At 40.7% G+C, this 72,089-nt stretch overlaps 1 protein-coding gene across 1 annotated transcript; it reads right to left on the bottom strand.

Annotated features, from left to right (window-relative positions):
- Positions 1-36,613: 36,613 nt before the first annotated feature.
- LOC118630535 (protein FAM47E-like) lies at positions 36,614-62,076 on the bottom strand. Its single transcript, XM_036262432.1, has 7 exons — positions 61,720-62,076; positions 59,114-59,253; positions 56,801-56,948; positions 53,085-53,270; positions 46,415-46,570; positions 39,147-39,224; positions 36,614-36,679 (listed from the first exon to the last, which is right to left on the bottom strand). The coding sequence occupies exons 1-7, from the start codon at positions 62,074-62,076 to the stop codon at positions 36,614-36,616; spliced, it is 1,131 nt and encodes a 376-aa protein (XP_036118325.1).
- Positions 62,077-72,089: the final 10,013 nt, after the last annotated feature.

Genomic DNA, 72,089 nt, shown 5'->3' with positions numbered 1-72,089 from the left:
TGGTGGGGGAGAGATAAACCGCAGAACTTATATGCATGTATGCATGAATAGTGGACATGGACAACAAACTGGGGAAGGGGCAGGGAGGGAGAGGAAGGAAGGAATCAGTGGGGGGAAAAGGAGAAACATCTGTAACAAAAATTAATTAATAAAAAAAAAAGAAGAAAAAAAAGAAAACCATCTCCTAAGAAAGTAAAAATAATAAACCACAGGCTGAGAGAAACTATTTGCAAATAATATATCTGATAATAAAAAATAAAAAAATTTTATTCAGAATACATAAAGAACTCATTCAACACAATAATAAAAAGATAAATAACCCAATTAAAATAAGAGCAAAAGAATTAATTTGATATTTCACTGAAGAAAATATAGAAATGGACAATAGGCTCATTTTTAAAATGCTAATATTATTAGCCATATGGAAACGTAAAGGAAAATCACAATGAGATACTACTTTACACATGCAGAATGGTTAGAATTTAAAAGGCAGACAGGTACCATCATTGATGAATTAATAGGTATATGAAATTAAAACTCTCATATATATAACTTAAAAGTTAAATAAAAACTTACCGTATGCCTGAACAATTCTACTCCTAGGGACCTACCAAAGGGAAAGAAAGACATACAACCACATAAAGACTTGTGCACAAATATTCATGGTAGTGTTATTCAAAGGTACATCTATAAAATAGAATACTATTCAATAACAGAGAAGAACTAAGTACTGATATATGCCACAAGATGAATGAACATCCAAAATGTTATGCTAAATGAAAATGCTAGACACAGAAAACTGCATGTTATATGATTCTGTTTATATGGAAATATTCAGAAAAGATAAACCTTAAAAACGGAAAATCAATTAGTCATTCCCTAGAGATAGGGTGAAAGTGGGAAGTGACTGCAAATGGGCGTACTGATCATTTGGAAGTGAACTGTGATCATCAAATGGTACATTTAAATATGATTTGTGCCCTGGCCAGTTTGGCTCAGTGGTTGAGCGTCACCTTGCGGACCAGAGAGTCCCAGGTTTGGTTCCTGTTAGGGGCACGTACTAAAAAAAATTTTTAAAAATAAAAAAAATGATTTGCACCCTGGCCAGTTTGGCTCAGCAGTTACAGCATTGGCCCATGGACCAGAGAGTCCTGGGTTTGGTTTCAGCTAGGGGCACGTACCTCGGTTGCGGTTTGTCCCCGGCCTCAGTTGGGGTTGTGTGAGTGGCAACCAGTCAATGTGCCTCTCACACATCTATGTTTCTCTCTCTCCCTCCTGCTCTATCAGAAGAAAAATGCAAAAATGTCCTAGGGTGAGGATAAAATAAATACAAAAATAAACTTAAAAAAGTAAAATAAAAATGATTACATTTTATGGTAAGTAAATTTTATCTCAGTAAAATTTTTAAAAATAGCTAACAACTATTGTTCTACTGAGAAATGTTATTTTGATCATTAAAACATTTAAATTTACCTTTATATATATTTTTTGCATACCTTCCACAAAGTTCCCAGTCCTACCCTAAACTATCACACTGACAAGGCATATGGATACCTCATCAGGACAGGAGCAAGAAGCCCATGCTAGAAAAACAAATATGAAACACAGTACAGCTTCAGAAAGTCATTACTACTGTACACATAAATAAGAAAGTAACTTTTAAAATGCATTTTACTGTATCAACATGACTGCCTGTAGGAAGAAAATTACACTAGATAGGATTAAGCTCATTGAACCAATTTAAGGTATAAAGAGATGCTGATTTGTTTTTTCAAGTTTCCATAGTAAATTTAAAGACCAAAAGAGTATTGAAAAATAGGTTTATTAAAAATAAAAATTTTCATTCTAGTCTGGAGCTCACAATATTTCATAGCTGAGTTTTATTGGTAGAAGTGATTTAGGTGGTAAAGCGAGAATGTTGTTCTAGATATCTAGGCCAGCTGACAAAATGATATAAAGCAAGATCTTATCTTGGGGTCCACAGATCCTATTACGAATGTAGGCAACAATCAATCCACAATATTAATAATGCCAGTGACTTAGTCACCCATTGAAATGACTCAAATTTTCATATCATAATTTAGTTATTCTAGATATCACATTTTTTATTTTCATCACTACTTAAAATTGACAACAATTATACCCATCTTTATAACAGTAATTTATCAAAAACATGTTTTACTATATGATAAAAAGCATTCTTTACGATTTTAACAAGTGTATTTTAATATAATTTGTTTCTTTTTAATCCAAAATATTTTATTCTATATATTTAAAAATTGTTTTCTAAGACTTCATTTTCTGGTTTCACATATAAAGCAGCTTGGATGTTACCCCTCTGTCCTAACAATAAGTCAAAAGGCAACAGACTGAAAAAACAAAACAAAAACAACTCTTCTTGAATCCATAAGAGAGAAGAGGGTACAGCATAAATTGAAGAGACAACAAATTAATGAAAGGAGTTACTGCTTGCTTACCACAGCAGAGATTCACAAGCAGAAATGCCACAATAACCTGTGCCAGGCAGGGAAACTTGAACTATAATTGACAAATTGCTGAAGGTTCAGTGAGGAAATTCTGGCAATTAAAACCTTCAGGGTCCCAATCATGGCAGGGGCTCCCACATTATTGTGAAGTTTACCTCCAGGAACTTGATCAGGTTCTTACGGTAAATACTGAAGAAAAATCCCCTCGTTTCTTGTAAGTGGGACGGAGCACAAAAACCTGCACATAGATGTTGACAGTAGATTTATTCACAGTTGACAAAACCTGGAAGCAGCCAAGATGTTGTTCAGTTGGTGAATAGATAAACGATGGTACGTCCAGACAATGGAATATTATTCAGTGCTAAACAGAAATAAGCTATCAAGTCATGAAAAGACATGGAGAAAACTTAAGTGCCTATTGCCAATGGAAAGAAGCTACATATGAAAAAAAGGCTACATACTATGATTGCAACTATATGATATTCTGAAAAAGGCAAGACAATGCAGACATGAAAAAGACATGGTTGCTGTGAGTCAGGGGGAGAAAGAATGACTAGGCAGTGCACAGAGGATTTTTAGGGTGGATAAAATACTCTGTAGGATGCCATAATGATGGATATATGTCATTATACATGTGTTCAAACCCACAGACTGTACAACACTAGAGAAAATCCTAAGGTAAACTATGGACTTTTGGGATGAGTACGATGTGTCACTGCAGGTTCATCAATTGTAAGAAATGTACCAGTCTGGTACAAGTGTAGAGGTAGGGGCTGTATGGGAAATCTCATACCTTTTCCTTAATTTTGCTGTGAATTTAAAACTGCTCTAAAAAAATAATCAATATAAAAAAATTATTCTCAGATAGGATATAAGCTTCCCTGACTGCCAAAAGGGTCCACAGCACAAGGAAAGGTTAAAAATGCCTGACACAGAATATGTGTTACAAAAAGATAATTTTCTTGATAAGAAATAAAAATAATTTATTTTCATAAGCAATAACGTGAAGAGTAATAAAAAGTATTACCAAGGAGGTACAAATCTAAAGAAAGAGTAGACAAATTTGATTTTCAGGACCCCAGGGAGCGAGTGCAGTGTTTTCTGAGAGTAACCAGGTGGTGGGTTGCATGGGATTGGAAGGTGAAGTGATCTTAGGGACGTTTGGGGAAAATAGTATTGGACCCACATTACAGGAAAAGAAAAATGTCTATTTTTGGTTTATTTTTTAGTTTGGAAATCAACTGTTTCTTCATAAAGCTTACTTTGTGCAATAATATTTTTTATTTTTGGAAAGTCATCATAAAAGAAAAATAAAATTAAAATGTTATAATGCTTGGAATACCAATAACTTGTTCAAAATATCTTAAAAAAGAAAAAAATTCTTAACCACATACTCCCTAGGCATTTAGTGTTTTAGTTTTCTAATTCTTGCTTTTATTTGTCCAAATTCTTGCCATGGAAATAACAATTTCACTAGTCAAATTATTGATATTATTGATAGAGCACATGGAACCAGGTCGCTAATTGTTTTACTAAGTTTGCTTGACTAGTACCTATGTCTTAATATTCACTAAAAGAGAATTCTCATGGTGTCTCTAATTTAATTTCTAAATTATGTTCATTAGTATTTGTTATATTTCTAGAGTAAAAGTAATCTCAAAGTAAGTTATTATTTCACAAATATAAGTTTGATGATAAAGAGCGTCTAATAAACAACAAGGGGGGTAATGGAATTCATTTTTTTTTTAAACTATGATATCTTTGAGGACAGAATATGAATGATTCAATGAACTTCTATGGGCAAATGTCCTTCCAAAGGAATCGAGTCCTAAATGTCAAACTAAAATAGTTTGCCATAGCCTCACTGAAAATGTTCTGTTCTAAAGGATGTTCTAACTAATAGTAAATTTAATAAAGTTTAGAAATGTCAAGTTGAGTTTTAATTTCAAGTTTGTATCTACTGGAGTGCAATGTGTTACAAATTCAATATATCCAGACCACCCTTTTCCAGCTTTTTTAGACTTTAGCAAGAACTTCAGAAAGCAAAATAATCATGACTCTGTTCTGCTTATGTTCTTCAGAAATTCAAATAATTGACCTGAATTACAACCCTGCCAGAAGTTATTTTAAAATAAAAACAATGACCGTAGTTAGGTTTATTGTCTACAAATCAGGCTGCTTGTTACGATATCTGATAATTGGGCTTAATTTTTAGCTTCTAAGCTAGACTAAAAATATGATAAAAATAAAATTTAAAATATGGTAAAACTGCAATATATCAGTTAAATATCTACCGATTCTGTAAAATACATATTTTTCAGTAAACATTTAATGATCTTACTTGAGAACAAAAATTATGTATGTGGTTAATACAAGTGAGTAAATAAATTGATATTTGACAATTATACCCACAAATATGAGACATAGCTTTATACAGACAAAACAATTGGTCTGGCTAATTTACAAAATTTAAGTAATTGTTTTGGCATCTATGTTAATAAAATTTAGCCTTATGAAAAATATCTCACACTTCAACTTGTGTATATGCTATAAAATATAAAGCTAAAATCAAAAATTACCTTTTGAAAGTCTATTTATTATGCATTATTTACTTAATGTATTATTTAAAGACACTGTTCCACTCGTTTTGTTAAAGCTCCTGTTATTTATTCTGTAATCCTAAGGTCCTTAGCAATATAAAAAAATGTCCTGACATTCCCTGCTTCCTCCCTGCTATTTCAAAGATAGGAAGGTTCTTTATGAAATCTAGCCCTTTTTCTTGAGTAACTAAATGTTCTGTGCAGTTTTACAGGGCACTGATTAATATTTAGAGCTCTAAAAAACTTAATTTTAACAATTTTTGCCACTGCTATCGTTGCTGTTATTAAATAGCAGATTTTCAGAAATCTCTACTCTGATATTCTGAATGTGCTTCTCTATACTTGATGTTATTTTAATGATATTATCTCAATTTCAGATTTTTAGTTTCTCCTATATAGACATGCAGTTATTTTATATATTGTTATTATATACTGTATTCTTACAAGACTTGTTTAGTTCCAGCAGCATTTAAAAAATATTTTCCACTAAATGTATGTATAGGTCATCCTGTATTTTGTTTTCCAATTTTGATGCCTTTTATTTCTTCCCCTTGCATTAGTATCCAGGCAAAACCTTCAGTACAACACTGAATGGCAGTCATAAGAGAGGACATACATGCCTTAATTCTGCTTTTAAGAGAAGCTATGTATATAAATTTTTTGGTTAATCTCTTCCTGCCTCTCCACCTCCCTTTCCTCTGAGATTCATCAATCTGTTCCATGTTTCCATGCCTCTGTTTCTAATTCATTTATCAGTTTATTTTGTTCATTAGATTCCACATATAAGTGAGATTATGTGATATTTGTCTTTCTCTGACTGTCTTATTTTCCTTAGCATAATAATCTCCAGGTCCCTCCATGCTATCCCAAAGGGTAAGATTTCCTTCATTTTTCATGGCTGAGTAGTATTCCATTAGGTAAATGTACCACAGCTTTTAATCCACTCATCTACTGATGAGCACTAAGGCTGTTTCCAGATCTCTGCTATTGTGAATAATGCTGCTATGGCATAGGGGTCATGGACACAGACAATAGACTGGTGAAGGTGGGGTGAGAACCGGGTGGAGGAAGGCAATGGGAGAAATAAAGCAGAGGCATCTGTAATACTCTCAACAACAAAAATTATTTTTAAAATAAAGTAATTAATTAATTTTTTTTAAAAAGAGCAGTCAGGTTTTTACCATTAAGTATAATATAATTTTGTATGATTTATGTAGATACCCTTACTCACTTCCACAAGTGACTAAGATGTTTTCCTAAGAAATGGATGTAAGATGTTATCTAATGCCTTATATGTATCTGTTAAGATGATCTTCCCTGGCCAGTGTGGCTCAGTGGCTGAGCGTTGACCCATGCACCAAGAGGTTACCGGTTCAATTCTCAGTCAGGGCACATGCCCAGGTTGTGGGCCCAGACCCCCGTTGGGGGCATGTCAGAAGGCAGCCAATTGATGTTTCTATCTCTCTCTCTCTCTCTCCCTCTCCCTTCCTCTCTCTCTAAAATCAATAAAGAAAAAAAATAAAAGAAAAAAAGATGATCAGGTGCTTTTTTACTTTAGTTGGTTAATTAGATCAATTACATGTATTGGTTTTTGAATGTTGAAACAAACTTGAACTGTGATCATTTCCACTTGGCCATTGATAATTTAACCATTTGATATATTGTTAGATTATATTGCTCAAATTTTCCCACAAAATATTTTGTCTATTTTCTCAGTCTACATTTTATTTCCTTGTAATGTTTTTGTGTGGTTTTGGTATCAGGGTAATGCAGACCTCATAGAATATTGGAGTGTATGCACTTCCCTTCAATATTCTGAAATAGTGTGCTTAAAACTGGCAGTGCTTGTTCCTTAAATGTTCAATGTAATTCAAAAGCGAAGCTATTTGAAACCCGAGTTCTTTTGTTGGATATTCAATTTGCTTAATATAGTGTGATTCTGATTATCTGTTTCCTTAGAGTAAGCTTTATTTTATTTTATTTATATATTTATTTATTTTATTGGAGGGTATTTTTTTTTATTAATTTGAGAGAGAGAGGAAAGGAGAGAGAGAGAGGGAGAGAGAGAGAGGAGGAGAGAGAGAGAGGAAGAGAGAGAGAGAGGAAGAGAGAGAGAGAGAGAGAGAGAGAGAGAGAGAGAGAGATTGGTTGGTTGCCTACTATACACACCCAGATCAGGGAACAAACCCTCAACCTGGGTATGTGCCCTGACCAGGAAATGAACCCAAGACCTTTCAGTATATGGCACAATGCTTCAACCAACTGAGCCACACCGGCCAGGGCTTCAGTGAGCTTTAGTAATTTGTGCTTTTCAAGGATTTATCCTCCTCAACTAGACTGTAGTTTTTTGGCATGTTTGTTTATAATATTTGTTTATTTTCTTTTTTAATGTCTGTAAAACTTGTAGTGCTGATATCTCTCCAATTCCTGACATTGATCACTTTTTTCTTCTCACTTGTTTCCTAATCAGTCTGGGTGGAGGTTTATCAATTCCACTGATATGATGAAAGAACTCGCTTTGGTTAGTTTAATTTCCTCTGTTGTTTTTTTTATTTCTCTGGTTTTCAGTCTAATATTTCTTACATTTCGTACATTTTGCATTTGCTATTCTTTTAAAATATCTTTTAGTGGAAACTGAATTTATGTATTTGGAAATTTACTTTCTAGTAATGACATTTAATAGAGAAATTTCACTCTAAGAATTCTTAGCTACACCCCAAATTATTTCATATATGTGTAAACACTTTTATTTAGTTAAAACTATTTTTTTTATTTTTATTCCTTAATAAAACCATGAATTATTTAGAAGTCTTTTGTTTAATTTCTAAATATTTTTAAGATTTTTCAGATATCATTTATTTATTGATTTCTATTTTAATGGTATTTTGATTAGAGAACAATTCTAAATGACTTGAATTTTTTTATTTTATTGGAATTTGTTTTATGGCTTTAAATATAGTCTATCTTTAAAAGGCTCTGTACACATTTCAAAAAAAAAGATACATTCTGATGTTATTGCTAGAGTGTTCTATCAATATCAATTAAGTCAATTTTGTTGACGGTGTTGCATAAGTCTTCTATATCCTTACTGATTTTCTATCTATTTAATATATTAATTATTAAAAGAAAGGTGTTGAAATATTTAACTAGAATTTTATATCAGTTTATTTTTCCCTGGAGGTCTATCAGTTTCTACTTCATGTAATTTTAAGCACTATTGTTACGTCATAAATTTTTAAGACAATTGTCTTCTCATTATTATGTTGAAATGACCTAGTTTTATACATGGTCATATTCTTAATTCTAAAATCCACTCTGTCTGATTTTAATATAATTTTGCCAGCTTCTTCTTGATTATTTTAGTATAGTATAACTTTTCCCCATCATATTACATTTAACTTGTGCCTCCTATTTAAAATAAAATTTGTGGGTAGCATATAGTTGGGACTTGATTTTTCATCCTGACAGTTTATACCTTTGAATTTTGGTGTTTATTTATATTTAACACAATTATTGACATTGTTGCACTTGAATTTGCAATGTTGTTGGTTATTTGTTTTATTTTTATTCCATGTTGACTTTACCCTTTTCCTGCCACTTTTGATAGTATTTTTATTTATGTTTTATCTCTTCTGTTGGCTAATTAGTTATAACTATTTTGTTATTTTGATGGTTGAAATACAGATTATAGTATACATCTTTAAATATTCACAAATCGTACTCTACGTGTTATTTAAAAACCTGAAAATCATGTATTTCTCTTTGCCTCTCCCAGTCTTTACGTAATTTTTAACATTCATTTTACTTCTTTATGTTTCTTTGTGGAGGATAAATGTAGACAATTGTGAAAAACATTTATTCTATAGAAAAATTCTGCAAAAATGAGAAATGGCCTCACAATACAATTATACTTATCTTTAACAGAAATTACACAATTGCTAAATATAGTTTTGAGCTTAGCCATCCTTTTCTCTTATAAGTTACTTTTGTGATGGAAAGGCAGTATTCGCTTTTATAATAGTAAAAAGTGCTTATTTGACTTTGCTGGTCCTTTTTCTAGCATGAAAATGTTGTCTCTCTGCTGGAGGTTCCTAATAATATGTCAATTTTTGCAGCATTTTTTTTTTCCTTGGGACATAGGGATAGACTCTCTTGGACTATCCTTGTCTTCCTTCCACAAATGGAAAAATGCTACCTCTGAATTGTAGAAAGTATAGTCTGTCTATACCACATAAAATAAAAATATTTTTTGAGTCAGTCAGTTCATTCAAATGCCTACTTCAGTGGACAAAAAATAATGTCAATGTGATATTCATTAGTTATGTGTTCTGTGTTTTTAAATGTTACTGGCTATATAAGAATATTCACAAAAGCACAAATTTCAGCCTTCACAAGGCAAACTTTTGTTTACTATTTGATGTGATTCTTTTCCTTAATTTTTCCTGTATATTTATGTTTATTACAAACTTGAATTATAAAATATCAAGAAAAAGTATAATTTCCTGTGAAATTATTAATTCATTGGACAGAAATTCTAAAGTGTAATCAAAACTTACTATGAGGAAAGATACTGCTTTCTCCTTCTAAGTATTATTAAGCTAATATACAAATAATCCATTTGGTAATAAGTTTGTATTAAATTCTCTATTTTCTATAGGAAAAGAAAAATTGTTATTGAATTACTCATGGATACTAGACCAAAGGTCATCTCATTAATTCAAGGCTAGTTTCTGTGAAAGTTGTGTTATTATTCCTGAGATTTAGAAAGCATAAATGCATTTCTAATGTTCACAAACACAAATGGCAGAACCTAAATTCAAATAAAATGTGTTTAAATCCAAAACCTCATGCACTTATTGTTAGTATATGTTTTCATATTTTATAGTGTTATATGTATATTACTATTACAATATGTACATAAAATATATATATTATATATATATATCACTATTAAAAAAATAAAAACAGGTTTTTATCAAAATGTATATTGCTTCATTTAAATTCACCTATGTTTCACTACAAAAACATAAAGGAGGAAATGTTACTAAATGAAAAGAGCCAAATGCCATAAGCATGAACAAGACAGCTTTCCCCACTCTTACTCAACATAGTGCTGGAAGTCCTAGCCATAATGATCAGACAAGAAGATGAAATAAAAGGCATCCAAGTTGGAAAGGAGGAAGTAAAACTGTTATTATTCGCAGATGACATGATATTGTATATAGAAAACCCTAAGGAATCTATCAAAAAAAAAAAAAATCTACTAGACTTACTGAATGAATTTAGCAAAGTAGCAGGATACAAAATTAATATCCAGAAAGTGGTGGCATTTTTATACACCAATAATAAACTCTCAAAAAGAGCAACCAAAAAAACAATCCAATTTACTATCAAAACAACAACAAAAAATAAGGTACCTAGGAATAAACTTAACCAAAGAGGTAAAAGGCCTATACTAGGAAAACTATAAGGCACAAGAAAAAAATTGAGAAAAATACAATACAATACCATGTTTATGGGTTGGAAGAATTAACATCATTTAAATGCCCATACTACCCAAAGCGATCTATATATTCAACACAATCCCTATTAAAATAACACTAGCAGGACAAGGCATAGAAGATGGCAGTGGGCAGGATCGGAGGGAAGGTGAGTGCCTGAGAGAGTGTGAGTGGATGTGAAGGTAGATGACCAAACTCCTGCAGTGCAAAGACGCAGTGCAGAAGGTTCCTGTGCTGTAGACAGGAACCAGCTGGCTACCACAGTAAGCAGCTCTTCAGGGCATTTCTCCCTGCTCCATGGGGAGGTCTCACCAGTTTGGAAGATCCTGGATCTTCCCTGGGAGGAGGCAGTGGGAGCAGCTAGAGCCCAGCAACCTGAGCCCACCAGTACATGTGGCACCATTGGACCAGTGGACTCCTGTGTCAACACAGACCAGTGCACAGTAGTGGAGCTGTCAAGGTGCCTGTTGAGGAAGCTGCAAATGGCCAGGAACCCAGCACCATCCCCCCACAGTAGCAGCCTGATCAGAGTCAAGATATACCCCCAGCAACACAGGCTAGGGAGCAGACATCCATTTCCAGGCAACAGAAGCACAGATCAGCAGCTGAGATCCATCCCCAAAAACTACAGCAAAGGCTGAGCAGGAGCTGAGCCCCACTGGGCAGCAGCACTCCCCACCTACCAATGGCAGGACCTGGGGCTCCATCAGGGCCTGTGCAACACAGCTGCCCACAAGAGCAGTGGGGAGCTGGGACTCTATAAGGGCCTTTGTGACCCCACAGCCCACAAGAGTGGTGGGGAGTTGGAGATCCAGAGAGACCTGTGTGACCCAGCGACCCACAAGAGTGGTGGGGAGCCAGAGTTCGAGAGGGGCCTGTGTGATCCAGCTCCCCACAGGTTCTGTGGGGAGCTGGAGCTCCAGAGAAGCCTGTGCAACCCAGCTGCCAACAAGATTGGCATGAAGCCGGGTCTCCAGAATAGACTGTGTGATCCAGTTCTCCACGGGATCAGCAGGAAGTGGGGGCTCCAACAGGGCCTGTACAACCCAGCTGCCCACAAGATCAGTGGGAAGCCAGGGCTCCAGTGGAATCTGTGCAACACAGCTGCCCATGGAACCGGCGGGGAGCTGGGGTTCAAGAGGGGACTGTACGACCCAGCTGGCCATGGTGTGAGCAGGGAGTGTGGCTCCAGCAGGGCCTGAACAATACAGCTAAAGGTGGCACCAGTGACAAGCTGGGAACATAGGTTCAGAGGGGCCCACATAATCCAGCAGCAGCACCTACCAGGACACACCAAGACCAGCCCCCAGTAGTCAGTCCTTCAGGATCCATAGCAGGCAAGAAGCAACATGTAACAGAACAGTCTGGGAGTCACAGCAACTTTATTTGATATACAGTGAGCAGCCTACACATCCAAACATCCCTGACCAGGTCTAGACCTATCAGAAGGCTAAAATGAGGAGACAAAGAAACAACACCCAAAGAAAAGAAAAAGAGGAATCACCAGAAAAGGAACTATAGGAAATGGAAGAAAGCAACTTGTCAGATAAAGAATTCAAAGCAATGATTTTAAGGCTGCTCAAACAATTTGGTGAGAACTACTAACAACTTAATAAGAAGTAGGAGAGTACTGGGAACTACTTCAGCTTAAAAAAAGAGGTAGAAGCTATGCATAAAAATCAAGAGGAAATAAAGAATGACATAGCTCTTATGAAAAATACCTTGGAAGGGTTCAACAATAGATTAGAAGCTGAAGACAGAATCAGCAACTTAGAGGACCAGGTAGAGAAAAACACCCAAATAGAGCAGCAAATGAAAAAAAGTTTAAAAAGCAGCAGGAGAGTTTAAGGGAGCTGTTGGACAATAAAAAATGTAACAACATTTGCATTATAGCAGTACCAGAAGGAGAAGAATCAGAGAAAGGAACAGAGAACCTGTTTAAAGAAATAATGACAGAAAACTTCCCTAAACTGGTGAAGGAAAAAGTCACACAAGTCCATGAAACACAGGGAGTCTCAAGCAAGATGAATCCCAGAAGACACACAGCTAGACACATCACAATAAAAATGGCAAACATTAAAGACAAAGAACGAATCTTAAAGGAAGCAAGAGAGAGACTGAAAGTTACCTACAAGGGAGTTCCCATTAGACTGTCAGCTGATTTCTCAATAGAAATGCTGCAGGCCAGAAGGAGTGGCATGAAGTGTACAAAGTAATGCAAGGCATTGGTCTGAATCCAAGACTACACTACTAAGCAAGGCTATCATTCAAAATTGAATGAGATAAAGAGCTTCACAAATGAGAAAAAAAAAAAAGCGAAAGGAATTTACCAACACCAAATGAGCACTGCAAGAAATGCTGAAGGCACTGTTGTAAGAAGAAGAAAAAAACGAGAGAGAGAGAGAGAAAGAAAGAGAGAAACACAGGCATAAAATTAAAATGGCAACTAATAACTATCAATAATAACCTTAAATGTAAATGGCTTAAATGCTCCAATCAAAAGACATAGGGTAGCTGATTGGATAAGAAAACACAACCCATGTATATGCTGTCTACAAGAGACCCACCTCACAACAAAAGACTCACCCAGGATGAAAGTAAAGAAATGGAAAAAATTTTTCAAGCAAATGGAAATGAAAAAAAGCTGGTGTAGCAATACTTATATCTGACAAGATGGACTTCAAAATGAAGTTAAAAGGATCTATTAAAAGGATCAATCCAACAAGAGGATATAACACTGGTAAACATGTATGCACCAAATACGGGAGCACCAAAATGTATTAAAAAAATTCTGGAGGACTTCAAGGGAGAGATCAATACCAATACGATTATAGTGGGTGACTTTAACACTCCACTAACACCACTTGATAGATCTTCTACACAAAAAATTAACAAGGACATAAAGTCCTTACAACACAAACTAGACCAGTTGGACTTCATTGATATTTATGGATCATTTCACCCCAAAGCTGAAGAATATACATTCTTCTCAAGTGCACATGGGTTATTCTCAAAGACAGACCATGTGTTAGGACACAAAGTCAGTCTCTACAAATTCATTAAAATTGAAATCATATCAAGCATCTTCTCAGATTCGTGGCATGAAACTAGAACTCAATTACAATTAAAACATAGAAATACATTCAAACACTTGGAGGCTAAATAGCATGTTATTAAACAACAAATGGGTTACTAACGAGATCAAGAAAAAAATTAAAAACTTCCTGGAAACCTAAAAAATGAACACACAACAACACAAAATCTATGGGACACAGCGAAAGCAGTCCTGACAGGGAAGATCATAGCACTACAGGCCTACCTCAAGAAACAACAAAAAAAAAATTCCTAATTCACTTTCTAACCCTACAACTTAAAGAACTAGAAAGTAAACAAAAAGAAAAACCCAGAGGTAGTAGGAGGAAGGAAATAGTAAAGGTCAGAGCAAAAATAAATGACATAGAGACTAAAAATAACAATTCAAAAGATCAATGAAACAAAGAGCTGGTTCTTTGAAAAGATAAACAAGATCGATGGACCTTTAGACAGGCTCACCAAGAAACAAAAAGAGAGAAACCAAATTAATAAAATCAGCAACAAAAGAGAAGTAACAACTGACACCACAGAAATACAAAGGATCATCGAAACATACTATAAGCAATTATACATTAACAAATATTATGAACAATTATACAGCAACAAATTTGACAATCTAAGCAAAATGGACAAATTTCTAGAAATACATAGTCTCCCAAAACTGGACCAGAAAGAGATAGAAAACTTGAACAGACCAATAACAACAAAAGAAATTGAAGATGAATCAAGCCTGTCCCAGCAAACAAAAGCCCAGGCCCAGAAAGCTTCACAGGGGAATTTTACCAAACATTCAAAGAAGAACTAATACCCATTTTTCTCAAACTATTTCAAAAAATTCAAGAAGGAAGACTTCCAAACTCATTATATGAGGCCAGCATAATTCTAATTCCAAAACCAGAATAATACACTACAAAGAAAGAAAACTACCTGCCAATATCTCTGATGAACATAAATGCCAAAATCCTGAATAAAATACTAGCAAATTGAATCCAATAATACATCAAAAAAATTATTCACCATGACCAAGTGAGATTCATCCCAGGGATGCAAGGCTGGTACAATATTTGCAAATCACCAAGTGTGATACACCACATAAACAAAATGAAAGATAAAAAGCATATGATCATATCAATAGATTCTGGAAAAGCATTTGACAAAATCCAGCACCTATTTCTGATAAAAACGCTCAGCAATGTGTGAACAGAGGGATCATATCTTGACATAATAAAGACCATATATGAATATCCTACAGCCTACATCATACTCAATGGGCAAAAACTAAAAGCATTCCCCTTAAGAATGGAAACAAGACAGGGATGCCCACTTTTGCCACTCTTATTTAACATAGTACTGGAAGTCTTAGCCACAGCAATTAAACATGAAGAAAAAATAAAAGGGATCCAAATTGAAAAGGAGAAAATAAAATGTATTATTTGCAGATGACATGATATTGTACATAGAAAATCCTAAAGACTCCATCAAAAAACTACTAGAGTTAATAAGTGAATTTGGCAAAGTAGCAGGATACAAAATTAACATCAAGAAATAGACAGCATACTTATACAACAATGATGAACTCACAGAAAGAGAAACTAACAAAACAATCCCATTTTCCATCGCGGCAAAAAAATTAAATACCTAGGAATAAACTTAACCTAAGAAGTAAAGGACCTCTTCAGGGAAAACTACGCGTCATCAAAAAAGAAATAGAGGAAGATATAAAAAAAGTAGAAGTATATACATTGTTCATGGATTGAAAGAATTAACATCATTAAAATGTCCATAGTACCCAAAGTAATCTATAGATTCAATGCAATCCCCATCAAAATACCAGCCCTGGCCGGTTTGGCTCAGTGGTTAGAGCATTGGCCTGTGGTCCAGAGAGACCGAAGTTCTGTTCCTGCTAAGGGCACATACCTTGGTGGTGGTTTGTCCCCGGCCCTGGTTGGGTCATGCAGGAGGCAGCCACTCGATGTGTCCCCTTCACGTCGACTCTCTCTTTCTCTCTCTCTCTCTCTCTCTCTCTCTCTCTCTCTCTCTCTCTCTCTCCCCTTCCCACTCTGTCTGAACAAAAAATAGAAAAATGTCCTCAGGTGAGGATTAAAATATATATATATATATACCAATGACATATTTCACAGAACTAGAACAAACACTCCAAAAGTTTATATAAAACCAAGAAAGACCCCTAATAATGAAAGCAATTTTGAAAAAGAAGAACAAAGGAGGAGGGATCATATTACCAGATATCAGGTTAAAGCCACTGTAATCCAAACAGCTTGGTACTGTCACAAGAACAGGCATAAAAATCAAAGAAACAGAATAGAAAGCACAGAAATCAACCCACATCTTCATGGTGAATTAATATTCAACAAAGGAGGGAAGAGCATATAATGGAGTAAAAACAGTCTTTTCAATAAATGGTGTTGGGGAAATTAGTGAGAAACATGCAAAAAAATCAAATAGACCACCAACTTACACCATACACAAGAATAAACTCAAAATGAATAAAATACTTAAATGTCAAAAGCCTAGAAGAAAACATAGGTAGTAAAATCTCAGACATCTCTCAGAGCAATATTTTTTACTATATGTCTCCAAGGGAAAAGGAAATTCTGGGAAAAAAAGAAACAAATGGGACTGCATCAGACTAAAAAAATCTTCTGCAGAGCAAAAAAATTCAACACAATAAAAAGGGAACACCCAGTATGAGAGAACATATTTGCCAATGATTCATCAGATAAGGGCTTAATCTCCAAAACATATAAAGAACTTATACAACTCAACATCAGGAAGACAAACAATCCTACAGAAAAGAAATGGGCAAGGAGTGAAAAATGGTGGTGAAGTGAATGGAAGCTACACAGACCATCTCCCAGAACCAAACTGGATTTACAACAAAAATAAAGACAAATCGTCAGGAAGGGGCAACCAAAAGGCAGCTTGGAGGATGACATAACCAGGGACACTGACTCAATCCTGGTAGGCTTTCGAGATGGAGCCAGTAGCCCATGGTCCGCAGAGGCCTGGGCTGAGACCAACGGACTTGGCTGGAAGCTGCACCCTTGGCTGGGTCCTGTGACCACGGCTGGGTGCTATGCCCTCGGCTGGGTCCAGCTGCTTCTGCTTGAAACTGCTGCCGCCTCGGCTGTGTCTGGCTACCGCAGCTGGGTCCTGTGGCCTCAGCTGGGTGCTACACCCTCGGCTGGTGCCACAGCCTCGGCCGCCCTTGGCTGGGAGCAGCGCCCTCGGGTTAAAAGGCCAAGGTGGCTCCACAACACAGAGTCAGGACAGAGGCTAAATTAGCAGCAGCCACGCACCTTGGGCTCCGGCAGAGGGAAGGCAGACTGGACTGCAACTGTGTGGGGACACTTGGGATTTGGAAGGTGCTCAGAGTTTTACTGAGTGCAGCCATGCAGGACTATGGTCATCAACTCCTTCCCAGGGTCCTGTGTAGAGGTGGTGGCCCCTCCCTCGGAGATTCAAGCCCACCTGGTGGCCATTGAATGCTAATTGAGGCCCATTAAAAACCAGCATCTGCCCCACCCTCGGGAAATCCTCTTACACTGAGCACCTGAGGAAATTTCTTCAGGCAACTCAGAAACCAAGGTTCTTCAGGTAACCTCTACTAATAGCTTCCAGGCAAAAAAAGCTAGAGGATAACTCTCATTCCCAGGGCTAGAAACTCTAACCAGAAAAGTTAAGACTTGACAGTGGTGTTTAAAGTGAGTCCTCCCTGGCTCATACAAACCCAGGAGAGGGAGCCAGAAGCAGCAGAACAACAACACCCACAGGGTAAATTTGGCAGACTCCAAAGCCCACTGTGAGAGGCAAATGGTGAAAAACAGAAACAAAAGCCAAATGAAAGAACAAGAGAACTCTACTGAAGATGAAATAAATGAGGTATAGTTAAACAAGTTAACAGAACTAGAATTCAGAGCCACGATCCTGAGGAAGCCCATCAGCATGTGTAAGGACATAGAGATGCTGAAAATAAGCCAATTGGAAATTAAAAACCACCAAGAAGAGATAAAAAATGACATATCAGATATGAAAAACACATAGGAAGGTCAAAAAAGCAGAGTGGAGGAAGCTGAGGACCGGATCAGTGAATTAGAAGACAGGGTAGAAAAAAATCAACCAATCAGAAAACCAAAAGGAAAAAATGATTAAAAAACAGGAAGACAGCTTAAGAGAACTGTGGGACAACTGGAAACGTAATAATATTCACATCATAGGAGTCCCCGAAGAAGAAGAAAATGAGCAAAGGTTAGAGAATATATTCAAAGAAATAGTGACAGAAAACTTTCCTAATTAGGTGAAGGAAGAAGGCATTCAAGTTTAAGAAGCACAGAAAGCCCCAAGTAAGAAGAACCCAAACAGGACCACACCAAGATACATAGTAATCAAACTGCCAAAAATTAAAGACAAAGAGAGAATCCTAAAAGCAGCAAGAGATAAGCAATAGGTTACCTACAAAGGAAATCCCATTAGGCTCTCAGCTGACTTCTCAACAGAAACACTACAGGCCAGAAGGGAATGGCATGAAGTAATCAAGGTCTTGAAAAACATGGATCTGAATCCAAGACTACTCTACCCAGCAAGTCTATCATTCAAAATAAAGAGCTTCCCAGACTAAAAAAGGCTAAGGGAATACATTAGCACCAAACTAACACTGCAAGAAATGTTAAAAGGGCTGCTGTAATAAGCAGAAAAAATGGGACGAAAAATAGTCAATAAAATGGCAATAAATAAGTACATATCAATAATCACCTTAAATGTAAATGGATTGAATGCTCCCATAAAAAGACACAGAGTAGCTGATAGGATAAGAAAGCATGACTCATCTATATGTTGTTTCCAAGAGACCCACCTCACAACAAAAGACTCACAGAGGTTGAAAGTGAAGAAATGGAAAAAAATCTTCCAAGCAAACAGAAAGGAAAAAAAAGCTGGGGTAGCAATACTCCTATCTGATAAAAATGGATTTCAAAATGAAGGCCATAACTAGAGACAAAGAAGGCCACTACATAATATTGAAAGGATCTATCCAACAGGAAGATATAACCTTGATAAACATATATGCACCCAATATAGGAGCACCAAAATATATTAAAAATCTTCTGGAGGACTTCAAAGAAGAAATCGATAGCAATAAAATCATTGCAAGGGACTTCAACAACCCACTGACATCACTAGATAGATCCTCTAGACGAAAAATTAGCAAGGAAACAGAGACTCTAAATGAAGCACTAGACCAAATGGATTTAATAGATATCTACAGAGAATTTCACCCCAAAACTACAGAATTCACATTCTTCTCAAGTGCACATGGGACATTCTCAATGATAGACCACATGTTAGGACACAAACTAAGTCTCTACAAGTTCAAGAAGACTGAAATCATATCAAGCATCTTCTCAGATCACAATGTCATGAAACTAGAAATCAATTACAAGAATAACATACAAAGACATTTGAACATATGGAAGCTAAATAGCATGTTATTAAACAATGAATGGGTCGCCGAGGAGATCAAGGAAGAAATCAAAAACTTCCTGGAAACCAATGAAAATGAACACAAAACAACACAAAATCTATGGAATGCAGTGAAAGCGGTTATGAGAGGGAAGTTCATAGCAATACAGGCCTACTTCAAAAAACAAAAAAAAATCTTTAATAGTCTATCTAACCTCACAACTTAAAGAACTAGAAAGCAAACAATAAGAAAACCCCAGCGCAAGTAGAAGGAAGGAAATAGTAAAGATCAGAGCAGAAATAAAAGACATAGAGACCAAAAAAACAATTCAAAGGATCAATGAAACAAAGAGCTGGTTTTTCGAAAAGAGAAATAAGATTGATGGACCCTTAGCCAGACTCACCAAGAAACAAAGAGAGAGAACCCAAATACACAAAATCAGAAATTAAAGAGAGAAGTAACAACTGACACCACAGAAATACAAAAGATCATTAATAACTATACGAACAATTATATGGCAACAAATTCAACAATCTAAGCGAAATGGATAAATTTCTAGAAAAATACAGTTTCCCAAAACTGAACCAGGAAGAGAAAGAAAACTTGAACAGACCAATATCAACAGAAGAATTTGAAGATGTAATCAAGATTCTTCCAGCAAACAAAAGCCTAGGCCCAGATGGCTTCACGGGGGAGTTTTACTGAACATTCAAAGAAGAACTAACACCCATTCTCCTCAAACTATTTCAAAAAATTCAAGAAGAAGGAAGACTTCCAAATTTGTTTTACAAAGCCAGCATAATTCTAATTCCAAAACTAAAAAAAGAAACACAAAGAAAGAAAACTATAGGCCAATATCCCTGATGAACATAGATGCCAAAATCCTGAACAAAATACTAGCAAATCACATCCAGCAATACACCAAAAAAATTATCCACCATGACCAAGTGGGATTCATCCCAGGGATGCAAGGCTGGTATAATATTTGCAAATCAATAAACATGATACACCACATAAATAAAATGAAGAATAAAAACAACATGATCATATCAAGAGATGCTGAAAAAGCCTTCGACAAAATCCAGCATCCATTTCTGATAAAAACACTCAGCAATGTGGGAATAGAGGGATCATATCTTGACATAATAAAGGCCATATATGAAAGACATACAGGCAACATCATACTCAATGGGCAAAAACTAAAAGCATTTCCCTTAAGAACAGGAACAAGGCAAAGATGCCCACTTTCACCACTCTTATTTAACATAGTACTGGAAGTCTTAGCCACAGCAATCATACAGGAGGAAAAAATAAAAGGGATCCAAATTAGAAAGGAGGAAGTGAAACTGTCATTATTTGCAGATGACATGATACTATACGTAGAAAACCCCAAAGACTCCATCAAAAATTCACTAGACTTAATAAATAAATTTGGCAAAGTAGCAGGATACAAAATTAACGTCAACTAATCGATGGCATTCTTATACACCAATGATGAACTCACAGAAAGAGAAACTAAGAAAACAATCTTGTTTACCATTGTGGCAAAAAATTAAGCTACCTAGGAATAAACTTAACCAAAGAAATAAAGGACCCATTCTCAGTAAACTACAGGTCATTGAATAAAGAAATAGAGGAAGATATAAAAAAGTGGAAGCACATACCCTGTTCATGGATTGAAAGAATTAACATCATAGCAGTACCATTTACAATAGCTAAGATCTGGAAACAGCCCAAGTGTCCATCAGTAGACGATTGGATCAAAAAACAGTGGTACATATACACAATGGAGTACTATGCAGCTGTATGAAAGAAAGATCTCTTCTCCTTTGAGACTACATGGAGGGACCTGGAAAGTATCATCCTAAGTGAAACAAGCCAAACAGAGAAAGACAAGTTTCATATGATCTCACTTATTTGTGGAATATAATGAACATAACAGTCTGAAGAATGGGGTAGTCCCAGAGACGTGGAAGTGGGGTACAGACTGATAATCCCCAGAAGGGGGGTGGGGTGGGGGAGAGAGAAACCACAGAACTTATATGCATGTATGCATGAACAGTGGACATGGACAACAAACTTGGGACAGGGCAGGGAGGGTGCTAATGTATTCCCTTAGGCTTTTTTAGTCTGGGAAGCTCTTTATTTGATCTTCTATTTTGAATGATAGCCTTGGATTCAGATTCTTGTTTTTCATGACCTTGATTACCTCATGCCATTCCTTTTTGGCCTGTAGTGTTTTTGTTGAGAAGTTAGCTGAGAGCCTTATGGGGGGTTTTTTGTACATAATCTGTTGCTTCTCTCTTGATGCTTTTATGATTCTCTTTTTGTCTTTAATTTTTGGCATTTTGATTACTATGTGTCTTGGTGTGGGCCTGTTTGGGTTCTTCTTACTTGGGCCTCTCTGTGCTTCTTGAACTTGAATGCCTTCTTCCTTCACTGAATTAGGGAAGTTTTCTGTCACTATTTCTCCAAGTATATTCTCTAAACCTTGTTCATTTTCTTCTTTTTCAGGAACTCCTATGATGCAAATGTTATTATGTTTCCAGTTTGTCCACGGTACTCTTAAACTGTCTTCTTGTTTTTTAATTGTTTTTTCCTTTCGGTTTTCTGATTGGTTGATTTTTTCTACCTTACGTTCTAATTCACTGATCCAATCCTCAGCTTCCTCTATTCTGCTATTTAGACCTTGCAATGTGTTCTTTATTTCTGATATGTCATTCTTCATTTCTTCTTGGTAGTTTTTAATTTCCTAGTTGTTGATCTTCAACATTTCTATGTCTTTACTCATGGTGCTCATGTCCTTACACATGCTGTTGAGCCTCTTCAAGATCATGGCTCTGAATTCTAGTTCTGTTAACTTGCTTAACTGCACCTTATTTATCTCATCTTCGGTAGAGGTCTCTTGTTCTTTCATTTGGCTTTTGTTTCTGTGTTTCACCATTTTGGCTATCGCAGTGCGCTTTGGAGCCTGCCAAATTTTCCCTGTGGGTGTTGGTATTCTGTTGTTTGTGGCTCCCTCGCATGGGTTTAGATGAGCCAGGGATGACCCATGTTAAACACCACTGTCAAGTCTTACTTTCCTGGTTAGTGTTGCTACCCCAGGGATGGTCCAGTTATTTTCTAGTTTTTTGCCTGGTGGTTATCAGTAGGGGTTACTGAAGAGCCTTGGCTTCTCAGTTGAATGAAAAACTGCCTCAGGTGCTCAGAATTAGAGGATTTCCTGAGGGTGGGGAGATGCTGGTTGTTAATGGGCATCAATTTGCATTTCAATGGCCAATGGGTGTGGTGGAATCTTCAATGGACGGGTCACACCTCTCCCCAGAGCCCTGGGAAGAAGTAAGATGACCATCATCCTGCATGGCCGCAAGTCAATAAAGGCTCCTAGCATCCTCCAAATCTTGAGTGTCCCCACACAATTCCAGTCCAGTCTGCCCTTCCTCTGTCGAAGCCCAAGTTAAGTGGCTGTGGGTAGTTTAGCGTCTGTCTCGGTTCTGTGTTGTGGAGCTGCTTGGGAGTGTAACCAAAGGGTGCTGCTCACAGCTAAAACCGCTGCTTGCAGCTAAGTCCTCTGAGGAATGTGGGTTCTCAGCCCCCCCTCTCGTGTCTCCACAAGCCTACCAGGATTGAGTCAATGTCCCTGGTTATAAGGTCCTCTAGGCTGCTTTTCTGTTGCTTTTTTCTGATGATTTGTCTTTATTTTTGTTGTAATTCCAGTTTGTTCCTGGGAGATGGTCTGTGTAGCTTCCATTCATTCCGCCGCCATTTGGAATCCTCTGTTTTGTTTTTTGTTTTGTTTTTAGACAGAGACAGAGAGAAAAGGAGAAATAAAAACATTGATGTGAGAGAGAAACATCAATCAATTGGCTGCTTTCTGCACACACACACACACACACACACACACACACACACACACACCCCGGGGAAGGATCACCCATCATGGGCATGTGCTCTAAACAGAATCTAACTGGGGACGATGCTCAATCAACTGAGCCACAATGGTTGGGGAAAAAAAAACACACATTTTTAAAAATTGATAGTCATCTTCTTGGGAGAGAGTGAGGGCCATTAGAAAAAAACAGACCTAAACAAAACTATTATGAGGACAAAGTTTGGGTGCCCCTTATGCCCTATTTCTTGTCTTTTTCCTCTTTTGAGTATTATTCTTTAACTATTTCCTGATCTCTCCCACCCACCTGACTTAGTGATGTATTGTTGTAACATGTCACCAACAACTTAGGCAATTTGCTTGATATTTTAAAGTAAATCTAAAGAGAGAGAGAACTGAAAGAATAGATTTCTAAGGGAAGAACTTCAGACACTGAGCGCCTGCCTGGGAGGAGGACTGAGGAGAGCAAGGCTTGTCCAGCTCTCCACACCGGAACCTGCAGCACTATCAGTTCTGCTCGCAGACAAATTGGGCCCTGTGAAGGTCCCATTGCTCCTGCCCCAGGGAAAAAATGGGCCAAGTCACAAAGAAATACAACAGACCAGCCCTGGCCGGTTTGGCTCAGTCATTAGAGCGTTGGCCTCTGGTACAGAGAGACTCGGGTTTGGTTCTTGCTAAGGGTACATACCTCGGTTGCAGCTTGTTTGTAGCCCTGGTGGGTCATGCAGGTGGCAGCCACTCGATGTGTCCATTTCACATCGATTTTTTTCTCTCTTTCTCTCTCTTTTTCTCTCTCCCTCCCACTTTATCTGAACAAAAAATGGAAAAATGTCCTTGGGTGAGGATAGAAAAAAAAAAGAAAGAAAGAAAACAGACCAAAATTATTTCATAAATGGTCAGTCACCAATAGCAAAAAATATATTCAAGTTAAAACAGGGTACAAATTTTGTTTATCAAATTGGCATTGATTTTTTTTTTTATTCTCACCTGAGGACATTTCTGCATTTTATCTTCAGATAGAGTGAGATAGAGAGAGGGAGGAAGAGAGAGAGAGAAACATAGATGTGAGAGAGACACATCAACTGTCTGCAACCCACATGACCCCAATTGGGGTGGGGACAAACTGCACCGGAGGTACGTGCTCTTAGCAGGAACCGAATCCAGGACTCTCCGGTCCACAGGCCAACTCCCTAACTGCTGAGCCAAACTGCCCAGGGCGGCATTGATTTTTTAAAAGATGAACTCAACATTGGCAAAGAAGCTAAGGAAAAAGCATTCATGTTCAAGTTGTGAAAGTGGGGAAAGAGACACACCTTTTGGAGATCAATTTGGCACAATATATCCAAAGCTTTGAAAAACAAAACTCTCTCTCTCCTTTGAAAGAAAGAGCAACAAACAATTTGTGGACATATTTGAAGATTAGCACAGTTTGTTCTCCAAATATAAATTATTTACATTTCTCTCATAGGCAAAACACACTTATCCCTTTATCAGACCCTTTCTTTTCATCATCAATCTGGCAGTGTTTATGCTAGTATAATTCTTCAAAAAACTTTTCAGATCTCCTATTAATCTTATGGGATCTTTACCATTATTCAAAAGGCAAACCCACAAATCTCTTCAAGATAAGCCTTTCTCTACCTTGAGAGTTGGCTGAAGAACATCCTTCAGTTTCCTAGGAGCTTGATTGTTTAATTTTGAGAGTCTGTAAGGCACACTTTCAAAAGTTTGGTAGGACTTGACTGAATGGCACTCTGATATTTCTGAGGTTTTATCACTGGGTTTTACATTCTGTTTTCTTGCCCTGGGTGAGTGGCTCAGTTCGTTGGAGCATCATCCTGTACACCAAAAGTGTTTAGGTTCAATTCCTGCTCAGGGCACATATCCAGGTTGTGGGTTGAATCCTTGGTCAGAGCACATATGGAAGGCAACCAATGGATGCTTCTCTTTCTCTCTTCCTTTCCCTTCATCTCAAAAATCAATAAAAGCAAACTAAAACAAGACCATGTTTTCCGGGAAGTGTCCTTTTGGATTTAATATTGTCTCCAAATCATTTCTTAAATATCACTTGTCATCTGAGAGGCTAGGAATTATTAAAACCATACAGTCCTTGTTCCTTTTTGTTTTACTGTCCTTCTTTTAGCTTATCTCTCCTTTTTTGCAATTTATTATAAGCAGCTAAAAGAAACCGGGCAGTACCTTGGTTGAAATGAAAACCTTTTTAGCTCCATCACCCAGTTCATTAGGTACCTTTTCTACTTTCCATGTTACTTCATGTGACAGTGTGGCTAAACTTTCTGTTACTACATCAAGAGACCATTTCCTCCAACTTGAAATAGCGTTTATCTCACTTTCCTGCAAGACTGCACTCATAGCTTACTCAAAATCCTTGAGGCTTCTGCTAAGTTTCCTTAAAGCTCCTTAATCTTTTACTAACTCTGTCCTCAAAGTACTTCCAGCTTCAACCCACAACCCACTTCCCCTTCTCCCTTCCACAATTTAGGTTGTTATAGCAACATCCCACTCACAGGCACAAACATCTTTATTAGTAATCTGTTGCAGCAAAACAAGTAATCCTTAAACGTATTGGTTTAAAACTACGTGGGTCAAGAATTCACAAACAATTAGCTGGGTAGTCCTGGCTCAAGATCTCCCACAGGGTTGCAGTTAGATGCTAGCAGGGGTTGCAGTCTCATCCAAAGTCTTACCTAGGGCTGGAGGATCCCCTTCCAGGATGGTTTCCTCACATGGCTGTTTGCAGAAGGCTTCAGTTCCTCACCATGCCGGCCTCTGTAGGCAGCTTGAGTGTCTTCACAACACGGCACCCCATGCCTCCCCATGCAAACAATCCAAATGAGAACAAGGAGGAAGCCACAATGTCTTTTCTGATTTAGTCTCAGAAATCATACCTCATCTCTTCTTTCACATTCTTATTTTTGTTGTTGCTTCTGCTGTTTTATTTTGTTTTTATTTTTCCCAAATTCTTCTTTCTTAAATCAAGTCTAGGTATATTCCATAATCAAGGTGAAGGGATTAGACACCAAATTTTAAACAAAGGTGTATCAAATAATTTGTGGATATTTAAAAAAACAAACAAGGATTCTCCCTCTCCCAAATCAGAAATTTTTCAGGACACTTTAAAGCTACCTCTTCTCTTGTAGCAGTTGAATTCAGAAAGAAAGGGAGGGAAACTGATCTTTTCATTGGCTGAATTGAAATATCATTTGAATTCACAGCTTTGCCAGATCTTTTATGTGAAGATAGAACACTGACTAGAATGAGACTGTGAATACTGAAATGGAACACGTGGGAAGATTCAGATCACTTCAAGTTCCCTAAACTCCTGATCCTACGGAAATATGCCACTCAGACGGCCTGCTGCAAAAACTATAATTGATTCTGGATCCAGCTGCTGCCCCTCTGGATCTTCTCCCCACACACAAGACACTGAGGTCGTGCTCCCTTGGGCTGTTCCTAGCCAATGACTGAGCATGTAGAAGTACTAAGGCAGGTCCACGCTGGCAAAATGTGAGAATCCTACTCTTGTCAGCTTTGACTTGAGCACCCACCACTGGGCTGGCCAAACCTAAAGTTGAGTTGTGCTGCAGCTTAAGATTCTTCCAACTCTCCCTCCTTCCCTCTCTCCTTGCACAGGGATCACACATGCATCATGACCTAAAGGCTCTTCTTACCTTCTTCTGCTCCCTCCCCCAGTAAGCCTGTTGAAAGCCTAATCCCATATTGCCATTTGCTTCATGGCAGACCCAACCTAATGCAGCCTTCCTTGTTAGAAAAACTCTCCCTACTCCCCTGTGTCAGGAGGCTCTCCCCACCTTGGGTGAAGACTGCCATGACCTCCCTGAAAATAACCTGGCAGGAGGCTGGGGAAGCCAATTATCATCATTCTTTACCCCCAACACTCCTCATTGCCTTGAATCCTACCGTCAGTAATGTGCGGAGACAGCTTGTATCATGTCACAAGAGCCAGCTGTTAAATGTTCAGGAATTTAGTAAGAAGGTTGGTAAACACAGTCATTATTAAATTATACTTAGTTAAATATATCATATCAAAACCAAAGATAATAGAAACTCACCACTTCCTAGTTAATATGACTTTTCATGACCTGTACTCTGGAGGTGACTACATCTCTGATATCTGGGAGTGGGAAACAACGCCATGGTGTAGGGCTGGCACTGCTCTTTGGGTTTGGAGGCCAGATTTACAAGTGCTCTTTCAGCTCTGTCTTTGGTAATCTGAGGGCTCGCCCGCTTTGAGGGCAGCCTGAAGCAAGAGAAGGCTTTAAGCTGGTCCAGAAAGCTCTGCCCTCTGGTCCAGTGAGTGCAGAGGGCTTGAAGTACCTGTGGCACACAGGCTGCTTTGGCACATTCAGGAAGCAAATCAGAGCACAGGGCTTTGTAGCCAAGCCAAGAATTCTGTGGCATATAACTGTGTTCCTTTTGAGAAACCAGTTGTTTGGCACTAGTAAACCCAGCACTCTGCTAATGAGACACTAGGTAACCAAGCACCTCATAACCTGGGGTTACCTGATCGACCAAGCCGTTCGTGTGTGTGCACATGTGCCAGGCTGTGTTCTCAGCACTTCCCCTGTATCTTTGTCTTTAATTCTCCCCACGATTCTGGGAGACGGGACTGTTATTACTATTATCCCTACTTTAGAAAACTAAAGCTGAGAAGGGATACACAATTTGCCCCATAATCATATAGCTCATAAGTAGCAGAGCTTGCTTTGAATCCAGGCCCTTTAGGTCCAAAGTCCATGTTTAATTGCCAAATTATTTTGCTTCTCATGATCGAGTGGAAGTTTTCCATTGAGGACTGAGCTTGATCAGAAACTGAAGACTCAAGAAACTGCATGGTGTGCCAGCTCCTCCCACACTGCCATTCTTCAGCCTACACATGTGACCTAGGGACATTCCCCAAGTTCAGGTGACTGAACAGATAGCAGCGCCAGCACAAGTGGCCACCACACTGCACCCCAACTCAAGGGTGGTCCTGACAAACAACTGAGAAGGAGAACTTTCCCATAGACAACATTTTAAGTATTTCACCTTGTGGACCAGTTGATCTGCCCTGGAGACACAGAGAGGAAGAATACCTGGTTTGGTAACCAGCTCCTGCCTGGAAGACCAGAGGCTCAGTCCTCAGCAGCCACTGTGATCACTTCCCACAGCCACAGCCTTCCCAGAACTGGCGTCCTCCTCCTCCTCCCCGTTCCCCTTCTTGCCCTTGCCCTGCAGCAGCCAGAGGAAAAGCGCTTCTGCCAGAGCCCCTGGGACCAGCAGGGTGGACCAAAAGGCGCCAATGGCTGAGGGAGACCAAGTCAAAATGGACCTGGGCTCAGGACACAGAAGCAAAGCCACACCTACCCTGTCTGTTCCAGCCTTTTCGGGTCCCCATTGGCAGTTGCTCCAATGAGAAGCCCAATCCTCTGAGATTAAAATTCGACTTTCTCAGCCCAGCCCCAGGGCTGCAGCCCCATGCTCCAGCCAGGGGAGTGGAGCGCTCTCCTTTTGCAACGTTTTCCATTTTTGACTCCCCAGTAGCTGGGTCCAGTGCACGGGGCGCCCTAATCCATATGTCTCTGGCAGGCTTCAAGAACCCAAGTGCGCACAACCACTGCGTGCAAAACCGGTCCGGGTCCACGGCCTTTCTTTCTCACTCCGCTGCCCCCTAGACCAGCCCCGGCTCAGCAGGTGCCCAGCACCTGGGCGCTTCCTCTGCTATGACCCTCCGCAGCGGCGCGGCCAGCTGTGGGCAGGAGATTCCTGAACTAGAGGCCGAAGTGTGTCCACCATGAGCTGGACGGAGCCGTGGCCTGAAAGGTAGCTCAGCCGCGTGGGTGGGGTAAGTGGGGTGCAGTGCAGAAGCAGTCTGGGGATACATCCGGAGACCTAGTGGAAACTCCATTCAACCACCAGTCAGGGGTGCTTGGCTGCCTCAAGCCTCTGCCTCCAAAAGATTGCACTGAAAGCCGTCCATCTATAAATGCCAGTCATCTCAACCACTTCTAGTCTTTGCTTCTTCCTCAACCTTTTTTTCGGGTGTGTGATTGTTGAAAAGGCGCAATCTTGGTATGGACGGGATGTGCCCAGAGACAAGCTCCCACAGATGGGCTTATTAATAAAAATAGAGCCCTCTTTGTTGAGCGCTGTGAGCCAGGACTGTAAAGGCATTCGATTTGATCCTCACAAACAGCAACACCCTGTGAGTTAAGAATTAAATATATTTCTTTTTCTAAAAATCAAATTCAATCAGGTAAATTTAAATATCTAATTGGCTTTATTTAGTGATTTATCAGTGTGTGCGGGGGGGTCCCATCTAGCAACCAAAGGGCACTCTGAGGCATTGTACAAAATGGAAGGCTCTTCTAGGGAAAAGGGTGGGGCAAGGGAGCTGTTATGGAAAGAAAAGGAAGGATAATTTTAGGGCAGGGACATCTTTTGTGTGGAAGAGAAGGGGAAAAGTTTTTATCATAGAGATTGCCTCTCCTTTCCATGGGGGATAAGGCAGGCCTATGTGGTATTATCTGACTGATGCTTGACCAGAAAATTCCACTGCTTAATTAAGATTATGTATCTGGGGAAGCTGAAACTGCAATTAGATCACAATTTACATCTAGGTTGGGTATCTTAGACTTTTAGAAAGAGGGACACCATTTTGGGCTTGTAGGTGTTTGTGTGTGTGTGTTCTCTTTAACACTTTCTAAATTCACTCTTCTGCTCATCCATGGTTTCACACACCAACTTCAAGCTAATGTTTCCCACATCTGTATCGGCAGGGTGAGACGTTCCTTTCAACTATACACTCCTACATCCAACTGGTAAGATCACAGTTGGCCAATCACTGCCTTGGAATAATTACGAAAATGGCTGCCTCTGGTAAAACAAATGGTCCAAATGTGCCCCATGATTGATCAGATAGCAGACCCTAATGGAAGGCAAGGCTCAGCCAGGAGTTACTGGAGGGATGGTATATAGCTTGGTGCAATAATAAGGGAATAGGGAGGTGGGGGAAGGTGAGGAGGAGACCACCAACTGGGCATTCAGTCTGGGATGGTAATAGACAACTCACTCAAATCTGAATTCCTGATCTTCCTGCTCAAACCTGCTACTTGCCCTGTCTTCCTCATCTCAGAAAATGGCAACCACATCCTTTCCTAAAGCTGAAAAAACATCGACTTAAGACTCATCCTGGACTCCCCCTTATTCCCCCTCACAGCAGGCAGTAGCAAATTCTGCCATTCTTTCCTCTAAATATATTCAGAATTCTATTTCTCTCCATAGCAAATGCCACCCTGGTTGGCCACCATCATGTCTCAGCTGGATTATCACTGTCACTTCTCACTGCTCTCCCTGCTTCTACCCTTGAGCCCCTACTGGCCACTTTCAAAGCCTCAGCCAGAATGATCCTGTTAACATGCTCTCATCATCTGCTTCTCTGCCCAAGACCCTCTGCATCTCCATCTCTTGGTGAAAACTCCACATCCTACAGGATTTGTCCCCTGTGACCTCTCTGAGCTCACATCCATGTCACTCTTCCAGCTACACTGGCTTTCTGGACTAGAATCATCCTTCCTGCAAATATCCATCTAGATGTCTATCCTCTCCCTCAGCCTCTTCAGGTCTTTGCACAAGTGTCATCTGCCCTGTGAGCCCTCCTGATAATCCGATTGTAATTACAACCCACTACTCCCCGTGTTTCTCCCCTGCTTTATTTTTCTTGTTAGCATTTAAGGCATCACTTCTAATACACTCTTTATTCCATGGATTTGTTGTTTAATTTTTCTTCTCTTTAGAATGTAAACTACCTGAAAGCAGAGTTTATTGTGCTTTGTTCTCTGCTGAATTCCCAGCTCTTAGAACATCCCCAGAGTGGTACCTAAGAAGGTACAGGTTGAGTGAGTCAATCAAAAGCTCTATGTATTCCCCATCTGGAGCATTACTGTCACTATTTTTATATAGATTCTATATGTATTTTTAATATAATGCAGATAGATATTTGTGAAGATTTCATGTCTAATTAGGGATTTAATGATAGACTTTTTAAGGAACTCTACATTTTAAAAACACCCATATATCTTACTTCAAGCAGCCTTAAGATAACAAAACCAATCTTGAGATGAGTATGAAAATAATAAAAAGTGGTAGAAAAGCTATATGTTTAAGAAAATGAATCTCACTATATAACAACATTCTCTTTGTGGACTCTTTTATGGACTCTCAACTCTGTTATGGAACCTGTCTTACTCACTGGTTCTTACATTTTAAGACCATTATAGATCTACTTTTTAAAATCATAATTTTGTAGAAAGTTCTAGATTTGCTCTATATTCTGCTGTTGATATTTTAATTTCCTTGTTGATAACTTCATTTGCTGCTTTATTGACCAAAGTAATTTTAATAAATAAAATGAAGGAATCTGTAAAATCTTTGAATGCAATCCCCACTATTCATTTCTAATATCTTGAAGGCTCTGAATAATATTTATTGTTGCCATCCATTGCTATTTCATTGATTAAAAATATAACCAAAACATGACACAATTCTTCCCAACTGATCAGAATTCTTTTTACATTGTATCAGATTTATCATGCAACATTGTAAAGGAACATTTTTTGCCTTTTCTAAATATGAATATTGTTCATTAATTTGTTGCTACTTTAACTACTATATTTATTAAAAGTCTATTGCCACATATTCTAAAAGCATTTTTACAGCACTAATAATACTGTGTTTATCACTATAAAAATGCAAAATAATGTTCTTTGCCTTGTATAGAAGACCTTTGAGCCAAGGAAGGCAGATTCATTAGGGATGAGGGAGGAAGATGGTGAGTTCTGTGGGATGGGTTCAATTTGAGGCACTTAGAGGAGGCTGACACTATGGTTCTGTAGTTTAAGAAGAGATACAGAAAATTCTTCATAGACAGTTGGCAATGAAATCCATAATCGAATTAATGTTCTGAAGGGAAATCGGAAACAAGTATAACTTCAGCCTTTCACACAATATAAAAAAGATTGGAAAGCTGCTTCCATATTGCTATTTATATTGCAATTATGTCTGTTTTTTTATATATTTGATTCTTGTAACAGATGTTTCTCCTTTTTTACCCCATTGACACCCGCCTCCCCATCCCCCACACCCTGACCCCAGCTTTGTTGTCCATATCCATTGGTTATGTATACATGCATATCAGTTCTGTGGTTTATCTCTTCCCTCCCCCCACCACCCCCTCTACAGGGGATTGTCAGTCTGTACCCTACTTCCGTGTTTCTGGGTCTACCCTATTCCTCAGACTGTTATGTTCATTATGTTCCATAAATAAGTGAGATCATGTGGTTTTTGTTTTTTTCCGCTTGGCTTGTTTCACTTAGGATAATACTTTCCAGGCCTCTCCATGTCGTTTTTCTTACAGCTGCATAGTGTTCTATTGTGTATATGTACCACTGCTTTTTCATCCAATCGTCAACTGATGGACACTTGGGCTGTTTCCAGATATTAGCTATTGTATATAGTGCTGCTACAAACATGGGGGTACATATATTCTTTCTGATGGGTGTTTCAGGCTTCTTAGGGTATATTCCTAGAAGTGGGATCACTGGGTCAAATGGAAGTAAAATTTTTAATTTTTTGAGGTAACACACCATTGTTTTCCATAGTGGCTGCACCAGTCTGCATTCCCACCAGCAGTGTACTAGAGTCCCCTTTTCTCCATACCCTCGCCAAAACGTTGTTTGATAGAAATTCTCCTTTTAGAAATACATTCTTAAAGACTAATTGTTAAAGACAAATAATTTTAAAAAAATATTTTATTTTGACAGAAAAATTAATAAAGAAGTTTGCCAAAATTATTACAATCAGCTCATAAAAAAGAAGTAATATTTAAACTTTGGAAATATGGCCGATATAACTATTAGTGTAAAAGATTGTTTATAAGGCAGTTGAACATACCATGAACAAGGTATGTGCTTCCAATTTTTTATATCTTCCTCTATTTCTTTTTTCAATGACCTATAGTTTTCTGTGAATAGGTCTTTTATTTCTTTGGTTAAGTTTATTCCTAGGTATCTTAATTTTTTTGCCATGATGGTAAATGAAATTGTTTTCTTAGTTTCTCTTTCGGTGAGTTCATCATTGGTGTATAAGAATGCCGTCGATTTCTTGACGTTAATTTTGTTTCCTGCTACTTTGCCAAATTCATTTATTAAGTCTAGTAAATTTATCATGGACTCTTTGGAGTGTTCTACGTATAATATCATGTCATCTGAGAATAATGACAGTTTCACTTCTTTCTTTCCAATTTGGATCCCTTTTATTTTTTCTTCCTGTCTGATTGCTGTGGCTAAGACTTCCAGTACTATGTTAAATAAGAATGGCAAAAGTGGGCATCCTTGTCTTGTTCCAGTTCTTAAGAGAAATACTTTAGTTTTTACCCACTGAGTATGATGTTGCCTGTAGGTCTTTCATATATGACCTTAATTATGTGACATATAATCCCTCTATTCCCACATTGCTGAGCGTTTTTATCAGAAAAGGATCCTAAATTTTTTCAAAGGCTTTTTTTCGCACCTATTGATTTGATCATGTGGTTTTTATTCTTCATTTTATTTATGTGGTGTATCACATTTATTGATTTGCAAATATTGTATCAGCCTTCCATTCCTAGGATGAATCCCACTTGGTCATGGTGAATAATTTTTTTGATGTATTGCTGGATCCAATTTGCTAGTATTTTGTTCAGAATTCTGGTGTCTATGTTCATCAGAGATATTGGCCTGTAGTTATGTTTCTTTGTAGTGTCTTTTTCTGGTTTTGGAATTAAAATTATGCTACCTTCATAAAACGAGTTTGGAAGTGTTCCTCCTTCTTGAATTTTTTGAAATAGTTTGAGGAGAATGGGCATTAGTTCTTTTTTGAATGTTCGGTAAAACTCCCTTGTGAAGCCATCTGGGCCTGGGCTTTTGTTTGCTGGGAGAGTCTTGATTACCTCTTCAATTTCCTCAGTTGTTATTGGTCTGCTCCAGTTTTCTATCTCCTTTTTGTCCAGTATTGGGAGACAGTGTGTTTCTAGAAATTTGTCCATTTTGCTTAGATTGTCGAATTTGTTGCCATACAATTGTTCATAGTAGCTGTTAATGATCTTTTGTATTTCTGTGGTGTCAGTTGTTACTTCTCCTCTTTAATTTCTGATTTTGTGTATTTGGGTTCTCTCTCCTTATTTCTTGGTGAGTCTGGCTAAGGGTCCATCAATCTTATTTCTCTTTTCGAAAAACCAGCTCTTTGTTTCATTGATCCTTTGAATTGTTTTTTTGGTCTCTATGTCATTCATTTTTGCTCTGATCTTTACTAGTTCCTTCCTTCTACCTGCTCTGGGGTTTTCTTTTTCTTTTCTCTCTAGTTGTTTAAGTTGTGAGGTTAGATAGTCTATTAGAGACTTTTCTTGTTTCTTGAGGTAGGCCTGTAGTGCTATGAACTTCCCTCTCAGAACTGCTTTCACTGCATCCCACAGATTTTGTGTTGTTATGTGTTCATTTTCATTGGCTTACAGGAAGTTTTTAATTTCTTCCTTGTTCTCCTTGGTAACCCATTCATTGTTTAATAACATGCTATTTATCCTCCATGTGTTCAAATGTCTTTGCATGTTTTTGTTGCAGTTGATTTCTAGTTTCATGCCATTGTGATCTGAGAAGATGCTTGATATGATTTTAATCTTCTTGAACTTGTAGAGACTTAGTTTGTGTGCTAACATGTAGTCTATCATTGAGAATGTTCCATGTGCACTTGAGAAGAATGTGAATTCTGTACTTTTAGGGTGTAATTCTCTGTAGATATCTATTAAATCCATTTGGTCTAGTGCTTCATTTAGAGTCTCTGTTTCCTTGCTAATTTTTTGTCTAGAGGATCTATCCAGTGGTGTCAACGGGGTGTTGAAGTCCCCTGCTATGATTGTATTGCTGTTGATTTCTCCTTGGAAGTGCTCCAGAAGATTTTTAATATATTTTGGTGCTCCTATATTGGGTGCATTTATGTTTATCAAGGTGATATCTTCCTGTTGGATAGATCCTTTCAATATTATGTAGTGGGCTTCTTTGTTTCTAGTTATGGTCTTCATTTTGAAATCTATTTTATCTGATATGAGTATTGCTATCCCAGCTTCTTTTTGCTTTCCATTTGCTTGGAAAAATTTTTTCCATCCCTTCTCTTTCAAGCTATGTGAGTTTTTTATTGTGAGGTAGATCTCTTGTACACAACATATAAATGAGTCATGCTTTCTTATCCAATCAGCTACTCTGTGCCTTTTTATTGAAGCATTCAGTCTATTTACATTTAAGGTAATTATTTATATGTACTTATTTATTGCCATTTTTGGTTAGTTTGGTTATATATTTCTTCCTATTTCTTCTACTAATTACAGCAGTCCTTTTAACATTTCTTGCAGTGCTGGTTTGGTGCTAATGTTTTCCCTTAGCCTTTTTTTTGTCTGGGAAGCAGTACCTTGGTTGAAATGAAAATCTTTTTAGTTACATCACCAGTTCATTAGGTACCTTTTCTACTTTCCATGTTACTTCATGTGACAGTGTGGGTAAACTTCCCATTATTACATCAAGAGACCATTTTCCCCACTTTGCCATAGCGTTTATCTTACTTTCCTGCAAGACTGCACTCAGAGCTTACTCAAAATCTATAAGGCTTCTAGTAAGTTTCTTCAAAGCTCCTTAATCTTGTTAGCCTATATTTTCTTAACATGAGCATTAATATGTTTTTATTAATTATATTTTGTTTTTATTATTGACATTATTACAGATGTCCCCCATCCCTCCTATGGCCCCCTCCACCCAGACCCCAACCTTCCCCCTCTGGTTCTCACCATGTTGATGTCTGTGTCCATGGGCTATGCATATATGTTCACTGGCTGTTATTTTTGCCTTCTTTTATCTCATCCTCCCCAGAGCATTGACATTTTTAATAAAAATAATTCTAAAAAATTATTTTAAAATATGTCATCTTGAGTTTACATTGCACTTTATGATCTATGATCTTATGTTATAATACACATTTATTATCAAGACTAACACGCCTAAAAAAGGGGGGGATCTCAGTAAGCTTAATTCACAATGAAAGAAAATTACATTGTAAAGAAAGAATAAAGCAAATATTCACTCAAAACCAGGAAAAATAATACTCTAGGAAAAAGCAATAGAATAATTCTACTTTTATTTATGAATTTATTTTTACAAATAGTTGCTATAACTATGTTATATTTACAATGCTACAAATATATGAGAAGACTGTATGGAAATAGTTATCTCACAGTTGGCAAAAATATATAATATATTGACTAACAAAAGCAGAAGGCCTTTGTGAAATATTCCCAAGTATTAGGTATAAAATTTATGGATGTTGTCAAGTCCAAGGTGTACATCCATGGAGGGACACTCTCATATATTTTGTTTAAAGTTTAATGAGAGAGAAAAATAGCAAATACTAATCTATACAGTAAATAAAATCTATCTAATTATTTTCCTAAATTCTTCTATGTTGACTTATTCTCCAGCAGTCTTCTTACAACCACATTGACAACCCTTATTCATATCTATCTTCTCAAGGAACTAAAAAAAAAGAAGAATGAGAGAAATTTAATTAGATTGACAAACAAAAATTGTACAGTCCTGTCCACAACCACAACCATATCCAAATCTACAATCTCACACTCTAGAACATATATCCTCACAGTACTCAAAATCTCATGTTGATAATTATACTATGATCGATGGTGAACTTTGGAAGGTAGTTGCACAACATCAGAAATACCTAGATCTAATTCACATTTGTTTGGTGCCCACATCCAGACTAGCCAGCTCAGCACAGCCTTTTACTGCTCATCCGTGCTATTGAAAGGCTGCCTCTCATCTGTGTAGCAGACTTAAAGAAGCTACAGGTGGTGCATAGGGCAGAAAATCCAGCAGCAGATGCTGGAATGTATACATAAGTATATGTGCTCATATAGCAGATATGAATGTGTATATACATAGTGTGCATAGACATTGTAGGAGTTAAAAGAGAATAAATGTTCATATATAAATTTAAACAAGTAATGACAGTTTGTATGTGTGTGCGTGTGTATCTGTGTCTGTGTGTATATTTACAAGTGTGTCTTATACATAAAAACTCATAATAGATTCACTCCTTTTTTTTAGTCAAAATATTAGTGATGGAGTAGAGAATATAGCATGTAAGAATAAAGGGTTTTGAGTGAAGCTGTTCTCAGAGGACTCCGATGGAGCCAGGAATATCATCTCTCTTTAGTTAATGCAGCTAAAGGACTACAGCCAGTGTGTCAAGCAGGCTTCTTTCTTCCCAAAATTGAGCTAAAGGTTCATCAACAGAATGGACTAAACCAAGAGGGGACAAGTCAAAACTTTTAAAAAAGTGTTTTGCCACTAAGAATGCTAAGATAGAACCATGAATCATTACAACATCAAGAGCAAATAATGTATCATATAGGTAGTGTATATATAGATATATATAAATATACATCTATATAGATATAGATACATAGTCATGGCAAGAGGAATATATATGTATATATAGACATTTATATATCACTTAATTATATTTATGCTTAAGTATATTAATATATATAAATACATAATCCTATATACAATTGTGTAATTATATAAGCATATTTATATATCATACTATAAATATATATGAATATACTTATGTAATCTTATATACAGATTAGGTAGTTATTATAAATATATAAATGTATAAAAGTATATTAAATATATCTGGCAGACATATTATTGATGCTGAAAGCTAGAGGACAAATTTCACTGGAATTATGTAATGGAATCTTTCAGCCTCATCTCTACCTATACTCTAGAACTCCCCTCACCTTGCCCAATTTAACTTTGAAACGAGTCTAAATCTGAGGTTGGTCAATGTATTTATTTGCCAGAAAGTATAAGCTATTGTTTTTGTTTTGTTTTGTTTTTTGTATCCTCACCGAGGATATTTTTCCATTTTTTTGTTCAGATAGAGTAGGAGGGAGAAAGAGGAAGAGAGACAGAGAGAAACACTGATGTGAAAGGGACACATCAAGTGGCTGCCACATACACAACCCAACCAGGGCTGGGGACAAACTTCAACCGAGGTACATGCCCTTAGTGGAAACCAAACCCGGATCTCTCTGCACCACAGGCCGATGCTCTAACCACTGAGCAAAACCGGCCAGGGCAAGTATAGGCTATTGTTAACTCTTGTAAAGAAAAAGAAATATTGTATCCCATCTCCAGGAACTTTGACCATCTTGGCCGCATAACCTCAAAGGCTCCTCAGGGTGTGTACACAGAGGACACTGGGCAAACACCTGACTTAAGACTAGCTCCAACTATGGCTGGTCTTGGTGCAGAACTTCCTGCTAAATGGTGCTCTGCCAACCTCCCACTCCACCTGTTCCCTACAGTCTTTCAAGGGGGCTGCTCCACATGGCAGGCAGTTGGGGCCAACTTTACAAGTTAGAGGAGGGGAAATTAGAAGGGCAAAAAGAGAAAATGGGAAGGAGATAGAAGACACTGGTGTGCCCCCAGGAAGTGAACTCCTTCTCTGGTCTGTCTCCACGTGTGACTGACAATGATGATATTGTCAATCCCAATTCCATTTTGTTCTGATACAAACCACCGTTCTTTGCCCTCAGATATGGAAGCCAGGGAAACTTAAATACTTCCTGCAGAATTCTGAGTGTTTTAGTAGCAGTCAGAGTTTGCAAGGCGTTTGCCTTGTACATAGTCCCCTTTTACTTTGGTTCCATGAAGGCCAAACCCAAGGCAGGTACATCAGCAGGGAGACAGCTCCTCTGACAGCAGAAACTGAATAGGCAAAATGAAAAAGAGAAAAATGCCAAATCCTAACCCTTGGCCCCTGTCTTGGGAAAAGTGTGCCCTTTCTTCCAGGGGCCCGAGTCCCTGTGTTTGCTTGTCAGAGAATTGTTTTGATTTTGTCAGGGTGCTGACACCTTCCCATGAACAGCTGTGAGCCCTTCAGCATATCTTTCTGAAACAGCCCTTTACTCACGCTTGGCATCCTGTAGCCCTTCCTTAGAATGAACTCCTTAAAGGCAAAGGGGCCGTGAAGTTTTGCAAACTCCTCCTCCTAAAACAGGGTCCACATTAAAAACAAAATAGCAGTCAGAAGCTTAATTTTATATTTGTCCTAATTAGAAGCATTTGATTCTTTACAAAATGCCTCATTTTAAACCACTTTCTCATTTGAAAAGAGGTGTGTATGTTACATTAACAAGTTCATGAATACAAAGGCTTTCAAACGATGTAAACTTCCTCTCCTTTCTCTACCCTTTCTCTAACCCTTATGTTAAAGATAAGCCATAAGTTTTAGCAATTGGACAATAATTGACCTAAAATGTCTGGAATCTAATAAATTTAAGAAGAATAATTATGATACCATGATTTATGGTATTCACCAATATATATGTAGCCCTATGTTCATTGCAGCATTCATTATTCACAGTGACCAAACATGGAAACTATCAAAGTGTCTTTTGATAAATGATTGGATAAAGAAGCTTTGGTACATATATACAGTGGAATTCTACTCAGCCATAAGGAAAGGGAATATACTACTGTTTGTGACAACATGGATGGGGTTTGAGAATATCATGCTAAGTAAAATAAGTCAGAAGTCAAGAACCATATGATTTCACTCATACATGGGCTATAAAACTGAAAACAACAAATGAACGAACAATACAAACAAACAAAAACTCATAGACACAGACAACAATATGGTGGTTACCAGAAGGAAAGGAGGCTGAAGGTAGGTAGTGAAGGGTAAGGGAGGTCAAATATATGGTGATAGAAGAAGACTTGGCTTTGGGTGGTGAACACAGAATACAATGTGCAGATGATGTATTATAAATTTATACATCTGAAACCTATAAATTGTATTAACTAATGTCACCCCAATAAATGTAATTATACATAATTACATATAAGTATATATAATTATATATGTATAATATTATATATAGTATATATAATTATATGTGTATAATATTATATATGTAATTAGATATATATATATATATATATATATATATATATATATATATATATATATAAACTTCCTAAAACTGGCACAGAGCTCCTAAAACCCGTGAAGGTCCTAAGTGATAAGACCCACAAAGGTGAAAGGAGAGCCTTTTGTGATCCATCACAAACCCCTTTCAAGCACACAGGAGTTTATGCTGATGAGATGACTTTTGGGAGCCCATAGGTAGATACATGATGGGGGCTGGGTTGCAGAAGAACCAACCATGTGATGAGAGGGTTGACACTCTCAGCTCCGTCTCTCAGTGGCCAACAATCAATCATGCCTCTGCAATGAAGCCTCCATAAAACCCCAGAAGGATGAGGTTTGGAAAGCTCCCAGGCTGGTACACGTGTGGCGGCTGGGAGAGGGGCGCTCCTACAGAGGGCATAGAAGTTCCACGCACGCCCCTCCCACGTGCCTTGCCCTGCACATCTCTTCCATCTGGCTGCTCCTGAATGTGCACTTGTATAATAAAATGGTAATCTAGTAAGTAAACTGTTTTTCTGAGTTCTGTGAGCTGCTCTAGCAGATGATCAAACCCGAGGAGGGGGCTGTGGGCACCTGAGATGTATATAGCCAGTTGGGCAGAAGCACAATGACAACCTGGACTTCAGCTTGGCATCTGAAGTGAGGGCCGTCTCATGGGCCTGAGCCCTTAACCTGTGGGATCTGACTCCATCTCTAGGTAGATAATGTCAGAATTGAGTTAAGTTGTAGGACACCCAGATGGTGCCCAGAGAATCAGAGGATTTCTTGATGTTTGAAAGGACAAAAACCCTGACACATTCGGTGACCAGAATTGAGAGTGCTAGAGTAAGAAACAGGAGTGTTTTTCTACTCAACACTATATTCACAAATTTTAGATCTTAACTCCAACAGGCATGGTTATAAAGAAAAAAAAAAAAAAGACTTGATCCAGCCCCAATATCTTTGGGGTATTCATGAATTCATTTGGTTTTTCCTTTCATTTATCTGAATTTAAAAATTGGATATATCAAAATATATCATTGTAATTGAGTTCTTTATACTATTTCACCTTCCAGACAGACAAAATCAATAACAGTCAAAACTCATGCATTACCAGAAAGACAGCCATGTCATCATTGTGACTGTCCCTTCCTAGTACACCATTGTCCCCGTGTCTTGTGAATTGAGGTACCACAGCCAAGTGGCACCACCCAAAGTGGACAGGTAAGTCAATCTTCATATATTACAAGAGTATGATCTATAAAAATCAATATAGAACAACTCCATTGTTTTGAATCCTCCCTATGTCTAAACTGCCTGATAAACAATCTTTTTACACTAATAGATATATCAGCCATATTTCCAAAGTTTAGATATTACTTCTTTTTTATGAGCTGATTGTAATTATTTTGGCAAACTTCTTTATTAATTTTTCTGTCAAAATAAAATATTTTTGGAAAATTATTTGTCTTTAACAATTAGTCTTTAAGAATGTATTTCTAAAAGAAGAACTTCTATCAAACAACGGGTTGGCAAGGGTGTGGAGAAAACAAGACTCTAGTACACTGCTGGTGGGAATGCAGATTGGTACAGCCACTGTGGAAAACGCTATGGTGTTACCTCAAAAAATTAAAAATTGAATTGCTATATGACCTAATGATCCCACTTCTAGGAATGTACCCTAAGAAGCTGAAAATACCAATCAGAAAGAATATATGTACCCTCATTTTATAGCAACACTATTTACAATAGCTAAGATCTGGAAATAGCCCAAATGTCCATCAGTAGACAAATGGATCAAAAAGCAGTGGTACATATACACAATGGAGTACTATGTAGCTATAAGAAAGAAACATCTCTTATCCTTTGAGATGACATGGAGGGACCTAGTAAGTATTATCCTCAGCAAAACAAGTCAAGCAGAGAAAGACAAATATCACATGATCTCACTCATTTGTGGAATATAATGAACATAACAGTCTGAGGAATTGGGTAGATCCAGAGAAGTGGAAGTAGGGTACAAACTGACAACCCTCAGAAGAAGGGGTGGTGGGAGGAGGGAAGAGATAAACCACAGAACTTATATGCATGTACGCATAACCAATGGACATGGACATCAAAGTTGATATGGGGTGGGCGGGATGGGAAGGAGGTTGTCAATGGGAAAAAAAGAGAAACATCTGTAACAAAAATAAATTAATAAAAATTAAAAAAAACAAAACAAAAACTTCTAGTGCCCACTCTGATGACTTGAGATTGGGGATAAAGCAAGCATTTTGGAATTTTCTTTGCATACTGTTATGATATCAATAAAGCCTCATCCTGACCCTAAAAAAAAATAAAAAATAAGAGAACTTCTAGACACCTTAAACCAAAAGTTTTATAACCATTTCCCCAAAATATTTGAGAATGTTTAGTTATTTTTAAAAAGTGCAAACAAAATAGTTTAATGTTATGTGTTATATTCACATAAATTTAGATAAGCAGCTCCAAAAACTATACACCAAGAAATTCTGCTGAATATTATTTACATTATTTTGAGGTTTATATATTATAAGCATCTGGTACTCAAAAATTTGTGTCATCTCACATCTCAAAATAAGAATTTCATACCCAGTACTAGCAAAGATAAAAATGACCATCCTTCCTCCAGTCTAAAGGAGGGAGATGAGTAATTTATGAATGAACAAGTAACCAAATTTGTATAGCATTTCACTTTTTCTAAGTATTTTCACATTGAGATCTGGGAGAAGTTTTGAACCTGTTGAAAAAAAGAAGTGCTTCACAAGTATTCTCATTAGAGTCCTGTGCCAGTGTTGCATCAACATCTCTGTGTTTTCAGGACTGCAATGAGGATCTTTCCATTGGAGAGTTGTACACCAGAGAGCAGCGGCAAAGTTTGTGTGCAGTAGAATCGGAGCACATTCTTGTTGTGTGTGTTTGTTGCTTTGTGATATCAGCCTTTATTCCTTTCCTCTCGAATTCTGCAACTCTGCTCAATTGCATAAAGAAGCTTCCTGGTTGCAGTTTTGAAATTCTGTAACATTTATCCATTGCTGATAAAAGTAAATAAATAAACCTTACATGTAATTACTCAAAGAGAACCCATGACATGACATCCATTCTGGTCTCTATGTCATTTATTTCTGCTCTGATCTTTACTATTTCCTTCCTTCTACTTGCTCTGGGGTTTTCTTTTTGTTTGCTTTCTAATTCTTTAAGTTGTGAGGTTAGACAGTCAATTAGAAATTTTTCTTGTTTTTTGAGGTAGGCCTGTAGTGCTATGAACTTCCCTCTCAGAACTGCTTTCGCTGCATCCCATAGATTTTGTGTTGTTGTGTGTTCATTTTCATTGGTTTCCAGGAAGTTTTTGATTTCTTCCTTGATCTCCTCGGTGACCCATTCATTGTTTAATAACATGCTATTTAGCCTCCATGTGTTGAAATGTCTTTGCATGTTCTTGTTGCAGTTGATTTCTAGTTTCATGCCATTGTGATCTGAGAAGATGCTTGATATGATTTCAATCTTCTTGAACTTGTAGAGATTTAGTTTGTGTCCTATCATGTGGTCTATCTTTGAGAATGTCCCATGTGCACTTGAGAAGAATGTGTATTCTGTAGTTTTGGGGTGTAATTCTCTGTAGATATCTATTAAATCCATTTGGTCTAGTGCTTCATTTAGAGTCTCTGTTTCCTTGCTAATTTTTTGCCTAGAGGATCTATCCAGTGCTGTCAACGGGGTGTTGAAGTCCCCAGCTATGATTGTATTGTTGTCGATTTCTCCTTGGAAGTCCTCCAGAAGATTTTTAATATATTTTGGTGCTCCTATATTGGGTGCATATATGTTTATCAAGGTTATATCTTCCTGTTGGATAGATCCTTTCAATATTATGTAGTGGCCGTCTTTGTCTCTAGTTATGGTCTTCATTTTGAAATCTATTTTATCAGATATGAGAATTGCTACCCCAGCTTTTTTTTGCTTTCCATTTGCTTGGAAAATTTTTTTCCATCCCTTCACTTTCAACCTATGTGAGTCTTTTGTTGAGAGATGGGTCTCTTGTAAACAACATATAGATGAGTCATGCTTTCTTATCCAATCAGCTACTCTGTGTCTCTTTATGGGAGCATTCAGTCCATTTACGTTTAAGGTGATTATTGATATGTACTTATTTATTGCCATTTTTGTTTAGTGTGGTTCTATTTTTGTTCCCATTTCTACTGCTAATTACAGCAGTCCTTTTAACATTTCTTGCAGTGCTGGTTTGGTGCTAATGTATTCCCTTAGCTTTTTTTTGTCTGGGAAGCTCTTTATTTGATCTTCTATTTTGAATGATAGCCTTGCTGGGTAGAGTAGTCTTGGATTCAGATTCTTGTTTTTCATGACTTTGATTACTTCATGCCATTCCCTTCTGGCCTGTAGTGTTTCTTGTGAGAAGTCAGCTGAGAGCCTTATGGGGTTCCCTTTGTAGGTAACCTGTTGCTTATCTCTTGCTGCTTTTAGGATTCTCTCTTTGTCTTTAATTTGTGGCATTTTAATTACTATGTGTCTTGGTGTGGGCCTGTTTGGGTTCTTCTTACTTGGGACTCTCTGTGCTTCTTGAACTTGAATGCCTTCTTCCTTCACCAAATTAGGGAAGTTTTCTCTCACTATTTTTTTGAATATATTCTCTATCCCTTGCTCCTTTTCTTCTTCTTCGGGGACTCCTATGATGCGAATATTATTACGTTTCCAGTTGTCCCATAGTTCTCTTAAGCTGTCTTCCTGTTTTTTAATAGTTTTTTCCTTTTGTTTTTCTGATTGGTTGATTTTTTCTACCCTGTCTTCTAATTCGCTGATCCGGTCCTCAGCTTCCCCTACTCTGCTTTTTAAACCTTCCAATGTGTTTTTCATTTCGGATATGTCATTTTTTATCTCTTCTTGTTGGTTTTTAATTTCCATTTGGCTTATTTTCAGTGTCTCTATGTCCTTACTCATGCTGTTCAGCTTCCTCAAGATCATGGCTCTGAATTCTAGCTCTGTTAACATGCCTAATTGCTCCACATTGATCTCATCTTCAGTGGAGGTGGTTTGCTCTTTCATTTGGCTTCTGTTTCTGTGTTTCACCATTTTAGCTATCACTCTGGGCTTTGGAGCCTGTCAAGTTCTCCCTGTGGGTGTTGGTGTTCTGCTGTTTGTGGCTCCCTCTCCTGTGTTTAGATGAGCGAGGAAGGACCCGCGTTGAACACCACTGTCAAGTCTTACTTTCCTGGTTAAAGTTGCCAGCCCAGGAAACGTACTGTTATCCTCTAGCTTTTTGCCTGGAAGCTAGCAGTCTAGGTTAATTGATGAGTTTTGGGTTGTCAGTTGATTGAAAAACTCCCTCTGGTGCTCAGCCAAGGGGCTTTCACGAGGGTGGGGCAGATGCTGGTCCTTAGTGAGCCTCAATTAACACTTCAATGGCCCACAGGGTGGGGTTGGATCTCCGAGGGAGGGGCTGCTGCCTCTCTCAGAGCCCTGGGAAGAAGCAATGTGGCCACCGTCCTGAGTGGCTGCACTCAGCCAAAGCTCCCAGAGCCCTCCAAACCCCGAGTGTCCCGACACAGTTCCAGTCCAGTCTGCCCTCCCTCTGCCGGAGCCCAAGGTGAGTGGCTGTGGCTGTTTTAGCCTCAGTCCCGGCTGCGCTGTGGGGCCGCCTGGGAGTGTAACCCGCGGGCGCCGCTTATAGCTAAGGCCGCTGCCGAGCTGCCGACCGGGCGCTCCCAGCCCCGTCTCGCGCCTTCGCAAGCCTACCGGGATGGAGTCAGTGTCCCTCGTTGTATGGTCCTCGCAAGCTGCTTTTCTGTTGGTTTTTCCCGTCGATTTGTCTGTGTTATAGTTGTAATTCCAGTTTGGTTCTGGGAGACGGTCTGTGTAGCTCCGTTCACTCCGCCGCCATTTTTCGGTCTCATGACATCCATTCTGAATGCTGAAGTGGTCCTACCAGGTCACACCACCCTGTGCACAGCCAGTTTACCCATGGAACCAAACCAACAATGGTAGGAGTAGAATGAGTGGTTGCTTATCTTTGGAGACATTGTGTCTACCAAGAAGTCAGAAGATTTCAAGTCTTGCTTATTGCCCATTCCCCATCTAATGACTTACCTTTCACTTTGCTGGATTTAATGTGGAAGCTATAAGACTTTTGGGAAACTCTGCATTATTCCCGAGACTCTGGCTTCTATATGAGGTAGCAGTTGCACTGTGATAATGTTTAGTTCAGAAGATATAATCACAGCACATACACATACCTGTTTCTCCAACTCCTTTTTTAAATTCTCATCTTGATCTTTACATAAGAGCTTGGGGTCAACCAAAGGTTCATCTGCTGGTTGCCATTTCCACATCTTGGGGTTCAGATACCATGCTCCATATCTCATCTTCACATACTTTGGTTTAGAAGGATTCTATAATAAATAACATGATTCCTGATTTTACTAGGGGTGTTTTGTTTGTTTTGGTTTTCATTTTGATAAAAAAAAATTAGCTTATGAAAGCAGTATCATTTATTTTGAATTTGTGACTTATCCTTGCCAGAGTAGTTTATAAAGTTTCAGTATACCTTGATTTACAAAAGTACATGAAAAGTTCAGGATTAAAGAAATAATGTGGCCCTGGCCGGTTTGGCTCAGCGGTTAGAGCGTCCGCCTGCGGTCCGGAGAGGCCCGGGTTCGGTTCCCGCTAAGGGCATGTACCTCGGTTGCAGTTTGTCCCCGGCCCTGGTTGGTCGTGCGGGTGGCAGCCACTCGATGTGTTCTTTTCACATCGATGTTTCCCTCTCTCTCTCTTCCTCTCTCTCCCTCCCACTCTGTCTGTACAAAAAATGGAAAAATGTCCTCGGATGAGGATTATAAAAAAAAAAAAAAAAGGAAATAATGTGATGGTTAAGCATGGTCTTTGGATTTAGAAAGGACTGGGTTAAAAATCCAGCCTCCTTCACTTAGCAGATATTAAAGTTCATGGGAAAGTCACTTAAATTCTTCACCTGTAAATTAAGATAGCAGTATCCACACCATAGGGTTGTTGAGAAGATTAAAGGAGAGAATTTTGTAAAGCAGCTAATAATCATGTAAAAATTACATATTTCTTTTTTTTTTTGGTACGTGCCCCTAGTGGGCACCAAACCCGGCACTCTCTGGTCCGCAGGCCGACACTCCAACTGCTAAGTCAAACCGGCCAGGGCTACATATTTCAAGGGTAATGACCTTAAACAGTATTTGGTCAACCTAAATGATGTTATTAACCCAGCACTGTGCTCAGCCTTGTGAATGCTACACTGCTTTTTGATCAAAAGGCCACCCAACACCAATTTCTTGCCTCTTCAATTAGAAGTAAGGGGAGGAGAATAAGATGTCATTACTTTCTCTCTCGTTCCTCAGTAATGCATCTGTTGGTACAAAACCCACATACTGTCTCATCACAAAGGGGGATCTAATGCTTGGGAGGGGCAAAGAAACAAGCAACACAAAGATTCTGGTCTTCTCTCTTCTCATTCACATTTAAACTATGAGGTGGAGTGTGTTGGGCACTCAAGGGTCTAGCCAGATACACCTGTCTAAAGCAGAGAGGGTGGAACAGAACAGAGGGGAGGTAAATCCCTCTTCTCAGATCTACATTCACACTGGAATCCCTCCATTGTAAGCATACTCACCTCCTTGCTATTTCCAGAGCACTTCCTTCATGCTTCTGCCTCAGGGCCTTTGCACTCAGGATTCCTACTGCCATAATGCTTTTCCTCAACATACCCATGACTTACTCCCTTACCTATTTCATGTGATCTCAGTAGTATACTTCCTGATCACCCAGTTTAAAAATTGTAACCACCTCACTACAATCCTTGTCTTCTTTCCCTGCCTCATTTTTCATTTTGTGTTTTGTTGTTGTTGTTGTTTGTTTTTTAATCCTCACCCAAGAATATATTTACATTTATCTTCAGACTAAGCGGGAGAGAGAGAGGGAGGAAGAGAGTGAGAGAAACATGGATGTAAAAGAGACACATCGAGTGGTTGCTACCCACATAACCCCAACTGGGGCCGGGGACAAACCACAACCAAGGTACATGCCATTGGCCAGAATCAAACCCAGGACTCCCTGGTCCATGAGCCAACGCTCTAACCGCTGAGCCAAACCGGATAGTGCCTTGCCTTATTTTTCTTAATAGCACTTCTCACCACTTGATATGCTGTATTATTTTTTGATTGTTTGTGTCTGCTTTCACCCTCTAAAATGTAAGCTTCTACAATGATTCCTTGCCACATCACCCTGACATCTACAACAATACTTAGGACACAATGGGTACTCCATCAGTGTTTGTTTAATTAAAGTTGTTTTTGTTTTTTTGTTTTAACTTTGGCATTATTGACGTTTTGAGCCAGATAATTATTTTGGTGGGTGCGGGGGGGAGGGGGCTGTTCTATGCACTGTAGGATGTTTAGCAGCATCCCTGTCCTCTGCCACCTCAATGCCAGTAAGTAATCCCCCCCCAAATTGTGATAACCATAAATGTCATCTCCAGACATTGCCAAATATCCTTGGGTGGGGTGGGGAGCAAAATCACCCTTGGTTGAGAAACACTGAAAAGAAAGAGGGAAGAAAAGAGAGGGGGAAAAAAGTAGAATTGAAGCTATCCCACTGCTCTACTAAAGAACTTGAGTTCTGAAATATGTTATATTGTTTGGTAACCGGTGTTCCTTTAAAACTCAGCACAAACATAAGTTCTTCAGTGGTGCCTTAACTGCATATCTAACCTCACTCTGTGCTTGGTGAAATTGATCACGACCCCTGTCCTGTACAAACCAGGACATCAATTCATTATACTCAATCATTTAGGTGTTGATTCTACTAGACTCTAAGCTCCTTAAGTGCAGAAAACAGTCCTTCATTGCTCCCAGCACTTTTTGGCACATAGTAGTAGATGCCGAGAATTGTTTGTTGAATGAAGGTATAAACAAATAGACGAATGAATATACAGGGCTAAAGAAAGATATGCTAAGGTAGAGGCACAGAAGGCATTGAGAGATTAGAAGAATAAATTAATGTCAACCAAAAGACCTGGAGAAAACCCACGGGGAAAACTGGCATGTGACCTGTGTCTAAAGGGAGACAAGCATGCAGACACGGGAAGAGGCCACTTCAGGCAGAGAGACTATCGTGAGCAAAGGTAAGGTAGTGGGAAAGCTCGGAGTTTTAAAGAACACAGACGGGGCCCTGGCCGGTTTGGCTCAGCAGTTAGAGCCCATCGGCCCATGGATCAGAGAGTCCCGGGTTTGGTCCTGCAAAGGGCACGTTCTGGGCTGCCGTTTGTCCCTGGCCCCAGTGGGGTCACGCAGGAGGCAGCCACTCAATGTCTCTCTCACATCGATGTTTCTCTCTCTCGTTGTCCCCCTCTCCCTCCAGCTCTATCTGAAGATGAATGCAAAATGTCCTCTAGTGAGGATTTTTAAAAAAGAACACCGAAGGGAAGAGTATAGCAGGTCAGAGAGCACGTGGGGGAAACATGGGACTTCCACTTCCAGAACAGGGTAAACAGTTTTACCCTCCCAACAGCAACAACAACAGAAAAAGACAGTGTGTGTGTGTAAAAACAGTTTTTAAGACACTGGACATCAAAAAAGAAAAGACAATGATCCCTGAGAGGCAGGAAACCAAGGAGATAAACCCCACAAGTGCCACAGCTCACTGTGGGGCGCCTCCAGGCCACAGTGCAGGGAGGAGCGCAGGAGCAGCCCAGTGGGCTTTGAGATCAGCAGACAGGCCCTGGCCAGTTTGGCTCAGCGGTCAGAGCGTCGGCCTGCGGTCCAGAGAGACCCGGGTTCGGTTCCCGCTAAGGGCACGTACTTCGGTTGCAGTTTGTCCCCGGCCCTGGTTGGTCGTGCGGGTGGCAGCCACTCGATGTGTCCCTTTCACATCGATGTTTCTCTCTCTCTCTCTCCCTCCCACTCTATCTGTACAAAAAATGGAAAAATGTCCTCGGGTGAGGATAAAAAAAAAAAAATTATAGAAAGAGATCAGCAGACAGCACTGGAAATCCAGAAAGACGAGGGCAGCTCACGTTGGCAGCCCAGCCTGCAGAGAAAGGAGTTCTAGAGGCTGGCACAGTCTCTCTCTGCCTGGGTGGAGGAAACTACCAGAGGTCTGGGAAGAAAGCAACCAAAAGGATTAGAGGGACAGTGCCCAGCATGCAGACAGGGTCGGGGACAGTGCCCACACCCACCCGAGAAACCTCCTGATTCACAGGACACTGGCGGGAATACACCGAAGGGTCTTGCCTCGGCAGCAGGGAATCATAGATTAAACATTTCTTGGACCTTCCCAACAGATCTTAAAGGCAAGGCTCAAAAGGATCAAACTTTTCCAAGTAACTTTAACTATACCCCAGAACAAAACTCAAGTTTATATAAACACAAAACTACCCAACTCCCAATAAGGTAAAATTCATAATGTCTGGCCAGGCACACAGAGAGGCAAGGAAGCATGAGGCAGTGAGTCAGTGAAGGGCAACTCACACAGAACCAGCAGAGCTGTTACACTGAGCAGACAAGAACGTCAAAAGAGTTCTGATTATATTCTGTATGTTCGACGATTAAGTAGAGACACAGAAGATATGTATTTTTAAAAACCCATGTTCTACTTCTTAAGATGAAAATTATAATGTATGAGATGAAAAATGCATTGGATGGGATTAAGAACAGACTAGACATTGCAGGAGAAAAAAAAAACATTAGAGAATTTAGATACATAGCAATAGAAATAGAGAGAAAAGAAAATTAAAAACTGAACAAAGCAGCAATGAGCGGTGACACAACTTTATGCAACCTGATTACATGTAATTACAGTCCTGGGAGTGGGTTTGAGAGACCAAAAATGTTTGAAGAAATAATGCTCAAAATTTTCCAAATTTGATGAAAACTGTAAACCCATGGATCAAAGACGTTCAGCAAACCCCAAGTTCAAGAAACATGAAGAAATATCCACCAAGGTATGTAATTATCATATTACTCAAAACCAGTGACAAAAAGAAAATGTTCAAAGCAGAAAAGGAATAAAACACATCCAGAAAAACAAAGACAAGGATGACAGAAGATTTCTCCTCAGACACAACTCAACCAAGAAGACAATAAGGGGACATCTTTAAAGTTCTGAAACAGCCCTAGCTGGTTTAGGTCAGTGGTTAGAGTGTCGGCTTACAGACCAGAGAGTCATGGGTTTGATTCCAGTCAAGGGCACGTACCTTGGTTTCAGTCTGATCCCTGGCCCAGGTCAGGGTCATGAAGGAGGCAACCACTTGATATGTCTCTCTCTGTCTCTCCCACTCCCTTCCTCCCTCCCACTCTATGTGAAAATCAATGGGGAAAACTATCCTCGGGTGAGGATTAAAATAAGAATAAGAATAATAACAATAATAATAAACATAAAGATAAAAAACAGTATGTTTAAAAAATTAAAATAAATAAAGTTCTGAGAACAAACTGAACACTGTGAACCTGAAATTGTATATCCACAAAAATATCTTGAAAAATTAAGGGAGACTAAAGATGTTTTCAGACAAACAGAAGCTGAAAGAATTCATCACCAGCATATCTACACTAGAAGGAGTGTTAAAGGAAGTCCTTCAAGAACAGGACCATGTGGAAACATATTTTGAACTTTTGCATAGTGACCCTCCATCTGCCAGTCAAAGGTTCCATTGTGGCAATAACCATGATGGTTTAAAATGAAGCATTTGTGCAATTATTTGTAAGTTCAAGGAATTGAGCAATGTCATTCATTCACCCGGATTCAGGACAACCAGTGGTTCGGGGCCCAGGGGTGGTGGACATAATTTTTCAGTCCAGCAACAGTTTGTACTTTACACTTTAGGAATATGAGAGGAAAAGAGAATATTTATAGAGCTGATATTAGTGATGGAATGCATAGTTTTCATAAACCTTATGCAACAGAGCCAGGGACAGAAAACATCATGTATATAAAAATAGGTCAGTCGATTGTGTTTGATTGTAAAGGACAAGGTTAATATGTCCAAACTGTTGAAAATATAGTATCAAAAATTAGGTATGAAATGCAGAGAGTAATTGAAGATAATATATGTCTTTCCCTTTCAGAGAAAGGCACTCTCTCCCCACCCCCACTCCCAATTCCCATTTAGGCACTCAGGTCTTTGTTGGATTGGCACATTTGACTTGTGTATATGTTTGCAATAACACGTTGTGTGAAAAAGTGAAAAAGTACTTAGGGGCCCTTTGGAACGTAGCGTGTATTTCCCCTCTCTGTTACCTTGTTCTGCCTCCACAGCAAATCATCACTGGAAACCGAGCAAGTTATTAATGATCAGGCAAGCATGCCATCAGGAAAGATGGTGTGTGCTCAGTTAGATTCCCCTAAAATTTCAAGAATTCTTTGGATGTAAAATGGACAGTGTTCACAATCATTAATTGCAGCATTTTACTGTTGCAATAATAAACATTCACACATATTTCCACTGCCAGTTAGAATTTCAACATATAAAAACAAAAAGATGTGTTTCGACATACGAAACACATAAAGAGATTATCTCAACATAGAAAACACATAGAATAACGATGACTCTTTAGATATTAACACTAACGCCACTGAACAGTATTGTTAATGGTGTGGATAAATGCATCCAGCCAGCCCTCTGCAGCGGGCCTCCCAACCTTGGCTTGAAACCAGTATGGGCATTTTTTTTTTTTATCTACATATAAATATGCAGTGCCCTGATTGTATAACTGACTTTGTTATATGTATTAAATATTAATTCATTTAACAAATATTAAACATTAAAAAATTCAAGAATTCTACTGAAAAAGACTTGTGCCCCTTGTAGTACCAAAATTCAAGAACACATAAGATTTTAATACAAAATTGTCTTTGATTTTCAGTCTTCTCCACTTTTGCAGTTACCTGAGGTTTCCGCCCTAGATCCTGGGAAATTTTTGACCCATGCTGTTTCGTGATTCCCAAATTCTTCTTCAGTTCTGAGGGAACCTGGTCAAGTTTCACTATGTGGACCTGATCATGGCTTGGTTCGCACTGAAAGTCAAGTTCAAATTGTTTCATGATGTACTCCTCATCAATCTTTGAACTTCCCTGGAAGAATATCATATGGCATAAGTCAAGGACAAATGGTGAAATGCTCCTTGCTTTCTTCTTTAATCTAAAGGAAGGATTTGACCTTGGCTGGGGAAAAGGTAGTTTGGAGAAGTAGAAAAAGCTCGCTCAGCGTTCATGAAGACAAGAAGTACAGCTGACCCCTGAACAATGAGGGGGTTATTTAGGGGTGCTCATCTCCAGCACAGCTAAAAATTCTGTATAACTCTTGACTCCCCAAGAACCTAACTACCCTTGGTATTTACGTGGTGGGGTATGCCTGGGGGAGGGATTGGTTCCACGATCCTCCCACCACATTCTCCCCCACCTGTTTACACTCCCCCCATTTCACCCCACCCCCCTGAGATGCTCAAGTCTCATTTATAAAATGGTGTAGATTGATGATACAGCCGGCCCTCCGCATCTGGGCTCCCAACTGTGGACTGAAAACAGTATGGGGGGATATATATATATATATATTTTTTTTTTTTACCTCACCCGAGGACATTTTTCCATTTTTCGTTCAGATAGAGTGGGAGGGAGAGAGACAGACAGAGAGAGAGAAACATCGACGTGAAAGGGACACACCGAGTGGTTGCCACCCACACAACGCAACCAGGGCCGGGGACAAACTGCCACTGAGGGACGTGCCCTTAGCGGGTACCAAACCCGGATCTGTCTGGACCACGGGCTGACACTCTAATCGCTGACCCAAACCGGCCAGGGATGGACATATATTTTTAAAAATCTGCATATAAGTGGGCCAGCACAGTGCACACCATCTTGTTCAAGGGTCAGCTGTATGTGGGGTCAGCAGGACTTAGTGCCTTAAGAGACAATCTAGGACCTACAAAAGCAGTGAGTTTTTGAGGGAATGAGTGGACCTGGGAAAAATTTAGGCTCTTTGACCAAAAGCAAACTTCTCCAACCCTTTAGAGTGGTGACATCTGTAGAGGTATTTTCCAGACATGTCCAGAAAAGTGTTTGTTCTGCTTACAGACCCTGCTGAGAGAAGCTGCCCCATCAGGCTCCTGCTGAAGAAGGTGACTGTAGTCAACCATATTCTGTGCAGAGAACCACCCCTCACGCCTTCCCCCGCCACAGCCAGTGAGGGTGGGACGAGCACATTAAGAGCCGCTAATCAGTAGGCTGACCCTTGACTTATGATGTGGCTAAAAAACAGCCTAGACTTGCAGGGGACAGAATCTGCCTCTCCACAGTATGCCTCTGGCATAAGAATTATTTGGACTTGATGGTTTTGACAAACAGGAGACAAAATTGGAAAAGCTCTGGAAAAGGGTAGAAGTTACCCTTTTGTAAGAGAAATGTACATTTATGAAGGAAATCTCCATTTATAAGGGTATCTCACTGTCAGTACCGGGAAGAGAAGAGAGACTTGAAATCATAAATAATGCTTATCATGGAGAACGCACCTATTTAATCTTGTTTACCTCGTTTTCCCGGTCACCTCCTTAGAACTGGCTCCCCCACACTGCTTTCCTTTTCCTTTGGCTGAAGATGGTATTTAAGCCTGTATTCTAAGCCACCTGGGAGAGTTACTCATTTTTCCCTGGGTATTTCCCATGTATGTATGCTAACAGGGGTTAATAAACTTCTGCTTATTTTTCTCTTGTTAACCTGAATTTTGTTATAGAAGCCCCAGACAGAACTTAGAACTTAACACAATCCCACTTTAGAAATATAAATTGGGGAACACAGAGACAAGGAGGCCATTAGCAACAGAAACTGATGTTGGAGTGACATTCATAGCGAGAAGTCATGAAATACAGTCAGACACATACAGGGAGGAGTAGAGTGAAAACCAGGCTGAAATAACCATGAAGCAGAAGCAGAGCAAGCAGAGTCAATGAGGTAAGAAATGAACAGCGTGGAAGGAAAGTAAAAGCTAATGCTATGGAGAAAACACCGCAAAGTGATGTGACAGGGACCTAGGCAGGATAACTGAAGTAAATATGAGACCTTGGTCATAGGGCACTGAAAATAGGCTTGTCACCAGAGTAGCTGAATTACTATCCTACATTCCTACATTTCCTGCTTAGACATAGTAGTCTCTGGCAGTAGAATGGGAGAAGTAGAAGGGATGGGATTCAGGTAATCCAGTCCCGCAGATGACTGACAAACTCCAGGTAGATTGAGCATCATCTGTCTCCACCAGCGTCCTCACTCCAGTCACCCTGCAGGGAGCCTCCCCTCCTACTCTCAGCCAGTCAGTTGCAGTTGGGCTGGACACACCCATCTCTTGGCTTCAGGATTAAACATGTGACCTGGCCTAGCCAATAAGCATATTTCATTTCTGAACTCATTGTGCATAATTCAGGCACAAGGTATGTAACCCAGGTTAGTCCAGTGAGAGTGAGCCCTGGCTGCTCTTTTCCCACATAGGTTGCTACATGGTAAGATATAAGCTGTAGTGGCTACGCTGTCATCTCTTGGGGAAAGACTGCTAGAAAATGGAGTCAGAGAGGGGAGAGCATCCAAGAGATAGGGAGAGATCGTGTTAGCACCTAGATCCAGCCATGCCTGCAGCTCCTAAGACCTCTGGATGGTTCTCTTTACTTTCTTAATCCAGTCTGAATTATATTTCAGTCACTTGCCAATGAAATGATCCTAAATAACACATTGACTAGGACTAACACACTCAAAAAATGAGTAAGGGAGCTTTCTAACCCTAGGAGGTCTCAAATCCAGGAAAAGCATCGGGAATCTAGACATGTACAGAGACCTGGGAACAGGAATATGTAACTAAATAGGTTCTTGGAAGGAGGGCAAGGAAAGGCCTTGATAACTGAGTCAAAACTCTCTTTATGTCAGAAGAACTTTTGCTAAAAGTTGTAGTCAAGTATAGCTGACCAATAAATATAACAGAAAAATGAGTTTAAGGAATGAAGGAAAGAGGGAAAAGAAGATCCTGACATTGAAATGGAAAATAAAAATATAAAACAAAAGGTGGGGAAAATGGAATGTTGTCCAAAGGCTATAACCGCAGTTATAAAATGAATAGGTTCTGGGAATGTACTGCACAGCATGGAGACTATATTTAACACTACTGCATTATATACTTGAAAGTTGCTAAGTGAATAGATCTTAAATGTTTTCAGCGCACACCCAAGAAAAAGGTAGTTATGTGAAGTGATGAATGTGGTAACTAGCCCTATTGTGGTCATCATTTTGCAACATATCCGTGTATCAAATCATCACACTGTACACCTTAAACTACACAATGTTATATGTCAAGTATCTCTCAAGAGAGCTGGGAGAAGAAAAGACAGCCACTCAAAACATATGAAAAAGCAACAATGATGGGAGACATAAGCAATAAACATTCAAATTGGCTGCAAACTTGAAAAGTTTCCAGGGATTCGTCTACAAGAAATATTTCTATTATAAATGGTGGGAGAGGCATAAAGATTTCTTTATGACTTTATTTGACTTAGATAATAGCCAAACGCTGTTTTTTAACAAAAGTAACTTTGAGCATGACTTTAAAGGTTGTATTACTACTATCTTACAATCTCAGTAGCCCAGTTGCAGAGGTCACTGACTGCTTTACGTGCTCTTTCATAAGGATCTGGAGCATCTTCATGGAGCAAATCCTTTTTCTTTGGCTTCTCTTTTTTAAGTGACTGGACTGGATGTGGCTGAGGAGTCTTCTTGAGACTAAAGATAATGGGATCATCAAAGTATTACAATGTGAGCCACCATTAATTCAAGTGAATTTCCAACAGTAACTTGAAGGAAAGGAGATCATAAAACAAGTATTTCCAACAGTTTCTTGCAAGCTCATACTAATTATTTTAATTTTTTAAAGATTCTATTACTATTATCAATAACATAAAGACAAGTATACTATGATTAATTATAACAATTAAAACTTTGCCTTGGCTGGTTTGGCTCAGCAGTTAGACCGTCAGCCCATGGACCAATGAGTCGCAGTTTCGAGTACGGTCAAGGGTAAATACCTCAGTTGCAGTTTGACCCGGCCCTGGTGGGGGTCGTGTGGGAGGCAACCATTCGAAGTGTCTCTCTCACATCAATGTTTCTCTCTCTCTCTCCGTCTCTCCCCTCCCTCCCACTCTATCTGAAGAAAAATAGAAAAATATCCTTGGGTGAGGAGTGAAAAAAAAACTTATATAGCACTTTACCATTATAAGGTGACTTTTAAGGTGATGAGTACCAGTTACTAAGACATGTGCCAGGTGAAAGCGTAAGTTGCTGTGTTTGGGAGTCTGCGGAGGACTCAGAAAACCTTGACAAGTAGGAGACGTCCTTGACCTCTCTGTCCCTCGTCCCTAAAATCTAGCCTATTAATAAGTCTGAGAGATTTTAATTCTGCCTTCTTCTCTGGACTGCTGCAAAAGGCTCCTCGAGGTGCCTCTGAAAAGTCCCTTAGCATCCCATTAAGTCCCAGCCCTTAATCCCTAACCCATTCTCTACACTGCAGCCAAAATTGTCCTTTCAAAATATAAATCTTATCATATCAAATGCAGTCACCCTCCATCCTTGACTAACCTCTCTTCAATAGCTTCTTTTTCGGAATTGAGTTCAATTCACATATGTAATAACTTGCTAATGGCTCGCTGAGGGTCAAGAATGTAAAGATGCTCCCAGGGACACACTGACTCACACTGCTGGAGTCTCCACGGGGATCCCTTCATACAGCACTGCTCCCTCTTCCCCACCCTGGTTCTGAGCAACTTGAAAAATGATGCAAAGGGCAAAGATGAAAACCAACATGTCGCCTTTCTTACTGACAGCAGGTCCAAGAGGACTTGGTCACTGAAACCCAGACCTGGGCAGACTGTTTAAGCCTGGCCCCAGCAGGGTGGAGCAGAGCGGGGCTCCCCTCCAGAAAGGAGGAACAGAGGAGAACTTGTGCATCCCATGGGCTATCTTGCTTCCCAGGGAAAGGAGGGCAGAGCTGAGATGAGCATGCTCGGATGTTCTCCCCAAATTTACACTCAGGGGCCATTGGAGCTCCTATCACCCTGCGTCTCTCCCTTACAAACATGTATCATTTCATACAGTGGATTTTCCCTCAGTTCTCCTCCACGCAGGTAAATTGTGTGACTGGCAAAGCTTTCTATGGCCCCTTCCAAACACCCTGACCGTGGTTCTGGGTCCTCCGTGAGTGGTCTGGGTGCTGTGGGTGGGTTTCTCTCTAGCACACCCACACTCTTCAGTGCCTGCCAGGGACACCACTTAATTTCAAAAGCCAAATGCATATCCCAAATCTATTTATGTCAAGTACACTTATCATTTCACTGCAGTTTCATTTTAAATTAAATCTTACATGAGTTGGGAAAACAAGCGTGGAGTCCAAAAGAGGTTGTTTCTATGCAGACCCACACTCAAAACTTGGTTTACATTAAAAGGCTAGCATGTAAATGAGTGTACAGTTGCATTCTGGGGTAAAATAACATGTTTTAAGTTCTCAAGTGTCATTTTTTACAATTCCCTGTATTAATTTTTATTTTTTGATCCAACCAACTACTGGTCCCATTCATGGGAATCAAAGGGCTTCTCCATAACTAATTCAAAGAGCCATTGTGGGCCGATCAATCAGGTTTTCTGTAGTTTTCCTCTTTTCTCGTGGCTCTCATAGTCGTGGCCACGCGCCTGTGTTTGCTTCACTGCTGGATAATAGTAATCCCTTAATTTAAAACTACTATTTAGAGCAGGACTCCAGGCTCCTTGCCTCCTCCTTGGTAACTGTTACTTTTGCTTCTGTTGATTATTCTAAAGATGAGGCACTTTGAGAAGGTACCTCCCGGAATGTGTCATCAGGCGACAGGAACAAACGAGGGGTTGAGAACAATACTTACAGTCCCGGGTGGTCTTGGGTGGGACGTTTTTTCAACAGCTTTTCGGGTTCCTTTGGTTTTTGCCCAATGCCTTCACAACGAGCCCACGCATCCGCCAGCTTCCTGTCAGGATCCAGCACTTTCAGCACCTTTAATAGGAGCTACACACGAAAATAGATTTGGTGGGAGAGAAGAATAATGTGCTGAGAATGGGCCCCTTGATCCTGAAACAGAACAGATCACCTCGCCCCTTCGCTTTCCCTTCAGTTGGTCAGTGCAGTCATCAGTCCCTGTGCAGATCCAGCTGGGTGCTGGGTAAACTTCCATCACCTACACTCAGGTGGGCAGCCTTTGTGCTAAAAGGCCATCTCCTCGGGTGGAGTGGTGCCTGTGGGTCTGCCCCGGTCCCAGCTGGCCCACTGAGTACTTCGAAAGGATTTCTGTGGTTTTGGACTGTGCAGCATTCCTTCTTCTCCCTGAGAATGACAGTGTCTAGATTTTTCTTTGGAGAACCATCTCTCCCTCCTCTCATAATCCTCGCGGCCTGCATTGGCCTGACCCATTCTCAGGCCACAGGCAGGACAGTCCTATCACAACCTAAACCAGCCACTCTTCCAGAACAGGCACATAACCCAGGTTGGACCCATAGGAATTAAGGTATGGAATTTTGCTGAAACCATGCAAAAATAAATGTTCTTTTTCCGGCTAGATTTATATCTAGAGCTGCTGGTGGTCATCGTAGCACCATAAAAAGTGATCTGGCCTCAGAAAAAAGCCAACACACCTAGTTGAACACAGAAATAAGGACAGAATCTATGTGCCCCTGAGGTTATGTAAAAACAGTCTGTTTGTCACTGGCTCCCAGGTGCTCACCTGCAGAAGGCAGTGCAGGAACGCCTCAGGTGGAAAATAACTGCTTAGACATTCTAGTTGCACTTTCTACAGACATCTCTGCCACTGACCATTTCTGTACTGTGCATGGACATTTACTGAGCATCTGCCATATGTCAGGTATTGGTGGTACACAGTAAAAGACACAAAGCCCTCCTCACTTATTCTAGTGAGGAGCCCAGTGGTGACAAGTGCTATGTTGAAAAACAGATCATGGTGAGGGATAGAGAATGAGGGTGGAAGAGAAATGTTATTTTACACGGTCTCTCAAATAGGAGATAATCCAGCAAAGATCGAACGGAAGTGAAGGAGTGAGCTCGGCGGACATGCGAGGCAAGTGTCCCAGACACAGGAACAGAGATCTGAACTGGAAATGTTTCTCATGCTCACAGAAACAGCAGGCAGGAGGCCAGAGTGGCTGCAGCCAGTGCGAGCAGAGCAGCAGGTGGTGAGGTGGGACGGGGAGCAGAAGGCAGGTGGGGTGGAGAGCAGAACACGCAGGGCCTTTCAGACAACAGCAAGGACAGCGGGGTGAGGATGGGTCACTGGGGGGCTTTGCACAGGAGTTCAACTTTCTGAGCTGTCATGCTCACTGCGTAGGGAACAGACTGCAAGGGTGGGGCGGGGTGGTAGGCACTACTACTTTCCTGCCCAAAGTCCATTCTGCTCTATTTCTTGAAATCTAATGATTTTGTTCTGTATCATGTTCAACATTGCAAGGCCAACCAAGAAACTAAATTTTCTAGACTCCCTACCATGTAGGAGTGATTAGATGAATGACCTATTCCCTGGGGAAGCTATCACAGTTGTCCCCTGAGCAACTAGGAGGTAAGGGGTACCAACCCCTGCACAGTCCAAAATCCACGTAGAACTTTTGACTTCATAGTTGGCCCTTAGCATCCATGGATTCAACCAACCTCAGATCAAAACAGTATTTTAGATCCTTGGTTGAAAATGTGAATATACTGTTTTCTATATGCAGTTGCTTGAAACTGCGCAGGCAAAACCCATAGCTAGGGAGGACCCACTGTATTGATTGAAAAAGCACCACATAAGTGAACCTGAGGAGTTTGATCCAGTTCAAAGGTCAAGTGTATTTGCCTAATTAAAAGACAGAGTAAGTTGGCAAGTATCCTTTAACCTTTGCCCCTTCCCCCTTCTTCTTTGAAAGACTGCATGCCTGGAGGTGTGGAAACCTTTCTGAGATACAAGAACTAGGGACATAGGCTGAGGATGATGGAGCTGGAAGTCAAAGATGCCTGGGACCATGGTGACATAACGGAGCTGCTGCCCAATCCTGGCCTGACAATTTGGTGAATAATTTCTGTGACCTTTCAGGTTCTTGTATGCCCCATAACCATCGCTTAGTAAGTACTTATGGACACGTCCTAAGACCAGGTTCAAGTGACAGAAGTAAGACTTAACACACCTGCCCCGTCGTGTCCCCGCTGAAAGAGTGACAGGCAAAGTAGACTGGCAGCCCTTCAGGGGAAAGGAAGTCGAGTGTTTCCAGTTGCTGGATCTGATCAATGGTGCCCCTCACAGGAAGCAAAGGGAAATGGTTCTGGAAGAAGCTGCCCCGACCCCCACCACAACTCTCACCCTGGAGAGACACCCCTCCTCCTCTCAGCCTTGTAAGCATGTTGACCCTCAGAGGGAACACCCCGTCTCTCTGAGGAGGATTGTTCCTAGGCCCCGGGAAGCCCTCCCACACCCGAGGGAGGACTGCAGATCACCTCTGGCGGCATATCTTCTCCCAGGTTTGGGAACCGAGCCAGGGGGTGTGGGGTCAGCTGGGCTTCAATGTCGGCCACGAAAGCCTTCCGTGCCAGCTGCGCTGCTGAGAGCTTGGAAAACTTCACTGCCTGGAGCAGCTCATTCTGCTCCTTGGAACGTCGGGGAGGTCTGTTCTCCTCAAGGCCCCGAATGATCATGCCTTCTTCGCAGGGAGGGCAGCCTGTCCTGAAGTCGTCTAGTCCATTTCTCACAAATACCCACCGCTTCGCGTTCATGGTGGTGGGGTACGGTGGCCTGTCCTCAGCATTCGTGAAACACTGGGAAGGCACCTTCTCTCTGTACCTGAAAGACAACATGCCTGCTTGTCAGGACCACAAGGACTGGGGTGGGAGGAGGTTGTGAGGAGGCTTTGTGGAGAAGAGCTGTGGGAAGAAGGGTTCCAATGGAGAAGCATCACACTGCTAGTTCATGGCACAGTATCACTGGTCTGTGCGAGGCCCTCTCCGGTTGTCTTTATTCTATGTCATCTCCACATCCCGCTCTCGTTGCGCTCGCCGGCAGAGGGGAAACCGCTCCGACAGATTTGCACTGCACCCTTTTGTTCCTGCACATCCTGATAATGTCTGCATGATCCTTTTGTGTGCCTGTATTTCATTGCCATACATGCTACTGTTCTGTTTCTTATTTGTTTACCAAGCACAATAGTATAAAGGCCTATCCATGTCACTATGTGTAAGCCTAATCCATTATCATCACCTGCTGCCACCACAGTTCGCTTATCCATTCTCTTTGTGAAGGACACTCACAGTGGCAGCCTCGTTTAGGACTCTTTCGTATCCTTTAAAAGGACTCAGTACAGTGGGGAACACCTGGATCCCAGTGACAACTGCCCTCCTCTAGCTGAGTGACCTCGGCGCTTTGTTTAACCTCTGTGGACCTGGGTTTCCTTTAAAATTTAGGGGGTCAACGTTTGCAAACTGGCAGCCCATGAGCTGCCTTGGGCCTACAAACATATCACTTGGTCCCCTTATTATTTTCATAAGAATCATAATAGCTAATATTTAGCAAGAACTTTTTAGATAACAGGCACTATTATAAGTGCTTTACATATATTAACTAATTTAAATCATATAATGATCCTATGAAGTAGGTACTAGTATCGTTCCCATTTACAGATAAGGAAACTGAGACACAAGGAAGTTAAAAAAAAAACACAAAACAAAACAAAAACATTCATCAAAGTTCCCACTGCTAATAAGTAGGAAAGCTGGGATTTTAATCCAGGCAGTGTGACTCGAAAGGTGTTTATCCACTACACCAGAGCTTCTGACATAAAAAAAAAAACCACCCATAAATAATTTGGAACTAAAATTGGGAGTGCTGGGAACACTGGGTCTACCTTCCACGTAGCTAGTCCTGGTATGACGGTGGCCTCTCTGGACAAGCCCTCTGCTTTCTTATTCCCAGTGTCCAGCCCTCCCCATGCCTCATACCCAGCCTGCTTCCCTCAGTTTCCTTACCCAACAAGCCCCTATTTGTATTGAGTAGTTAAAGCATGAAGACCATCTGGAAAAGAGAAATGGACAAATAGGAAGAAAAATAAGACCAGTTCCTGGATAATCTAAGATATCCAGCCATTGCCACTCAATGTGGAACCTGAGCAGTTTAACAGCTGGTCTCTCATTCTCCTAACACATCCCACTGTCAGCTGGTTCTATTGTGTTGTGTTTTTTCCTGAAGCCTCCCCTACGTCTAAGCCCCTTTTATCTATGATGGCTCTTTATACCAAATCTCCTTCTAGCTGCACTTATCCTATAGGCACAAAGCATTTTTAAGAGATTCCAGCTTGATCCCCATTCTTTTCTTGTGAGTCCTAGAAACTTCTTGCTTGCTGTGTGTGCTCAGGTGTATTTTAAAAGCTGAATCTTGCTCTACTATGAAGATCTAGATGAAAGGACACAAAAAGATGAGTTTACAAAAAGTTGTTGTTTGCAATTAATACATCACTTTGTGATAGGAACCTGGTGGGAGTGTGGAAATTATACCTAACCTTGAGATGTGATGACCCACCCATTCAGTATGACCTACTAACAAATAATCCACCATGGTATTAAATATCTTTACAAAGTTTCTTTTCCATATGTTTACAGCTAACTCAAACATCCAAGTGCTTCATGAAATTAAATCTGATAACCAACATTTTTGCTTAAGCACAGTCATACAATTCAAGCCTCATAGAACATTAGTGCTGGCAGAAACCCTGAAAGAAATGTTGTCCACCTTCCTCACTTTTCAATGAGGAAACTGAGTTCTGAGCCAGTGTTGAGACAGGCCTTCACACTACCTCACTGTGTGCCTCATAGCTAATAAACTTACCTCTTTGCATGTTGTTGAGTTCAAGAAAAAATTCTCTTGACCTGAAATTATTTTTTCTAAACTTTTACTGTTTTCACAGTCATTGGTATATGATACATGGATATTTCCATCGTTAAGAATTGCAAGAGTATTGGGCATTCATCCTAAAGAAGTGAAAACTCTATGTTCACACACGAACCTATACACAAATGTGCATAGCAACTTTATACATATAGCCAAAAAAAGAGAAACAACATGAATGTCCTTCAACAGGTAAATGGATAAACAAATTGTGCTCTATCCATACCATGAAATACTATTCAGCAATAAAAATGAACAAACTGTTGATGCACACTACATCTTGGATGGATCTTAGGGGCTTTATACTGAGTGAAAAAGACAATCTCAAAAGGTTTTACACTATGTTATTTTATTTATCTAACATCCTGAAAAGAACAATATCAAAGCAATGCAGAACACATTAGTGATTGCCAAGGGTTGGGGGTGGGGAAAGAAATGATGATTTGAAGGGGTACCACATGTGCCCTGGCCAGTTTGGTTCAGTGGTTAGAGCGTCGACCTGTGGTCCAGAGAGACCCGGGTTTGGTTCCCGCTAAGGGCAGGTACCTCGGTTGCAGTTTGTCCCCGGCCTGGTTGGGTCATTCGGGTGGCAGCCACTCGATGTGTACCATTCCCGTTGATGTTTCTCTCTCTCTCTCTTCCTCTCTCCCCCTCCCACTCTATCTGAACAAAAAATGGGAAAATGTCCTCGGGTGAGGATTTAAAAAAAGGGGGGTTGGAGCACATCTAAAGGGGTTCCTTTGAGATGAGAAAACAGTTTTGTATCTTGATGTATACATATGACAAAATTTTACAGAACTATATACACAGGAATGCAAGTAAAAACTGGTAAAATCAAAGTAAGGTCTATACTGTAATACATTGTGTTAATGTAGTTTTCCTGATTTGTCAATGTATTATAGCTATGTAAGATGGTACACTAGAAGCAGCAGGGGGAAGGGTATATGGGTCTTCTGCACTATTTTTGCAACTTCTTGTGAGTCTACAGTTACTTCAAGACAGAAAGGTTGACAATAAAATAAAGAAAGAAAATAAGTTTGAAAATGGGCGAAATAGGGGATTCACAAAGAGTTCATACTTGCTAACATGTATACAGTGCATACTCATACTATATGCCAGTAACTGCTTCACATGTACTATGTCGGTTAATCCTCACAACAATCCCATAAAACGATTGTTCTTATTGTCTCTATTTTTCAGTTAAGAAAACTGAGCCCAGCCCTGATGGGTTTGGCTCAGCCATTAGAGCGTTGGCCTGCAGACTAAAGTGTCGGGGATTCAATTCTGGCCAAGGGCAGGTACCTCGGTTACCATTCGTCTGGTCCTGCCCATGGCAACTCATCCTTATGTCTCTCTCTCATCGATGTTTCTCTCTCACGCTTTCTCTCTCTCCCTCCCTCCCTCCCTCCCTCCCTCCCTCCCTCCCTTCCTCCTGCTCTATCTGGAGATAAATGTAAAGATATCATCTGAGTGAGGGTTAAAAAAATATAAAAGAAAGAAAACTGAGCCCAGAAGGAGCAACTAACTTGCCTAAGGTCACCTTGCAAGCAAGAGGTGTACTGGCCTTGACTCCAGCCTTTCTGATTCTAGACTTGGTCATCTTTACCACCACATCGGTCCAGCCTCCTAGAGAGCAGAATTCCATTCTCACTAACGCTCAAGGAATCAGCAAGGGCAAACAGCCTTGGATTCCTGTCCTATGGCTGTGACACCGCCCCCATAGGCCAGGCAGTCCCCAAACACAGGCTCAGCTTGCCCAGTCACCCGCTAAATGGCCAATGGCTCCAAGCGCAGCAGACCCCTCACAGGTTGTGCAGGGGTCCAGGTGGCTAACTGGGAGAAGGGTGAGTCCTAGACTAAACCGGTCTCCACAGAGGACTCTGTGGCCGTCAGTTTCCCATCCGGTGTAGGTATTTTAATCTACATCCGCCGGGAGTTGTAAGGATAACAGAAAAAAAGGTGTCCTTTGCAATGAGCAGCTTCGAGCACTGGTTATTTTGTTATAATCTTTTAGGTGCTGGGGACCTTGAAGGGGAAAGGTGGGGGGCCTGCAGCCCAGCCCGGGGTTGCCATTGGCTACCCCCCACCCACAGCCCCTGCCCCAGCCCCAGCCCCTGCCCCAGCCCAGCAAGAACGGGTTCCAGGCGCCCCCATGCGGCACCCGGCGCTTACCGGGGCCTGCAGTTCCTGCCAACCCCGGTCAGCTCTTTAGGCCTGAACATACGCCTGTGGTTCGCCATCGTCTCACTTTCGCTGCGGTGACCGCTGAGCCGTCGGCGATTCTGCGGTCTGGCGTCTGGGGTCGCTAGGAGACCACGGAGCCACGCGCCCTTCGATTCCACCCTGGCGCGAGCCGCCCAGGCACCCCCCGCGAAGCCCTGCGTTTCCCTGGAACGCGCCCCTGCACGGCTCAAACCCCTGCTCGCCAGGGGTCCCGGATGCCAAGGTGTTGGCGACCTTGCCTAGGGATGGGAGTGGGCCATGTGCTTGGTTTGTGTTTGTTTTCTAACTTACTTTTATTGTTGAGAGCACTACAGATGTATCCCATTTTCCCCGCTTTGCCTCCCTCCACCAGGCTCTGCCACAGCCCAGGCCTTCACTTCACTATTGTCTGTGTCCATGGGGTATGCGATACATTCTTTGGTTAATCTCTTCCTGCTCTCCTTCCTCCTTTCCTCTGAGATCTGTCGCTCTGTTCCATGCTTTAATGCCTCTGGACCTATTTTATTCCTCAGTTTATGATGTTCATTAGATTCCAAATAAGTTATATTTGTCTTTCTATGACTGGCTTATTTCGCTTAGCATAGCAATTCCCAGGTCCATCCATACAAATTCAAAGGGTACTAGATCATTCTTTTTTACAGCTTTATTTTCGTTACAGATGTTTCTCCTCAGTGCGCCCCCCCCTCCCCTCAGGCACCCTCCCTATTATCACACCCTTACCTCAAGCATTGTTATGTCCATTGGTTACCTATACATGCATTAAGTTCTTTGGTTTATCTCTTCCCTCCCCTGGGTTCCCCTCCTCTGAGGTTTGTCACTCTGAACCATACATACTCCTTTTATGTCTCTAGGTCTGTTTTGTTCATCATCTTTTTTTTTTTGTTCATTATATTCCACACAAAAGTGAGATCATGTGGTATTTGTCTTTCTCTGATTGGCTTATTTTACTTAGCATAATACTCTCCATGTTTCTCCATGTCTTCCCAAAGGATAGGAGATCTTTCTTCCAGCTGCATAGTGTCCATGAAGTGGCAAGTGTTAAGGCAGAAGTGTAACCCATCGTGGTTCTCAACTTCCACATTCCAGGCCACACTGCCATGCAACCAAGTCAAGCTGTTCGGCTCCTGGCATCAAAAAATGTTGCACAGCCTGTGGGGCAAAGGGCTGGATGGCTTCCCTACAACCAGCAGAGTACACTTGTGCTCAGGAACTGCAGGCAGCCCAAGGGTCAGCTCTCACAGATGGGGCAGAGCAGCAGCAGCTGTCACAGCTGGTGAATACAAAGGACCGCAGTGCACCACTGGGCAAGGGGTGGTGGTGAGGGTGGCAGGAGGGGGCTGGTCTCTCCTTGCCACCCTCACTCATTTGCATCAGGAAGCTCTTCAACAAACCATAGACTTTTTGCATCCCCTCCCGCTGTACGCTTTTTAAAATGTTCTTAAAAGTACATAATCTAAACACTCAGTTTCCTTCTTGGTTACCTCATTGATAGTCTAAATTGCTCCCTTGAGGACCAAAATCTCCAGTCATACAATCATGACAGATGGGTTTTGTTGTTGTTTGTTTTAAGACTTTTATTGATTTTTAGAGAGACAGAAAGGGTGAAGGAGAAAGAGAAACGTCAATGTGAGAGTGGAACATCTATTGGGTGTGTCCTGCATGCCCACCACCAGGAATCAGCCTGCAACCTGGGCAGGTGCCCTGACCAGAAATGGAACCAGCAACCTTTGGGTGCATGGGTCCATGCCAAACCAGCTGAGCATCAGTGGCCAAGGCATAGATGTGTTGTTGTTGTTGTTGTTGTTTGTTTGTTTTTTTGAGGGGGGTGAAGAGGGGAGTGGGGGAAGGTGGTCTTTATTTGTTTCTTTAATAGTGGGGTTGAAAGTGAGATGGAAACAAATATTACTCTAAATTTTCTCAATGATTCAACCTGAAACATAAAGTCGATAAAGGAACATAAGCGAGATCTCTGCACATCCCAAACCAATGGCAGGAAAGGCACAGGGGCAGGTCTTCAAGGAGCTACACAGGGACAGCATTCCACTAAAAAAAAAGTTTGCAGATGTCATTTTTACCTTAGGCTGGATCCAGGCAATTGCATCTTGCCCAGGAGGACACTGGAAAGGAAGATTTTCTGCCAGTGCTCCTACTTTGCCTCCTATACCCTCTAAAATGTAGAGATTTAAACCTAGATGTCAATTCTACTCATCGGAATTGGATCCCCTATTAAGTGTCCTTAGTAAATCCTTTCCTGGCGGACTGGACAACCCTGCGCGGCTGCGGTGAGCCTAGGGGAGGGCTGAGCGCTCCAAGCCGCGCGGCCAGCGGCCAGCCCCAGGCCCCAGCAGAGGCCTTCCAGGCCAGAGTCCAACCTGAACTTTGCCTTCCTGGCAGAAGCATTCAGATAGCGGGAGGTGCTGGCTCCTCGGGTGCTCCCAAACCCGGATCTTCCACGGGGCGAGGCATGGGAAGACAGGAGTCTATGGGATTGAGACAGAAAATGTCACCGATCGGCCAGAGGTTGAACAAGGTAGCAGGGTCCCCCTAAACCTCAGCACTACTTTCCCAAGTCCTGCAGGCCGCCACCACTATTGCCGCCTGCACTGCACCACCAGCCGCCAAGCGGAGCCCAAACCAACTTAAGGGGACAGAGACGAAGCGGGGTGCCGCCCTTGGACGCACCGTCAGAGCATCTCCAAGGCCTCAGTAGAGGGCGAGAAACCTGCCTGGCACTAGCAAGGGAAATACTGGGCGTGGGGAGGGTCCTACTCGGGGTAGGAAAAGGTAGTCCCTGGAAATGGACTGTTGGGAACGCTCCAGGGGGCCTTTTCCTCCCTCTGTGAATTTCATAGCCCTGGCAGATCTGCCCTCCAGACACCAGAGGAAGAATACCTGGTTTGGTAATCAGCTCCAGCCTGGAAGGCCCGGGGCTCAGCCCGCCGCCGCCACTCTGATCGCTTCCCACAGCTGCAGCCTTCCCAGAAGTGGGTCCTCCTCCTCCTCCGCGTTCCCCTTCTTTCCCTTGCCCCGCAGCAGCCCGACGAAAAGCGCTCCTGCCAGAGCCCCTCCGACCAGCAGAGCAGACCAGACGGCTGCGGGAGATGAAGGCGAAAAGGACCTGGGCTCAGGTCACGGAGCAAAGCCACAACTACCCTGTCCACTCCAACGTTTTACGGTCCCGTTGGCCAGCGCTCCCTCAGGAAGCCCAATCCTCAGCGATTAAAACTCCACTTTCCCAGCCCGGCCCCGGGGCTGCAGCCCCGCTCTCGGGCCAGGCGACTGGAGCGCTCTCCTTTTGCAGCGTTTTCCATTGTCGACTCCGCCAGTACCGGGGTCGAGTGCACGGGGCGCCCTATTCCACGGGTGTTTCCCACACGTCAAGAACCCAAGTGCGTACAACTACTGCGTGCAAAACCGGTCCAGGTCCACGGCCTTGCCTTGTCACTCCACTGCCCGCTAGGCCAGCCCTGCCGGTGTCCGGCGCCTCGCCTCCTCCGCAACGACCCTCAGCAGCAGCCTGGCCAGCTGGAGGCAGGAGCTTCCGGAACTGGAGGCCAATGTGCCTCCGCCAGGAGGCGGACTGAGGCTTCGCCCGAAAGGTAGCTCAGCCGCGTGGGTGGGGTAAGCGGGGTGCAGTGCGGATGCAGTGGGGATACATTTGGAGACCTAGTGGAAGCTCCATTCAACCACCAGTTGGGGGTGCTTGGCCTCCTCAAGCCTCCGCCTATAAAAGATTGCACTGAAAGCCGTCCATCTATAAATGCCAATCATCTCAACCACTTTTAGTCTTTGCTTCTTCTTCAACCTTTTTTTCGGGTGTGTGATTGTTGAAAAGGCGCAACCTTGGTATGGACGGGATGTGCCCAGAGACAAGCTCCCACAGATGGGCTTATTAATAAAAATAGAGTCCTCTTTGTTGAGCGCTGTGAGCCAGGACTGTAAAGGCATTCGATGTGATCCTCACAAACAACACCCTGTAAGCTAAGAATTAAATATATTTCTTTTGCTAAAAAACAAATTCAATCAGGTAAATTTAAATATCTAATTGGCTTTATTTAGTGATTTATCAGTGTGTGCGGGGGGGTCCCATCTAGCAACCAAAGGGCACTCTGAGGCATTGTACAAAATGGAAGGCTCTTCTAGGGAAAAGGGTGGGGCAAGGGAGCTATTATGGAAAGAAAAGGAAGGATAATTTTAGGGCTGAGACATCTTTTGTGTGGAAGAGAAGGGGAAAAGTTTTTATTATAGAGATTGCCTCTCCTTTCCATGGGGGATAAGGCAGGCCTATGTGGTATTATCTGACTGGTGCTTGACCAGAAAATTCCACTGCTTAATTAAGATTATGTTTCTGGGGAAGCTGAAACTGCAATTAGATCACAATTTACATCTAGGTTGGGTATCTTAAACTTTTAGAAAGAGGGACACCATTTTGGGCTTGTAGGTGTTTGTGTGTGTGTGTGTGTGTTCTCTTTAACACTTTCTAAATTCACTCTTCTGCTCATCCATGGTTTCACACACCTATATCAAGCTAATGTTTCCCACATCTATATCGGCAGGGTGAGACGTTCCTTTCAACTATACACTCCTACATCCAACTGGTAAGATCACAGTTGGCCAATCACTGCCTTGGAATAATTATGAAAATGGCTGCCTCTGGTAAAACAAATGGTCCAAATGTGCCCCATGATTGATCAGATAGCAGACCCTAATGGAAGGCAAAGCTCAGCCAGGAGTTACTGGAGGGATGGTGTATAGCTTGGTGCAGGTCACCAGCCGTGCAATAATAAGGGAATAGGGAGGTGGGGGAAGGTGAGAAGGAGACCACCGATTGGGCATTCAGTCTGGGATGGTAATAGACAACTCACTCAAATCTGAATTCCTGTCTTCCTGCTCAAACCTGCTACTTGCCCTGTCTCCCTCATCTCAGAAAATGGCAACCACATCCTTTCCTAACGCTGACATAACATCGACTTGAGACTCATCCTGGACTCTCCCTTTATTCCCCCTCACAGCAGGCAGTAGCAAATTCTGCCATTCTTTCCTCTAAATATATTCAGAATTCTATTTCTCTCCATAGCAAATGCCACCCTGGTTGGCCACCATCATGTCTCAGCTGGATTATCACTGTCACTTCTCACTGCTCTCCCTGCTTCTACCCTTGAGCCCCTACTGGCCACTTTCAAAGCCTCAGCCAGAATGATCCTGTTAACATGCTCTCATCATCTGCTTCTCTGCCCAAGACCCTCTGCATCTCCATCTCTTGGTGAAAACTCCACATCCTACAGGATTTATCCCCTGTGACCTCTCTGAGCTCACATCCATGTCACTCTTCCAGCTACACTGGCTTTCTGGACTAGAATCATCCTTCCTGCAAATATCCATCTAGATGACTATCCTCTCCCTCAGCCTCTTCAGGTCTTTGCACAAGTGTCATCTGCCCTGTGAGCCCTCCCTATAATCCGATTGTAATTACAACCCACTACTCCCTGTACCCCTTTCCTGCTTTATTTATCTCCTTAGCATTTAAGGCATCACTTCTTCTTCTTCTTCTTTTTATTAATTAACTTTTGTTATAGATGTTTCTCCTTTTTCCCCCACTGATTCCCCCCTCCCGCTCCCTCCCTGCCCTGTCCCCAGCTTTGTTGTCCATGTCCATTGTTCATGCATACATGCGTATAAGTTCTGTGGTTTGTCTCTCCCCCACCACCCC

Source organism: Molossus molossus, unplaced genomic scaffold (genome assembly GCF_014108415.1).
Source record: "Molossus molossus isolate mMolMol1 unplaced genomic scaffold, mMolMol1.p scaffold_m16_p_1, whole genome shotgun sequence".
Taxonomy (NCBI): Eukaryota; Metazoa; Chordata; class Mammalia; order Chiroptera; family Molossidae; genus Molossus; species Molossus molossus.
The sequence above is the reverse complement of the archived record's forward strand: the minus strand, read 5'-3'. Positions and strand labels throughout refer to the sequence as shown.

Coding starts and splice junctions, on each gene's coding strand:
- LOC118630535 (XM_036262432.1), bottom strand. CDS start 62,076: ATGTTGTCTTTCAGGTACAGAGAGAAGGTGCCTTCCCAGTGTTTCACG. Junction 46,571..53,084: donor ATCTAGGGCGGAAACCTCAG/GTAACTGCAAAA, acceptor TATTTATTATAG/AATCCTTCTAAACCAAAGTA. Junction 39,225..46,414: donor AAAAGGAGTTGGAGAAACAG/GTATGTGTATGT, acceptor ACCCTGTTTTAG/GAGGAGGAGTTTGCAAAACT.